This window comes from Alexandromys fortis, unplaced genomic scaffold (assembly GCF_014885135.2).
Source record: "Alexandromys fortis isolate MF-2015 unplaced genomic scaffold, M_Fortis_MF-2015_v1.1 scaffold_54, whole genome shotgun sequence".
In the NCBI taxonomy this organism is placed as follows: Eukaryota; Metazoa; Chordata; class Mammalia; order Rodentia; family Cricetidae; genus Alexandromys; species Alexandromys fortis.
The window spans coordinates 5551693-5623781 of NW_026067958.1; positions in this window are offsets into that span (position 1 = coordinate 5551693).

Consider the following 72089-nt stretch of genomic DNA (forward strand, 5'->3'; position numbering starts at 1 on the left):
GGGGACTTCAGGTTACTGGGGTTTCGATGCACTCTGGGCTGTGCAGTCTGCTCTGAACAGGAACTCCAGCAAAGCAGACCGCTGCCCCATCTGAAGTAGGAGACTCGGCAACGGTCTGCCCCTGGTTCATCCCCCACAGGCATACCTGGCTTTGGTGATGTGGAGAAGTACCAGGCTCACTTGCAGGTTTGGGAAGAGTAGCCAGTATTGGGCTAACCTTAGTAGGAATAGAGAGAGGAAACAACGCACTATGAAACTTAGCCTATTAAATTAATGAAGGCACAAAAGAAAGGAGGCAAAATAAAAAACTGTATCACCAGGTAAATGTTATCATTCTGACATGCCTGCTCACCTCCAGACATAGTTATGAGCATAATGGCAGAACTATTGGGTAAGGTTACCAGTGAAGGTGTGACTGACAATCCATAGATCTGATACTATAAACTCTGCTCCTTAGACCATGTTGGGGGGGCGGGGTGAGCAGAGGAGTTGTCCTTCTAAAATTCATTTGTGAAAACCCTAAGCTCCAGTTGATAGTATTAGGGGCTGGGGTCTTCATGGCCAAGTTTTAAGAGTGGAGCTCCCACAAGTGGGGTTAGTGTCCTTATTAGAAAGAGTGGGGAGGCAGGGGAGAGAAAAAGAGAGGGGATTTGTATTCTGGCTTCCATGTGAAGATACTTCAGAAAGACCCCAATCTACAAGCCAGGAAGAGCTCCCCAGGTGTGCCTTGATCCTGACTTAGAACCCAGAGTGTGAGGAGTCAATGTTTGCTGTTGAAGACACCCAGGCTTTGGTCATTTATTACAGCAACCCGAGCAAAGACAGTAAGTACTGACTGAGTATCCATTTCTAGGTTTCTATGCATTTAGAATTCAAGGAAAATGATTCAAACAATATAAAATTTGAAACTAAACTTTTTTCTATGCAAAATTATGCAGTAATGTCAATATTCTTGTCTTAGTTAGGATTCCTATTGCTGCAATAAAACACCATGACCAAAACGCAAATTGGGGAGGAAAGGGTTTATTTGGCTTACCCTTGAGCATTGTTGTTCATCACTGAAGGAAGTCAGGACAGGAACTCAAACAGGGCAGGATCATTGAGGCAGGAGCTGATGCAGAGGTCATGGAGGGATGTTACTTACTGGCTTGCTTCCCATGACTTGTTCAGCTTCCCTTCTTATAGAACCCAGGACCAGCAGCTGAGAGATGGGACCACCCACCATGGCCTGGGCTGTCCCCCATTGACCACTAAATGAGAAAATACATTACAGCTGGATCTCATCAAAGCATTTCTTCAACTGAGGCTCCTTCCTCTCTGATGACTCTCGCTTTTGACAAGTGGACACACAAACCACCTCGTATAGCTCTGCTTTATTCCCTGGCAGTGACTCTGAGGCTGCAAAGAGAGCAAAGGGAACACTATATACTTGGGTCAAATCTAATGCCAGCCCTCAGCAGGATCTGCTATTCCAGGATAAGGATCCTTTGACACTTCCCAGAGGAGATTCTAACAGTAACAGATCACAGCCTACCCCCAGTCATCTGAGAAACCCCAGTTCACAGACACCAGGCATAGGCTTACTTCCAGTAACTTCTTTATGGAGAATTCATGTCTGGTAGCATCCCTCAGAAGGCGTATGTATGCAAAGTCCATACATTCTCTGTGTTCAAAGTCACATGAGACTGCTTCACTACTTCGTGAATAACTTGAGAAATTGTGTTTACATTTAACTTACATTTCTAAACAGAGCTGCCTGACTTTTCATTGACCTCATATTTTTTAGTCTGCCATTTGAACTTCTTTATAAAATGCATGTGTTATATGGACTACATATTCATATGTCTGTGGTAGAATAAGGTTCTCATCCTTTGACTTCAGTGCTCAACATTCTCTTGGGAATAGATCAGTGCTGCCAGGAGCAATCATGTCTCACTTCAACAGAACCCTAAGTTATTTAAATGCCATATTCTACAGCTCTTTGAAGTGGTTGAAGATTACCTATATATGCAGAATACAATCTCTATGTGCCTAAATAACCTGATTAGTCTAACTATAAGTATGACAAACATAGATGACTATTGATCTATACTTCTTAATACCTATATAACTTAAGACTAAGAATTTAGAATATTATACAATAAACAACTGTGCAACAAATGAGGACAATGCCTCAAAATGTAAACAATGAATAAGTATCTTGATCAGAGGTAGAAATGTACATTGTATTATAATAAATATATCCTAAATTTGTATCAATCTACAAAAATGTTTTAAGCAGAGGTAGAAGCATGCATGCATGCATACAATATGACAAAATAACTTTGCGTAGGTATACAAATATGGTGGACAAAAATAGGAACATATTCAATATAATTCATATTTTACCAATATACAAGAATCTATACCAATGTAAATTGTCTCTAAATAATAGCTCACAAGTATTCACTCTATTACTCACTATTATTATTGTGTGAGTAAGCTCACACTAATCTATTATCCTGTCCATTTTTTTTTAATTTTCAAAGAGATCCCTGAGCCTACAAAATTTTCCCCCAACCCCTAACCCTATACAAATTATAATCAACCCCTAAATGATGTCCCTAACCCTGAGGATAAACTTTGTTGGGAGAGGGGACATTGTCTTCTAGAATTGCTTCCAGCTGTCTTGGGGGGCATTGTTCTTTCTATGGGATCCTGTGAAAGTAAAATTGATGGTTAAGTTCCAAGATTGCTGTCTGGTATAATTGCATAATTGCAAATAGTTTCTCAGTATTTAGTAGGGTTTTTCTGAGATTTCTATTTGGAGTTCTGGCCAGAATGTTTTAAAAAAAAAATGCACCATTTTGGCTAACCAAGTTGGAGCCATCTTAAGCTGCTGGTACCCAAAACAGGTCTTATAGTAGAGCTATCAACATCATGACATCATATCAACCAGATGGTGTCGTTGTCGTAGAGTCCTATCTTCTTCCTGGAAACTTCAAAGATTACTGCAGGAAAATTCATTGTTCATTGTGGAAAACTTAAACATTATTTATATAGACATATACAGACATATATATTCAGTGAAAGGTATGATAGAGACAAAAAGAGGTATGAAGAAAAGTAAATTTTTTCTAATTTTTTTTCTGTCTGTCTCATATATCACACACGAGACAATTAATTAGTCATGGATTATCTTCCTTGGGTGATACCAACAGTGTTCTCACAGGATTAGGCTAATTCCCACCGGAATATACTGCCTTTAGGAAACCAGGCACTTCCCTGAATCTAGCTGGGTCTTGTCAAGCAATTTCTTCCTCTTACAGTTGCTCCTATCATGATGCATTCTGCCACACTGATAGAGCTGGAATACCTTCACGGATGGAGGAACTCAGTCCTGAGCTTCCAACCTCTAAAACTGTGCAATAAGAAACCTCTTTTCTAGGTTTTGCAGGATGGCTCAATGGGCAAGCCTGATGACCTGAGTTGATCCCCAGGAATCTACACACACACACACACACATATAATAAAACTTTTAAAAAGAAACCTCTTTCCTACATAAAGTACTCACTCATTTGTTCTGTTACAACACCGCCAAACAGACCAGGGCACCAAGCATTCTGGATTATGGACTATGCCAGGTTCTAGCTTATAAGTGGATATTCTGACTCGTTTTGTAAGGATGGGGGCAGGAGAGAAACTCCTGCACTTGCTCAGTGTTTTTTTTGGGGGGGGTGTTGGTAACCTCACAGAGGGATTGGTGAGGGGTTGTGGCTCAAAGCATGTACCCCTTGGTATTCCCATTGCCTTGGGTTTCCTGTAGGCTCAGAGCTGTCGCCAAACAATTACTCACTAATGTGGAAGGCAGTTGACTATAGATGGCACCTGTCAATCTATGGGGCGATCTCCCTCTTCATCCTCCAGGAAAGGGTAGAGAAGGGTCAGAATTTTCACCTGAGTGGGTTTAAGAATTGTGGAATCAGTTCTGGGGGACCCATCAGAGGGAATCTTCATCTGGCGATGGATGGAGATAGAGACAGAGACCCACATTGGAACACTGGACTGAGCTCCCAAAGTTCAAATGAGGAGCAGAAGGAGGGAGAACATGAGCAAGGGAGTCAGGACCTTGAGGGGTGCACACACCCACTGAGACAGTGAGGCTGAGCTCACCAGGGCCAGCTGGACTGTGACTGAAAAAGCATGGGATAAAACCGGACTCTCTGAACATGGTGGACAATGAGGGCTGATGAGAAGCCAAGGACAATGGCACTGGGTTTTGATCCTACAGCATGTACTGGCTTTGTGGGAGCCTAGCCAGTTTGGATGATCACCTTCCTAGACCTGAAAGGAAGGGGGAGGACCTTGGACTTACCACAGGGCAGGGAACCCTGACTGCTCTTTGGACTGGAGAGGGAGGGAGAGGGAAGTGGGGGGTGGGGAGTGGGGGGAGGGGGAGGGAAAAGGGAGGCAAGGTGGAGGCAAAAATTTTTAATAAAAAAAAAGAATTGTGGAACCAGATTTGGAATTGGATGACAGAGAACAGAATGAGATGTTGAGGTAGATTGGCAGAAACTGCTGGGCTGGATAGAAGAAAAATCTAGAAAAAAATATATATGTCACCTACCTAAACACACGCGTACACACACACACACACACACACACACACACACACACACGAATGGCATGAAAGACTGAGACTATCTTGTCATGGCAATAAGCAGAACAGTTCTCCCCACATCTGAGGCTTGCATACTATACCATGATGCCATGTGTCTATCACACAAATAGCCCACTTTGGACTTAAATTAGTTGTACCCTGTCATCCCCAGGAGCCTGTCTTACTGCTCCACCTCTGAATGAGTTTTAGCTGAGGACTGAATCTGTTCTCAACCATTTGATGGCTGTTGGTGTTCATGTTGTCAAAAATATTCATTGTTTACTATGCTCCAATTAGCTCTGACACCCTCCAATAGATGCTAATTCTGAATGTAAATGTGGAGAAAAATGTTTGTTAAAACATATTCATTTCTGAAACCTAAGCTGCGAAGGGGTTAACAAGTCACTTTGAGTATTAGCAAATATGCATTTAACTTCATCCCATTAGGGACTCTCAAATCTCCATCTAGGTTATCTTCTGCAGTAGATAGAAAACACCCGGGGACAGGAAGGTTGCCTGTGTGCTGAGGGGTGCAGTAATTACTGCAAGCATGGCTTTAAAATGGAACCGGATGTTTGTCTTTGTAAGAGGTCTTTCATAGACAGCCCGCGAGCGCGCGCGCGCACACACACACACACACACACACACACACACACACACACACGGGGCGGGGGTGGAAGATGTGGTCATCTCAACCGTTCAAAACAACGCTTAAAATCTTTCTGATTTGAAAGCCTTCTTCCCGATAATCTGAACATTTAGAACATCTATTTTTAGTATTGCCACGTCCAAAATAAAAGCCAATGTCATTTCTTTGTTGAAACGCGGTGCCGTCTGCACTTTGCAGACGATCTGACGTCAACACTAGTTCGGTGTCAGCATTCATCCGCATCACAACTGCGTCTCAATTATTAAGTCATTGCAGTTACGCCTTTCATCATCTTCCTTTAAAAGAGCGTGACGTCGAGAGCAGCGCAACCTCCTCCCCCATCTATCCCGAATTATCCCATTCCACCCGGTCCCCACCAAAGAGGGGTAGGTCTGTAGGACCTCGCCCCCATGCCAGGCCTCCCTACTGCGCCCTAAACGCTCTGTCTGTAACCGGTTGTTCCTGATGAATAACAATGCGAGCTGCAGGGCTCCTTTCCCGCTGCAAACAGATTAGGCTGCTCCCTTTTATGTGTGCAAAGACATTACCCAGAAGCCCCCGGGATTCCATTATCAGCGGCCAACAGATGGAGCCTATCAGCACGCTGTCAATCATGCCCCACCTGTGGCTTTCGCAGCCCAGCCAAAAAATTAATTGCTTAGGAAGTGTAAAGCCCGTATTCTCTGATCGGAAAGGATTAAGGAAGGGACGGTTAAGCAAGGGAGCCCTGCTGCTTGGAGAGCCTTATCGAGCCGGGGCCTTATCTAACTCTGTGACATTTTCAGCGTTTGATTGGGTTTTCAAACGCAGGAAAGACAGCAGAATTAGAACTAGAAATGTTTGGAAATAAGAAAGGTAGTTTACAAGAAAGACCACTCCTTCACTCCAGGCCGTTCCCGTATATTGGAAGAAAATACTGATAATCTTTTCCAGCATATATAATGTATATGTATGTATATTTGTATATAATATATCAATAGATAATTGTATACTAGTAATCCCACATTTAATCTGTTGGTTTTTATTCACTGCCCACATACTTCATTTGTTGTGTTTTTCAGTACCAGCTGGAATGGGAAAGTTTCTTCTACACAAAGGAGTCATGGGACTAGTTCTCTGCTTCTTACTTTCTTATACTCCTTGACGGGAATAGAAAAAAAAAAAAGTTCTAATTTCATCGAAAACCTTGTTCCTCACAATGAGGCTTTTAGACTAACCTTTTTCACATTTCACTTACCTGTGGAAACGCAGCTTGGCTGCTTCCATCCCTTGCAGCCTATGGACTACGAGTGTGAAAACAGGAGTGAGGATAAAGTCTTCTGTCCAGCAGCCACTGCCACAGTTTCCCTCTGAACATCCAAGTCAGTATTACCAAGGTCGGGGCAAGCAGCACTAAAGGTCTGATTTTGGTCCAATGGTCGAGGATATTGTTACCAATTTGTTAAAATTAGATAAAATTGAAGTGTTTTGCCCCGTGTCCGCTTTAAAATAAATGTATCTTTGATTCTGGTATTGCAAAGCACTGTATATCGTACATCCAAGTTTTTCAAAAAAGATAGTTTTCTACTAATAGACATTTAAGGGCAGCTTAATTCAATTAACAATGAGCTAATTCAACAAACACATTTAGTACATGTCCACTTTCAGCGTCTGCTGGACATGCCTCTCCTCATGGTGTCTAAGACCAGTAGTTGAATAAAAACCACTGCTAGACTAAAACAGTACCAGTTATTGGGTACATGTTGTATGCATTCAGTCATGTGCTCCATATCTAAGACACCTGACTCTTTAAACATTGCTACCAAGTCTTCAGAGATGAAAACAGAGACCAATCAAGTTAGATGACTTTCCAAATGCAAACGGCAGAATGGCTTTCATTTCTAAATGTAGAATCTGGTCATTGGCACATTGCCCGTTACATCACAGTGTGTGTGTGTGCGTGTGTGTGTATGTGTGTGTGTATATATAAATGCTTGTAAGAGAGAATTGAACGAAGCTTGCGGGTGGGCGAAGGGTCAGTGTGGTGGGCATTCGGAGAAGGAAAGCTGCTGACTTGGAAAAGGAATTTGAGCCAATTTTTACTTCTGAGCATCCCTCAACTAAGCCAGATCCCTGCCAACCATGCACCATTATGGACTTTCCATTCCCTGCTCCCCAGCACACTCTCCAGATTTGCCATCCCTGTGCTTCAACTATCCCTGAATCACCCACAAGTCAAACTTTCAAAAACAGAGCGATCATCTCACAGGGGTAGCCACATCACATCATGTTGCTGCTCCCAACCGTCTGAGACTGTCTGTATGGTTGTCAGTGTTCCCTGGGTACCACACACAACAGTCAATATTTCTATTTAATAACTGTTATTCCTTCGAAGTAAACATTTCTAGAAACTTGTGTTTCTCCTGTCGTCTTGTACTTTGTCATATTTGTCTGATGTTAACAATTGGGGAAGGCTGCAAAGAACCCAGGGAGTCACTGCTTCTCCCTGTTAGTACACCATGATGGTCATAGTTACATACTCATTCACCCTTGCATATGGCCCTTGGTTGAGAGGGACAAGAAAAATGTAACTATTACCTGACTTTGGGGATACATTAACATCCTGTGTTTATTACGGTTTCATCATTGTAAAGGATTTACATGATCCCAAGGAACTTTCTTAGTGACCTAGTTGGAGAATTAACCACCCATTACTTTGTACCTTTAAAATGTAAAGTGCTAGGGACAATGACAGAATTAACCAGTACTCTGGATGATGAGTACTATCAGTCCAGTAAGTGGCCATCATTGTTATTGTCAGAAGTACATTTTCCTCTCCTCTACAGAAGAAATTACTCCTAAAGGAAGAACTTGTGATGATCCCCCTGTGCATTCCTCTGCTTTCCCCAGGTGATTAGCACAATAAGCCCCCCAATTAAATGTGTCTTCCCATGGAAAATTAAGGATGCTAATGATCTCATCAAGACAGACACCCCACACTGCTCAGCAGTGAACAACACCAAACATTACCTGCTCAAGAGCATGCATCTGTGTGTGCTGTATACTCCTCAAGACTGGGCAACAGAAAGGGAGAGTCTCCACAAAACCAAGTTCAGGACTTTGCTGGGGAAAAGTCCCAACTGGACTGGAGATGTGGCATTATGGAGTGTTCACGTGGCGTGCACAAAGGATGGGTCCCACTCCCAGTACTGAAACAATCTGCAAACAAAACTCTAGCCATTCATGCTCACTATGTATCATACTTCATATTACTAAAACCAAGAAGAGGAGCAAGGCTGTGTATGTTAAAATTCTGGTTCTGCCTTAGTCAACTCTACTGTCCTCTGCTTCTGTTTCTTCACTTATGAAATAAGAAAAATGACTAAATCTACCTCACGACATTGTCATAGAGATTAAATGTGGGGCTCTGCAAAGCACTAACATGGTGAAAGTTAGCTATTCTCATAAATGTTTTATGCCTGGATACACCTTTATGTCTTATATATACCTCTATACTCTTTATAGATGTTTTTAGATATGTTTGACTATAATACCTGAGCATGACATAGCTTTTATCGTATACTTTTGTGTTGTTGGAGGCACGGGCTGCATCCCGCTGCCCAGCTAGCTTACACCCAAAATAACCACACAGAAATTGCATTAATTAAATTACAGTCTGGCCCATTATATCTAGCCTCTTCTTGGCCAACTCTCACATCTTGATTTAACCCATTTCTAATAAATATGTGTATCACCATGTGATTGTGGCTTACCGGTAAGATTCTAACCTACGTCCCTCTCAGATTGGAGATTCATGGTGTCTGCCACACTGCCTTCTTCCTCCCAGAATGCAGTTCTGTCTTCTCCGCCTATCTAAGTTCTGCCCTATCAGGCCAAGCAGTTTCTTTATTGATTAACCAATGAAAGCAACACAAAAACTGAAAGACGTCCTACACCACTTTTGTACTACATCTATTTATTTATTTTTGTTTGCTTATTCAGTATGTGTGTATACCATGTGGGGGGCAAAAGAAAACCTGAGTGAGTCAGGTCTCTCCTACCATGTGCAGCCCAGGACCAAACTCATTTTACCAAATTTGGCAGCAAACCTGTTTATCAGATGAGCCTTCTTGCCATCCCTTTGTGTTTTGTGCTTTTTAATCTTTTATACTAGGCTACAAAATTTATATGTAATAAACATTTGATAATTATAAAAGGTCTGCAACATTCAGCTGGAAAAGTCATTCTTTTTCTATATATTATTTCTTAAAATACATCCAGAATTTTCTGGCAAGAGTGTATTCTGGAAAAATTATGACCTGTATGTTTTTTTTATTAACTCGAAAAGTGTTTTACAATGTTAGAGGTGAAAATAATCTTCCAGCATGAAAAACAAAAAGCACATCACTCCGAATGATGGTGTCTTACAGAGGTGCTATTTACCGTAACTGTCACCTGGGCTCATTTCCTGTGCTCAATGGGGCCATTCTAAGACTAGATACATAAATAAAATGGATTGGATGAGACATTTTACACTGGGAAACAGTATATTATAGTTGAATGAAAATAGTCCGGAAGTCAGAAGAGCCGAGTCCTCCTCTGACCTGCTGTAAGTGGTGTGATGAGGGTAGAGCTCGTCACCGTGGTACCATCTGCCTCCTTCCCTGTGAATGATGCTGATGTGAGACAGGTGGTAAAAGTCCCTGCTTCTGTGATTTTCTGCTTTAGACCTATTTGCTATCATCAGTCTCAGTGGCACCTGGATTTAATGAAGCTGAGAGGACAAACAACCAGAGTTGCTTTATTATTAGAATAATATGTCTGGGTTGATCTCTTCCTTCCTCCCTCCGTCAGGAGCTTTAAGTGCTGCCTTCTACAGTTTCATGAGTTGGAGATCAGGTCTATGAGAAGAAACGTACACATTTTTCATTACTTAATTCTTTATATGACTATCACAAATGGCAGATCCTGGCATCCTAAAGAACTTCTAATTTTAAGAAACTCCCAGAACAGTCAGCATCACAAGTCTTGCACAGAAAATGCTGGACATCAGCAGGGGCCGCAGAAGCAGCTTCCTAACAAACTAAAGCTATTTTCTTAATATTGAGAATTCTCAGGGTCGTGATTAATCCAGACTGATCTCAAACTTGCTATTAAACTGAGGATGGCCTTGAACTTCCAGTCCTTCTGCCTTCACCTAAATGCTGGGGGTCATAGGTGTGTACCACCATGCATAGTTTAGCACTGTTGAGGATTGATCCCAGTCCTCAACATGTGTGTTAGGCAAGAATTCAACCAACTGAGCTTCACCCTCAACCCCAAGCATCTCAAGGTCTTAAAAAGGTGTTTTATGGCAAGTTTCAAAGCCTGTATAAAATTTAGGAACCTCTTTCTGCAGGAGAGATCTTCTGACATCTCAGTGACAGCCATTCCTCCCTGACAGGCACAAGACAAAAAATAAGCTACCTGGAAATCCAGGAGTCACCAGGAACAGGTCCTTCTCAAGATAGAAGTCTGTCTCCCTCCCACCAAGTTGCTTCCTCCCTCATCCTGAGGCTTTGCACAGGACCTGGCTTCATCACTAATCCACATCCAAGCCCTTAGGCTATTATTCTTCTCCTAGTTCCATAGTGATAGCTTCACTCTTTCAATAAGATTTTTGTTGTTGTTTTGTAATACTGGAAATTGATCACAGGCCTTTGTATATTCTAGTCAAGATGTTACCACTGGTCTATATCCCCAGTTCACTTTCTGCTTTGCATATTGATTAAGGTCTTACTAAGTTTCTCAAGCTGGCCTTGAAGTTACTGTGTACCTGACTCAGGCTTTGAACTTGTATTCTTACTGTTTCAGCCTCCACAGTAGCCATGATACAGCCCTGAGCTACCAAGATAGCTGTAAGATTTTAATTTTTTTTTTTTTGAGACAGGGTTCCTCAGTAGTTATGGAGCCAGTCCTGGAACTCACTCTTTAAACCAGGCTGGCCTCAAACCCTCAGAGATCCCCCTGCCTCTGCCTCCCAAGTGCCGGCATTAAAGGCTTGTGACACCACTGCCCAGTAATATTTTAAGTTTTAAAAATTCAGTTGGTAATTTTGGCTCAAGTAGGTGACTCAACAATTTTCCTGACAAACTGACAAATTTGGTTAGATGCATTCACAGACTAATCTAAGGACTCATCGCTCTTTCATTTTAACCACCTAAGGCAAGCACTATATTATACCTCAAACTGGAATTGTAAAGCTGTCTCTTTTCAGGTTCACAGAAGCTTGCTTATAGCCTGTAACATAGGCTTCAATGCAACAGTGTGACTCATCAAGAGACATTGCATTAAAAAATAAGAATATTCCTTACTTTATTTTTAATTACTCAAGCAGAATATCAAGTGGGGTCATATTGTAAGAAAAATCATGTGTGCAAATAAAACATTTAGTTGATGAAGGTCCAATCCTTGCAGTGGCTGTCTGAAAATTTTTAAAATTTTTAAAATTTGCTTACAGGGCTGAAGAGATGGCTCAGTCATTAAAGGATAGGCTCACAACCAAAAATTTAAAATTTGTTTACCAAGACATATTGTTTCTTTAAACTAATATATCTTTCAATAGCCAATGCTTGACACGTGTTTGTGTGTTCACATGTGCGAGTGCATGTGAGTGTGTGTGGTGCATACGCACATGTCTCCATGTATGAGTGGAGGCCTGACATTGGTGGCTGGTGTCTTCTTTGATCACTCTCCGCCTAATATTTTAAAGTGAGGTCTCTTTCTTGGATCCTGAGCTCCTGGATTCAGCTAGTCTAATCAGTGCTTCCTACTCATGTTGATTACAGGCAGGCTACCATGCTCACCTGTATTTATGTGGGTGCTGGGGATCCAAACGCCTCCTATCTTTCCAATTGTATGGCAGTTTCTGTAGCCTCTGATCCAGCTGCCTCACCCCATCTTATTTCAATACATATTTCGATGATGCTATTACCCAAACACCTGGAGTTTACAGCTTACTAGTCTATGCCTTTCAAATAGGGTAAGGCCTAGCCTGGGTCTCTTCTTGTCTTCTACAATTTTCCTCCAAAGATTACTGCATAGTCTGCATGTCTGGATTGGCTTCGTCAGAAAATATCTTCTTATTTAGTCACCCGCAATTTCTCCGCAAGCTGTGTGTCATCATTTCAATGCCCATGATTTATCATGATTATTACTATGATTAGAAGTCTCTGGCTTTCGTATTTTGAGCACACACATTCTCTTTTCAGGGCATATCTGCACAGTGCTCACCCAGGGTACATTCTTTTCCTCGTGTACCACTTTCTTCTGCTTCACTTGAAGCAACAGAGCAAGGTATAAGCTAGAGACCCAGCAATGAAGCTCGACGAATTAAAAAACTGCAGGGACCCAAGATTGTTTTATTCTGGCAATTCCATTTTAGTTAATTGTTAATGTAAATGCTTTGATTTGTGATTAAATTGTTATTAAAATTTCTATTTGAGCTGAGGCAGATGATAAATATTGGGTATGAATAAACCCATTGCTGAGGAAGATTCCACTGTGTGTTTTTGAATACTGGTGAATACATCATTTCCAGGGGAGACTGGCATATCTCACTCACAGGATATGTTCTCATAATCAATTCTCAGTCCAGCATCATCAATGCCACTAGTTATGCAAGGACAAAAACAACTGGGTTAATTAAGCAAATTCTGTATGTATGACTTATTTTAAGGGGTAGTAAGCTAATTCATTAAATGTACTCATTAAGTCATTAATCCTTTGATACATTTCCTCTTAAAGGAAAATTTTTATTAAATTAAACAATACAAATAGCTATTAAAAGAGACAACAGCATGCCAGTGAGATACCTTAGCAGATAAAGGTGTTTGCTACCAAAGCTAATCATCTGAGTTCAATCCCCAGAATGCACACAGGAGATGGAGAACACCTCCTCCCAAGCTGGCTTCTGGCCCCTAAGTGTATATGTGCACAAATGTGCAAGCCCCCCCCCCACAGGTGATATATAAATAAAGCACTTTTAAAACTTACAATAACCTATCCCTGCATACTCTAGTGGATGAGTTCTGTAATTCCAGATACTAGAGATGCTGGGGTAGATGGATCAAAAACGAAAGTTTGAAAGTTCAAGGCTGTCTCAAAACTTAAAGAAAAAAATATTTAAAGAAGGGCTAGGGTTATGGCTAGTTGGTAGAGGAGTTCCCTAACATGCACAGTTCCTAGGTTCAACCCCCATTATTGCCAAAAGAAAAAAAAATAGAGTGGATTTAAATTACTCCAATCACACTAATTTGTATGGCCCCTTCTTAGTTTCTGCTGCAGCATCTGACCTTTAAGACAAACTGTGTGAGCTCAAGTTTCCTTGTCTCTGATAACCAGAGCGATAGCAATGCAACTCAGAAACACCTAGATATTCACCAACTGTTTGGACCTTTTCCATTTGGTTTCAAATCTAATCTTGGCACCAGATACTGTTGGGCTGTGCCTATCACAGGCCAGCTCCTGACAAGCCTTCCATGAAGAACAGACGACAGCTGGCTGTCTGAGAGGGGAGCTCTGTCTTGCTGCCAGTTGCTACCATCCCCAGAACATCAAGCATGCAGTAAGTGCCTACTCAAGGCTTAGAATCCCAAACATGAAGCCTGCATTCACCAGTTGTCCAGGACTCTCCTTTGTTTTCATGGCTGTTATTCAGGTCTCTGTAAGTAGCCTCAGGTGAACACTGATAGTGCCTAAGATGGTTTTCTGTTTCCCAGTTTTTGTTGCTCATTATAAGCAAGCCACCGTTTACCCCAGTGAGCTCTACATACCAGTAAGCCTGTGAATTAAATTTTGGAGTCTTATAAACCTCATTGTGTGAATTCCTAAATGATCTGTATAGCATTATTGTTTATATCCTTGGAAACAAGTCTGATTTCATTCCTCCTTGGGACTTAGCTAGGGTCTGGGTGGCAGTGGCTTTGTAGTGGTTTGATTAAGAAGTGTCCCCCATAGACTCCTCTATTTGAACATTTAGTCCTTGTTGGTGGTACTAGTTGGGGTTATTATGAAATATAACCTTGCTGGAGAAAGTACATCACTGGGCATCACTTTGAATTTTTATAGCCTCACTCAACTCCCTGATCTCTCTCCCTACTTCCTGTGTGTACACAAAGAATTGATCAGTCAGCTTCCTGATCCCGCCCCCCTACCATGCCTTCCTGGCCATTAGGACTCTTGCTCCAGAACCCTAAGTCCAAACAAACTCTCCTCTAAGCATCTTTGGGTCATGGCAGCATCAGAAACATTGCTAACACAGGCTAACACTACCCCACCCCACCCCTGGTGCATTGCTGTTTCCTATTGCCTCTTCAAGAGCAAAGCTAGCTCAGGGAAGCATCAGTGTTTTTCTTTGCAGAGGGGGAAGGTTGGCTGTGCGGTTTCTAATAGTCTCCTATCTAGGAAGGACTGACTGGCCTCATGGCCTTGAATCACTTCATAGGCTGTACCCTCTATCAAGTTGACCTTTTTAAAGCCATATTATTTACTCCTGGCTGTGGCTGTATTGATTTCTGAAGCCTTCCCAGACAGTACCTGCAGATCTCCTTGAATCAAACACAATTACTTGATACAAAATAAGATAAAGCCACATGGTACATATTCTGAGCCTTCTGTGAAACAAGTGATAGTCTCTGGAACAAAAGGCAATCAACTGTTTATTACAGTGATTATTAATTGTATGGGAGGGTTGTGCATGTGTAGCGGTCAGAGGACAACCTCGGATAGTTGGGTCTTTCCTTCCACCAAGTGGGTTCCAAGTTAGAAGCAAATGCCTTGACCCATTGAGCAATCTAGTGGGCCCCAGTTCATTACTTAAATGGAAAACTGTGGGGGCAGGCAGAGCCTAGTTTCGGATATTGACCTGGGATCCTGTGTAGGCTGCTGACAGCCTCTGCACTTGCACCCATGGCTGTATTTAGAGTCAGGGCGTTTGTTGGCAGGTACTTCTTTCTCTTTCTTTTTTTTTCTCGGAAAGACAGATCACTTAATGTTTCCAATCTGCATTATTCAAAATAAGAAAGGGACTTGAAAAGGTACTTGTTTTCAAAAAAGTAATCCAAACATTAGGAGGCGTCAAGAATAAAACAAGACTAATAAAGTGTAGATTCACAGACCCTGTTCCAGCTACTCTTGTTCATTCACCAGGACACCAAGTACCAGATGGTCCTGATTCAAGCAATTCTGCGAGCTTTATTCTGAGAAACAAATAAAGTTTAGAATGCTGTGTGGTATTCCAGAACCTCTCTTCCTGGGTAGAGGTCTCATAGATTCAAGGGAACAAAAATAAAGGAAGGATGTATTCATATACTCATTTGGAGGATATGGTGCCTGAAATGGCCATCTTCTATAACCCGAGAAGGCTTCCAATGGTGGAACTGGGATATTGTAGGAGCTGCAGGCTGTGTTCCGCCACCCAGCTCCTGCCACTGGCTAGCTTTACCCAAAATAACAGCACACAAACTGTATTCTTTTAAACACTGCTTGCCCCATTATATCTAGCCTCTTCTAGGCTAATTCTCACTTATTAATTTAGCCCATTTCTAATAATCTGTATAGCACCGCTAGGTGCACTTACCGAGAAAGATTCAGCATGTCTGACCTGGTGGCTTGCTTCATCATGTCTGGCCGGGTGAGGGGAGCATGACATCTGAGCTCACTTCCTCTTCCTCCCAGCATTCTGTTCTGTTTACTCCTCCCACCTATGTTTTAACCTATGAAGCCAAGCAGTTTTCTTTATTACTTAACCGATGACCTTCCTCCATCACTGGGACACCAACCCAGCCACAAAACCTTTGACTCTAGAGCATCTGTCCTGCCCATAAAATGGGCCATAGTGACACAGAACTTGTGGGAGTGGCCATCCAATGACTGGTCTAATTTGAAGCCCATGCTGTGAAAGGGAACCCATGCCCAACACTGCCTGGATGACCAGGAACCCGAGGGTAGAACCAAACATAACTGAAAAAGAAAGCCAATGAAACCATTCCTAATGACAGTTTGCTCTACTTGTTGATCCGAACCTAGCCCAGCCATCATCAGAAAGGGGAATGGAACTGAGAGCAGATCCAGAGACCCACAGTCAAGCATTAGTTGAAGAAAGAGCCCAGGTTGGAGGTATCTATCCCCTTCTTTCCCTCTGAGCTCAGGGAACCCCACAGAAGAGAGGGAGGAGAAACTGTGGGAGCCAGAGTGCTTGAGGAACCTGGGAGAGCAGGTCCACAGAGTCAATCAAGCAGAGACTAAGGCAGCAATCACAAGCCTATATGGGTCTGCACTAGGTCCTCCGAGTGTGTGTTACAACTGTTGGCTTGGTGTTTGGGGAGACTTTTAACTGCTTTGGGAACTCTTTTTTTCCTATTGAGTTGCCTCACCCAACCTTGATGTGAGTGTTTGTGCCTGGCCTTACTGTATTTTGTTGTGCCTTGTTCGGTTGACATCCCTGGGATGCCTGCTCTTTTCTAGAGAAGAGGGTGAGAGAAGGATGGATCTGGGTAAGAGGGAGATGGGGGGAAGCAGCTGGGAGGAGGGGAGGGAGACTTCTTGGGACAATTTCAAACACTGACAATTTCATCAAGATAGAATTTTAAAACATAGAATCTTACCTCTTTGGAGAGAGAGAGAGAGAGAGAGAGAGAGAGAGAGAGAGAGAGAGAGAGAGAGAGAGAGGAGAGAGAAATATATTTAAGCTTTGGTTACATCACACACCTAGTGCATTGGAAGGTCTGCCTGAGCTCAAGCCTGTTACTTCCAGATGCTAAATCTCTTCCTTCCATAGTGTAGATCCTGTCTAATGGCAAATAATCACTCTGGGGTTAAATAAATGGTTTTAAAATTTTAATTATTTCCTGTGATTCTTTCATTTGACGTTCAGAGATAGCTTAATATGCCAGAATCAAAGCATTACCACCTACTGTGGATGAAAAGACAAGATTTTTTTTTTCCAGGCAGGCAGGTGGTGCGTGCTTATAATCCAGGATTTAAAAGGCTGAATCAGGAGACTACACATTTGAGGTAAATCTGAGCTACATAGTGAGTTCAAGTCCAACTTGAATTAAATATGGAGATTCTGTCTCAAAGGAACAAACCAAATAAGCAAACAGGCAAAAAAAAAAAAAGTCTTTGCCTTTAAAAGTATTTACTAAAAGCAAATAAATAAATTATAGAGTGAAAAATATGGAAAACTGAATTCAATAGTTTCTCTCTTTTAAATAGTATGACCTGTTTTCTAGAAAAGGTGTCTTCCTTCTAAGCTATCTGGCCCTACCTAGGGGTGGGGAGAGAAAGAGCAGCCAGTGAAATGCTTAGTTTGCAACGCGAGGACCTGAGTTTTATCCTTAAAACCCACATTCTAAAGACAAAACAAAACAACAAAATTCTAACATAGTGGTGTGAGCTTGTAAGTCAAGTACTGAAGACAGGGAGATAGGCAGATCCTGGGGCTTGCTTGCAGACGACCTACCCTATGGTGCCAGAGACAATCTCTACATAAATAAATAAAAAGAGATAGGTAGTTGGCACCTGAGGTTTGAGGTTGTCCTCTGATCTCCATACACAGGTGTACACGCACACACACACACACACACACACACACGAGCATACATCCTCAGATACACACATGCATACAAAAGTTTTGGCCATAGCGGTATGTAATAGGAATAGTCACTTCCCACCCCTTCCAGACAAAAGAACATATATGTTTTATACTGTCAAGTTGTAATGAGTTGGAATGGGAATGGGTAGCTGCCAGCTTTGCTTTAGAGCTTAAATCTTTCTCAAAGTCCCAAGGCTAAAGAGCTGTATTCGCATGAGGATACCAAGAGACTGCAGTATCTTTACTAGGTGGGTCCACGGGGAGGTCTTTGGGACACCCATAGAGAAGACTTTAATGAGGTGTAGGCCTCCAGCCAGCCCTTCTTTCACTTTTTCTTCCAGAACATGAGCAAGCAATTTTTCTTTGTCACATAGTGTGCCACTTTGCCATATAACAGAAACAATGAAACCAACCAATTGTCAACTGTGAGCCAAAATAAATATACTTTCTTTATAAGCTGGCTGTCTTGGGTATTTTGCTATAGTGACTAACACAGTGCACAATGCCCCATATCAGTAAGTTTGGATGGTCAGAGACCATATGACCATCCTTTCAATAGTTTAAACTATGGGATCATATGTCATAATCAGAAATTAAAGATCAACATAACAAGTACAACCACTTAAAAAAGGAGTCAAAGCCAAGGAAAGGGCAGAAGTCAATTTGGAGAGGTGACAGGGTAGTGGAGGCACAAGAAAAAAGAAGCCAGAGTGTGTATGGTCAGTGCCAGCTTTCCACAGCGAGGCAGCAGGCAAGGCTGGGAGGAGAGTGGGCAGGGCGAAGGTGCGGGATGAGGCAGGAGTAAGGGCATGCAGACAGCAAAACTTAGTCATTGAATTCACAGATATTAGCTACCATTTTTGATGAAATTTGTTTTTATTTCTGCTCCTTCCGTTGTTTCAGTAGCCTCCTTATGCTCACTGCATTAGTGCACCCTCTCTAATTTCCTTACACCCAGAACTTCCGCTGGAGCAGTGTATCTTAAAGTTTAAAACCAAACTGTCTTCTTTATCAAAGTCAAAAAAAGACAGCACTTTACGCTTTAACTTTGTCTTAGGTGGATAATTGTAATTAGGAACTTTACGTCAGTGGCAGTCGTGGGCCATTGCTGGTTCTCACTGTCATCTAGGGCAGCTGGTTCTCAGACAGAGGATACATCCTATTGCCTTGTTGACTATATATTTGAATTGATTTCCAGAGAATTCTGGTACTTTGAATGAGTATTTTTAATAGATGCAAAGCATTTGAGAAAAAAAATGTTCAATTTCTGGGAGAATGAGGAAACATTTGGCTTCTTTGGACATGATAAGTGACTAACTTGCTAGCAATGGCTACTGTCACTGGACGTATACATGGATGGGTGATTACCTCCCTTAGTTCTTCAGACACAGTTTGTCTTTTGCTAATGCAACTGTGATTTATCATATTAATGCTCCTGACATAGCTATTCCAATGCAAGCTATATACTTGACATGCAGTATGGAAAACTATTGTTTTCTCTAACACACATACACACACACACACACACACCCTTCTAGGTCTAGAGGACCATGATCTGCTGGAAGAAAAAGATTCAGACAGGCACAAACATTTACACTCTATTTATGTGTTCACTCTGCTTATCAGATAAAAGTAGATAAATGGGTGAACGAGTGAAGAAATGAACTAGCAAGGCCATAAGTTTAAAAATGTTGTGCATAAAACTTGGTGTGCCTGGGGTAACAGCAAACCCTGACAGGTAAATATCTGTGTTTTCTGGTGGTCTTAGGTGATCCTGTGAAAGGGCCATTTGACCCCCATAGAGGTCACGACCCACAGGTTGAGAACCACTGCTCCTTGGTAAAATGAACTAAACTGGGCCACTGTCTGCATCTTAGAGGATCAGTTCATACAGAGATCTTACTAATGTCCTGTGTGTTTTATACCCCTGTCCATTCCCATTAACACTTACACCAGGGAGAGACCCAAGGCCTGGCTGGATGTTCTCCAGCTCGGCCCGTTATCTGTTGTGCATTAATTTAGACCTCTGGCAGAGAGAAGTTCAAGCTAGGAAAGAATTACCTAGCACAGACTTTTGTGACTTTCCTGTCACACAAACTGAAAGCGTACTGGCATGAAGTCATCAGAAAAGATGGTTTAGTCCTGTCCAAATGGTAGGACTAATGCTAAGACTACCATTTTATAATGGCAGTTATTTCTGGTAAACATTTTAACTTCAATAAATCCAAAGTTAAAATTTTTAGAGTTGATATCCTGTATCACTGATGAATTTTGACTTGAACTTTACATTCCATCTTTGGAATAGCAGAGAGGGCCTGGGAGACGACTCAGCAACTGAGGACATTTGCTGCTCCTGCATGGGATCTAGGTTTTGTTCCCAGCACCAACACAGATGATCTGGAGCCATCTGTTTCTCTAGTTTCAGGGGATCCACCTCCTTGCTTTGGCCTCTGAGGGCGCCAGGCAAAAATAAAGTGGTGCACGTACATACATTCAAGGAAAATGTTTAATTCAAGGAGAATTAAAGAAATGAATAGTAGCTGAAAGACAGAACTGCAGTTGCTTCTTTTCAAAATCAATTTTTGAACAGCAGAGCACTGAATACTCCATCTTTAACAACGTAGGGGACAACTGTCATCCCCAAGCAGGTCACATAAAATGGACTTCCTTTCTGAAGCCAAGTCAAGCTGGGGGGCAGGAAGGCCAGGGTGAGACAAGGCTAGTGATTGCACGTTTTCAACTCTGAAAAGAAGCGGCAAGGAAACTGTAAGTGTGGTGAGACACTGCCAAACCACTTTTGTCTCACACAGTAGGACCAAGACACAAGGCTGAGCATCATCTCACACAGTAGGACCAGGACATGAGGCTGAGCGTCATCTCACACAGTAGGACCAGGACACGAGGCTGGGCTTCATTTCTGCTGGGGATCTTCCTTAGTAGAACTCAGTACCAGGAAGAAGCAAATGGATGAAAACTCTGTCTCTAAGCAATGCAATCAGGGGAGGATTTAATCAACAGTAACTGTCAACAGGGAGAACCCACCAGCTTGAGCTGGACTCCACTGTGATTCATACAGTGACAGCTGATGGTGTTTCACAGGGAGAATGGAAAAGCCAGGAAGAGGGTGCAGGAGATTCAAGGACTCTAGTTATCTAAAACAGAAGGAAGCCAGTCTTGTTAACACCTCTGACCATGGTAACGAGTCCCTGGAGAGGTTAGGCTCCTGCATTTCCAAAGGGGTGAGGTCTGGGCAAATCAGTAAATTCATTTGGCAACCTCAAGTTTTTTCAGACAGGAATGCTAAGGGACTAGGGTTGTTCTGAGCAATGCAGCCCTGGTGAATTAAAGACTACCCATGGTAGCATTTTTGGCATTCACAGGTCAGGGTGAGGCTGTATTAAGAGGGTTCAAAGGATCCTAACAAGAATTTTTTTCAGGAGAGAATCTTTGTCATTATAAAATTAGAGAGATGGCAGAATATACTACAGTCACAAAAAATACAGTCTCCAGAGCCTGCTGTTCTAGGTTTGGATTCTGGTTCTACTACTTATGAATGTGTGATCTTGGACTTGCCATTTTGTTATCTAAAAAATAAATGGTGGTGGTAATGTAGCACTTACTTTATCATTCATGATGTGGGTGACCCAAGGCCACAGAGGGTTGCCTGGAGGGTGTGAGACAGACAGATATGCCTTGCAGAGAGAGCATGGGTATAGAGTTTTATTTAGTGGGTACTGGGAATAAGAGTAAGGGGTTATGGGGAAGAAAAGGGAAGAGACAGAAAGGCAGAAAGAGGAAAGAGAGGAAAGAGAGGGGAGGGAGAAGAAGAAGCTGCCTTTCAGAAGAAAGACAGACAGAGAGAGAGAGAGAGAGAGAGAGAGAGAGAGAGAGAGAGAGAGAGAGAGAGAGAGAAGAGGCAGGAGATCATGGAGATCTGCTTGCCTCTCCAGGAGATTGGGAGTGGGCAGGACTTATCTCTTAAAGGGACAGAGTACCCAGGTCACAGGGCAGGCCAGCAGATTAAAACACCCCATGGAATTCACCACGATTAAACAAACTCATCCTTTTGAAGTGCCTAGGACAATCTTCTGCACAAAACAACTACTATGTTTTTTTTTAATACATTATGAAGCAGAGGAGAAGGCAGAGATTTTATTCTGACCTCTGTTCTCTTAGAGGATGAAGGTTAAAAACTTCCCTGCAAGTGCAACCTCAGACTGCTTCTCTTTCTGCCTGTGAGTGGCTCTAATGCTCCAGCAGTACTATGTCTAGGAAACACTTCTTTCCAGAGTTGAATACTAACTCAGGTGAAGCATGTCAAGGTCCACACAGAGATACTATCCATTAAATAGAAATTGAAGGGATGAAAGGGAATCAAGGTAAACAGGCATTAAGCGTATCAGATAAATATGTATGTCTCATGCATGTTGCTGTGTGGATACATGTACCCATACACATACACACAGAGGCCAGAGCAGAAAACATGTCATATATCTTCCTTTGTTACTTACTGTCTGATTGTCTTGGAGATGGGATCTCCCATTGAACTGGAAACTTGCCATTTCTGCTAAGGTGGTTGTCCAGATCTCAGGATCTGTGTGTCACATAAATTACTGTATAACTGTACAATGAAATAATAGCAGCTGGAGAACAAGAGCACATATCTAAAAGTGCAGATACAGAATATAGTCTAAGACACACTGTTAAGCATTGTGAGGTTGGGATATAGGATGCTCGCTGATGTTTCCTGATGCTGTATAGTGTCCATTAGAGATATCTATTCACATGTTCTACTTGGATGTGCACATACTATTTCTAGAACACAAAGAAAGCAGTCTGGAGAGGACAACTTGGGTGGTAGAGGCTAGGAAAGGGAAGGAGATACATTATGCTATTCCAATTTATTATATTTAAAAACCCTGTTATATCTGAAGAAAACCAATAGTCAAATGAGGAAAGCATAGCCCGTGGGTGATGAAAGCGAACCAGGTTTATTTTCTGAGTGGATGCAACACAATCTCATGGATCCGCTTCTGCCACAAGATTGCCATCACCTTAAGGTGTGTGACAAAGCCCTGATGTCAAACCCCAGGGGAACAGGAAGTTTCCACTGCTTGCATGAATCCAGTCTCACAGACATTAGCCACGTTCAGGGTTAGAAGTTTGGCTGTGAATTCTTTGGTAATTTTGAAAACTTGCTGTGGTTTCTTGTTTGGTTCGATTTTTGTGCAAAACCTGAGAGACCCACAAGCAGGAAAACTTTCTTCTAGAAAAAAGAGGGAAAAAAATCTCAGATGCTGATGTAAACTTTAATTAAATTATTGATTAAACATATTTTTAAAGTGGCTATAGCATACCATACCCTGATAGTGTCTTAAGAAGTCTTGTGATACCTTAATGCAAAAATAAATAAATAAATAAATAAAACAAGTCAAATTCCCAGAGAGTGATAAGGAGTTAGGATTTCAAACCAGGTTTCTTGTCCTTCTGTGCCGCTACCATTTGCTGAGTTCTGTCTTTGGTTTGAAAGCAACAAATGTGTTCTCTGTGGAGCCGAAACTTAAACCCCCTTGTTTGAGAACAGAAGTTCATATTTTGTTAATACTACATACCATCTGCTAATTACTTTACTTCTGGTAGCCTGACTATAGATTCTTTTTAGCGCACATACACCGCTGAGTTTAATTGAGGACTGTGGTTTTCTTAAACTCATATGCTGTATTTTAATAGCCTTTTAGATTAGTCTCAATATTCAAACCCAGCTTTTCAAATGTCAGGTTATTCATTATGACCAAGGACCCTCTTCCAAAATTAAAGATTCATTTTATTAGATGTGCCAAGGCAAAAAGGGTATATGAACAAAATCCATGAACCATAACATTTACCAAGAATGTGATGTTTTCTTGTAAAAATGTACCAGTTCTAAGACTTCTGAATGCTCTGTAGACTGTGCTGGAAATAGAAATGGCCTTGTAAAATGCAGAAAGCACAATGCATTTGAACTATAACCCCAAGGGTCAAAGAGTCTCCCTTGAACAGGAATCTTTAATTGTATTGGATACTTTCTCCTGGGCGGAGATCAATGCGTCAGAAGTCCTCAGCTGCCACACTCTGCAGATTGTCAGCAGACATATAATTGACAAGGCATCTACTCGATGAGCAGTGGGATGGGTGTTGTAACCTGCTGCCCTGCCCTGTCACCTGGGTACCCTGTCCCTTTAAGAGATAAGACTGCCAACTCCCAACCTCCCCTCCTTCTGTGTGGATCTCCCACCTCCTCTCCAGTCTCTCTCTCTCTCTCTCTCTCTCTCTCTCTCTCTCTCTCTCTCTCTCTCTCTCTCTCTCTCTCTCTCCCCCTATTCCCCCCCCTCCCTCTCCCCCCCCCAACCCATTACACCCTCAACCCCTCTACCCAGCTTTCTCTGTAAGGCTCCTCTATCTGTCACTCCCGGCAAGGCCTCAGGCAACCCACCAGGGGACCCTGCCGCATTCCTGGTGGGACCAGCCTGGAAATGCAGCCTACATTTTCTATGCTTTTCTCTCTGCTTTTAGTTCCCTGTGTGTAATCAAACCCATGCTAACTGTCCCTCTGCTGCCAGGCCCTGTTCTGTCCATCAGGCTCAGCTCTGGCTCCTGGCTTGCGGTGTAATGGGTATTATTCTTTTAAAACGGCGGGGTGGGTGTGTGGACAAACACAGAATAGACGAGACACGCACAAAAGGAAGAGACGAGACACGCGGCTCCCACGTGGGTGCGCTTTAATGGGGAGAGGGAAACACGATAAGGAATGGGGTGTGTGAGACACACAAGGGGCCAGAGGGGGGTGAGAGAGAGCGAGACCTCGTGGAAGCTCGCTTTTAACGGGGGGCACAAGGTTATCTGGGAGACCCGCACCTGGGCACGCCCACGCACACAGGTGTCGGTAATCCAGGAGAAGTCTGGGAGCTGTAGTTTCCAAGGAACAACAATGGGCACTCTGTCCCATTGGTGCCCCCAGCACCACCACCCTGCAGCAGCGGAATCAGTCTCTCTTCCATTCATGGAGTGCTGTTTCTGCGACTGCTGCACAGCAGACAAAAATCCTAAACCTGGACCTTCTACCAGCCTGCTGGGACAATTGGTAAGATCACCTCTGACATTTCCCACAAGCAAGGTTCTCTGGCTCTGCCCTAGCACTACAATCACTGAGCCATGCATTCGTTTTTTAGGGTCAAGCCCCTCAGATCTATGGATCCTTTTTGGGATACTTTTTCCTTCTGGACTAGTGCCTCTGGGGCAACTGCCGTTTCTTGGGCCCCCTTATCTTGTGGATGAAAGGATAACAGCCTGAACCAGTCGTTTATTTTTCTGCCTCACCTGTGAGAAACAGGCTGACATTTCTCACTTCTATTAGCATATGGTTAGATTTAAAGAGTTACACCACGTGGACAACCATGGCTGCCACCATTTTCTTTGAGCTTAATAAACAAGGAGCCAGAGACTAGTGGGTTCTGCCCCTGGCTAAAGAGTACTGGCAGCAGGTCCTCCACATTAGGCTCCGCCCCTAGCGGGACAGTATTTCTTACAAAAATACTGTATATGTAAAGCAACCCTGCTTTAGGGTATGTTGAGCTGTTCTCCACTATTGTCAGTTCTATTGTTAACCTTCTATTGCAAGCAGTTTTTTCTTCTTTGTCTTTTACAAGTATAAATCTCACCTGTTAAATTAAAAACCAGTACAGTCAAGCTTGGACTCAGCTCTCCAGGCAGATTCTATACAGTAATCATAACTTATCCATACCCAATAAACAGCCCTAAATTACTCAGAGATATGGGGAATATGTGCTTATATATTTAATAATTAAGTGTTTAATTATTAAAAGACTTTTCACAACAGAGAGACAGGTTGGTTGTCTGAGTTTCCTGTCCTGCCCATTTTCCACAATCATTAAGTCCCAAAGAAATCACACAGAAAGCCTTCATTAGTTATAAACTGATTGGCCCATTAGCTCAGGCTTCTTATTAACTAGTTCTTATAACTTATATTAGCCCATTATTCTTGTCTATGTTAGCCACGTGGCTCGGTACCTTATTCAGCGAGGCAGTCACATCTTGCTTCTTCTGAGGCTGGAACAGGACAGCAGAATAAACTTTCCTCTTCCCAGAATTTTCCTGTTCTTGTTGCCCCACCTATACTTCCTGCCTGACTACGGGCCAATCAGCATTTTATTAAAATATAATTGACAGAATACAGAATTGTCCCACACCACAGGTTGGCTCCTAGCAACCACACCTCTTCTCCTCCAAAGAAGACAAATGGGCACAGAACAACATCCATCTGCAATTCACTTCATCAAGTGAAAGTGCTGACCACTGGGAAAAACTTCCTTTCATCTAAACTGAAGATCTTCAGATGTGGACAAAGAATCAAACGGAATCAACTGCCTAGCTGCTCAGGCGGAGATAGGCTTGTCTTCCTACAGATTTCCTAACACACAGGGTCTTCTAAAATCTGGCAGGCCTGTGCTAGAGAACAAAAGGCAAATACGACCCTCAGTGGCCATAGAAGACCCTAAAAAGGGGCTCTTGGTAGATAACCAAGTAAGTTCTCTGTCGTTTTTTTTTTTAATTTTTATTTATTTATTTATTAAAGATTTCTGTCTCTTCCCCACCGCTACCTCCTCTTTCCCCCCCACCCCCAATCAAGTCCCCCTCCCTCGTCAGCCCAAAGAGCAATCAGGGTTCCCTGCCCTGTGGGAAGTCCAAGGACCACCCACCTCCATCCAGGTCTAGTAAGGTGAGCATCCACGAAACTGCCTAGGCTCCCACGAAACCAATAGGTACAATAGGATCAAAAACCCATTGCCATTGTTCTTGAGGTCTCAGTAGTCCTCATTGTCCACTATGTTCAGCGAGACCGGTTTTAACCAAGGCTTTTTCAGACCCAGGCCAGCTGGCCTTGGTGAGTTCCCGATAGAAAATCCCCCTTGTCTCAGTGTATGGGAGCACCCCTCGCGGTCCTGAGTTCCTTGCTTGTGCTCTCTCTCCTTCTGCTTCTGATTTGGACCTTGAGATTTCAGTCCGGTGCTCCATTGTGGGTCTCTGTCTCTGTCTCCTTTCATCGCCTGATGAAGGTTAATATTCAGGAGGAAGCCTATATGATTTTCTTTGGGTTCTCCTTCTTATTTAGCTTCTCTAAGAACCCGAATTATAGGCTCAATGTCCTTTATTTATGGCTAGAAACCAAATATGAGTGAGTACATCCCATGTTCCTCTTTTTGGGTCTGGCTTACCTCACTCAGGATGGTGTTTTCTATTTCCATCCATTTTTAATCAATAACATCTCAAGTAAAGTGTTATCCTTCTCAAAGATCTCTGATGCAGTTTGACAGCTTAGAGGTTTTGTCAGTTTAAAAGGACAACCAAACAAATTTCAGTATAACTTCTTAACCTTTTCTAAATAAAGGGTGTTTTAAGACACACAAATGCAAGTTATTAAAATGTATACCTACAAGTTATAAAGGAGTGAGGACAAATGCAGTTTATCACATTTCTCTGTCCTGCTGCCTTTCATAGCCTTTATCTACTGATGTAACTCTGGGATTACTGTTCTAAAGGTACTTTCCATAGTGCAAAAGCATCTGTCACAGTTATTCTGACATAAATATGCTGCTGTTTATACAATGTATGTATCTGAAACATATGAATTCTTGTGAGTTCCAGGGAGCCAAATTAAAGGATTTGCCTCAAACAGGTCAGATACACCCCTCTCAATTCCCTGGTCCTGAAAAAAATTTTTCTTTCTAAACTTAATTTTGTCCTCTGCTCTGCCAACACCTTGCCAGGTCCAAGAACACCTTGGACAGTTCCACACCACAAATACTGGATAGGAGTAAAACAACCGGCTACCCCAGGATGTGATCAGCACCCACATTTCTCAGCCCCATGCCCACAAAGAAGCAGGAAGCAGTCTTCAGGATCTGCCGTCCCATTTCCTCCAACTGCTATGCCTAACTCCCCGCCTTTTTATTATAAGAAAAAGATGGGCCTAGTTGTTTAGTTATATAAGTAGGAACTATTTTACCATTGGATGACTTTCAGATCTTTAAATTATTGTTTGTAATTCATAGAATGGACAGAATAGGGGGCAAATTATTTGGCAGCAGGTTATTGGTATGCTATAGTGCAGTTTTGATAAGCCCAGTGCCTACCATAGAAGTGTGCTGTCTCATGGGGCTGGAGGTTCATGGAATGGTGAGATTGTCTTTTAGGGGACAGTCTACTCTTACCCAACTGAAGAGCTTTCGAATCCCATTTCCTGAGTTATTGTCCATGAGAACTTTCTCTATGTATCCTGGTGAAATCTTTGTCAACTAAAATTCTAGAGAACGTTTCTCTGCACAACAAACAGATGCTTAAGCCTACTTGTTTGCTCAAAAACAGATGCATGTATAAGAGAATCTGGAGGCACAGGCACACACAGAGAAAGTAATGAGAAGCTGTGCATTTGTAAAAACAAGCTTGTGTTTGGAGTTTGAGCAAGTTTGTATTAAACAGTGGACTAAATATTACCTGCAGTGGCTCCTTTAGGAAGATATCAAACTTGTGTCAAACAGAAGGCAGCTGTTCTATGATTGAAGGACACGCGCAGAGATATATTGTCGGTGTGAATCTATTGGACTCTTTCTTCAAAATTAAAAGTTGAGTAGCTGTGACAACAGGACAGTGCTAATAAGATTCCATTCAAAGTCGAATCATATTTTCTGTCAATCATTTGCTACCTTCTGAGTTAAGTACATAGATGCCCAGATCAAAAGTAACGAAATCTGGAGTTGGAAAAGACCCCTCTCATCCTTTTTACTTCTATTTTCCTCCTCTTCTTCTGACACCACTTCTCTGACATTTATGTTATGTTTCAGTCTCTGAAACTTCTCTCACATCCTTAAAGAACCAAAAGCAGCATTGCTGTCTATCTCTTGCACAATGGTTTCTTCAAATGGCACAGCTTTTGGGTTTTCAATTCTTCCACTTACTTACATGTAGCTTGGTTTTCATCATCTCAAGTAGTCTTTTCGTTTAGATTCTGTGAAGAGAAGGGAATTTGTTGTTAGTTGATGATGTTTTAAGGTATTTCGAGTCTTGAGGTTGGAGAGATGGCCCAGTAGTGAAGAGAACTGGCTGCTCTTGCAGAAGATCTGGTTTTGATTCCTAGAACTCACATAGCTGCTCACAACCATCTGTGACTCAAGTTCCAGGAGACACTGACACCTTCTGTCCTCTGTGGACATTTCACACACAAGAAGTTTATACACATACATGTAGGCAAAAATAAATATACATTAAGACATAAATATCTTAAAGATATTTGGAGGTTTAATATAAAAATTATAGTGGTATATATCTTAGTTTATGTTCTGTTCCTGGGAAGAGACACCATGACCGAGGCAACTCCTATAAAAGAAAACATTTATTTATTTGTTTGTTTGTTTAGTTATGTATGTTATTTTTTTGAGAAAGGGTCTCTCTACATAGTTGTGACTGTACTGGAACTCACTATGTATGTAGACCAGGCTGGCCTTAAACACAGAGATCTGCTGGTTCTGCCTTCCATGTGTTCGGATTAAAGGTGTGAGCCACCATATCAAGCTAGGAAAGCATTTGATTGGGGACTTGCTTACCGTTTTAGAGGGTAGCCCATGATCATTGCGGTGAGAGCAAACAGGCATGATAATGAGGCAAAAACTGAGAGCTTTATATCCTGATCCACAAAGCAACAGGCAGAGAAAGACAGACTGGGCCTGGCATGGGCTTTTGAGACCTCACAGCCCACATCCAATGACATAACTCTTCCAACAAGGCTGCACCTCCTAATTCTTTCCAAATAGGTCCACTAACTGGGACCAATTATTCAAATATAGGAGCCTATGGGGGTCAATTTTAGTCAAACTACTACAGTATCCAAAGTAGCTACAGAGTCAGAAGGCCAGCTCAATGGATAAAATTGCTCAATGCTAAGCCTGACATATTGATTTTGATTCCCATGGCCCTCACAAGGTAAGCAAAGGACTGTCTCTTACAAGTTGTCCTCCAACCACCACACATATACTGTGGCATGCACCAACTTGCACACATACAAATAGATAAATTTAAGTGGCTATAGTCATGAATATTTTGTTACATACAAGCTAAGACTCTGCATGCTCTCTTTGGCCATATTTAAACCCAGCTCAGGGATTCTTAGGTATTAGTAATGATTTGTGTCTGTTAATTATCTCACACAAAGACTTGAATTGTTACTCGAGGTCATATGCAGATACAGTGTGTCTCAGATAGTTTACTCACCTGGCGCTGAAAGTCTACTGATCCGCTAATGGACAGAAAAAGTTAATTAACAAAAGTAGCTTTATAGATGATGGAATTTATAGTTTTAAATGCAGGAATCTCAAAATTTACCGTTTGGGAGAAGCTTGTCCTATAACTTGGGAGAAATCCCTCCTTAAGTAGGTGGACTGGAAATAATTTAAGCTTTTGATGATGGTTCATTATCAACACTGTGAACATGGGTCTATTGTGTACTGGCTAATAATATAGCAGTTTTGTCAAGGTCTACTGGAGTATATAAAACTATTTTTTATTAAAGTTAGAGCTTGTTCTCCCAAAGGGCTCCACTTTGGATTTTCTATTTTGAACTGACGTTATTAGTCAGTGCACTTTCGTTTCCAATCCTCTCAGCCAATTCCTCTGAAGTGGGGGAACTCACGCCTTTTCTAGAGCATTTAGACCTGGTCAAGCACACTCCTTAAAGGAGTACGGATAAGAGAAGTGACATGGGAGCCTCCAGCAAATCAGCCCTCATGAAAACTTCCATCAAGATATGATGATGGACGCTATAAAATAGTCCCACACTAGCTCAGAATTGAGTATAATAAAGGGTTCTTTCTTTAGGGGTAGACTCACAGATCACAGTCTCCTGTACAAACAGGGAATAGGAACCTAATCCAGAAGCCAGAAGAGAGAGAGCAAGGGCATTTACTTTGGCATTTATAGGATAAGAGGCCACACCCAAGTGGGCTGGTATCTTAAAGGCTACTGGTTGAAGGAGTTCCCACAGCAAAGATACTTGATGATGGGAAATCATCAAGGAGAAATAATTTTTTGAAAGACCTTAAAAATGTCTGGGTGATATTTTTGGGTATAATATTCATCCTGCCCTCTTGTCAGCCTCCTACCAAGGTGTGCCACAGGTTTACCACACTCTTCTGCCAGGCACAGGCTCCTGTCACTCCCATTTTCCGTAAGTCCTACATCTTAAGTGACTGAACTAGCCAACAACTGACACACATTAATAACAAATATATCTTAGAATTTTAAATAGTTATGTGAGAAAATTTTTTTAATTATTTATGATTTTTAAAAAGCAAAGCTAGCAAGAGTTAGAATGTCAAATGTTATCATCTGTAATTATTCAATTTGATCTTTTCATTAAGGGTGTTTGGTACACATATTAGTGAACAAATGAAATAGCTTTTAAAATTTATATTTAATTTATGGACCATTTTATTGGAGAATTATTGATATATAAAAGCTGTACATGTTAAAGAATACAACTTGATGAGCTTTGGGGTCAAGCAGACACCAAGAACCCCCATCTCCATAATCCACGCCATAAATCTACTCGTCCCATTGAAATGTTTCCTCTGTTTTTGTAACACCTATTATCTTCTTTGAGCAAAGTTTTAAGTACACAGTGAAGGACAGTTAACTGTGATTGTTGTGCTGTGGAGTAGGTCTCTAGGACTATCTCTCTTGTGTGAATGGAACTTTATGCCTTTTGGCCAATACCTCTGTCTGTCCCTCTCCCTTCAGTCTTGTCAATTACCGTCTATGATCCACACCTCTGTAGTTGATGGATTTAGATGCTTCTTATGAAAGGGTTTCTGTCATATATTCTATGCTGGCTATGAACTTAGTCTAAAGCCCTCCTTATCCAGTCAAAATCATATTTTAACGAGGACTTTATGAGGCAGCCACAAACTGAGGAATTTCATCATACAACATTCTGAAAGACATTCTTGAAGCAGAAGAAAAGTTACATAGGTCAGAAATTTGGTAGTATGTAAGAATCCAAACACACACATATATACTAAAGATGAAGTCAAATTCCTATTAATCCTATTAATCTGTCTCAGTTGATGACATAGACACTCCAGCCAAGCTGAGCCATCTGCAGGCCAACAGATGCCTTCTGCAACTGTTCTCTAGATCCAGGTGGTTTCCTTAGCACGGACAGCTCTCCTTACTGACCCTTTCCACTGCTCAGTATCACCTCTTGTCCTGATTGACATAACTCCCTAACTTCTATACTTGCACCTTTTCTAATGGTCCTTTGCCTTTTAGTTTGCAGGTACAGACTCAAATGTTGTTGTGTGTTCGGAAGACTGGACAAGTACTGAGTCTCAGGGGATGTTGTGAATACAGTCTCCCTTTATAGAAGAAGAAAAATGCAAGCTGCTGTTTTCCCAGCTTCCCTAACAAGCTTTGTTTACCTTGAGCATGGCCCTATGTGACTTTGACGTGAGGTAAATTGAATCATAGGGCAAAGGATAGGGAGCTAACAAGGATAGCAGTGACAGCCACGTGGGGCCACTGGCTTGGGATTCTTGTAGCCAAGCTATAGTTGACACTTTTTGCTGCTGCTGCTAGGGGTACCATCTGTGTTTTGTGGAATGCTTGGATGAAGAAACAGATGAATGAAGCGGCTTCGCTTGGCATTGGAAATGCTGTGTCCCTAGCTAAAGAAAACTTTGAGTCAGATTTGAGTCATAATTCTTGAGGCTTCCTCTCTTCACACCCAAGCTTTTACATAGCAGACCAACAGTGCCAAATCGCTGAGGAAGTGCTGCATGAAGCACAGGAACTGAACAAGAAAAGTACAGAGAAGAGAAAAATGGAAGAAGGGGACAATAATTAAGGTTGGCTAATTTAAGGGACAGAAAAGAATTTGAACAAGATGATGATGTTAGTGCTTGAAAAATAGAGAGGTAAGGATGTAGCTGAGTAATAGAGCGCCCTCTTGGTATGTACAAAGACTCGGGTCCAATGCCCAGCATTGCAGTAATTCTAGCATATGAACAGAAGCAAAGAAAAGGATGTACATGAAAGAGAGCGGCTTAAATGGTTCTAACAGGAGTCACAGTCTGAGCCAAACACGGGGATGTATGCACTACAGACCAAAGCGGGTGTGAGGTTTCAGAGCAGAGTTCAGAGACTGAGTCCAAGTTAAAAGTCAGGAGAGGCAATTTGGAGAATCTGGGGGACTATTATGAATTTTAAGCTAGAAGACAGTGTGATTTTTGTTTTAACTTGTTTTAACAATAAAAATAAAGTGAAAGCAGTATAGAAAATAGCCTGGGATTGAAGCCTGAAATGAGAGATATCAGTTTAGAGGTTGAGAGACCACATTCAGGCCACGGCTGTAGACAGTCTACCACGTGTGATACCAGGAACCCAGAGGGAGAATGTGTATCAGGGTGTTTGGTTTAGAAGTGGGAAAGAAGGTGATCTTAGGATAACACTGGGGATCTGGATTGTGAAACGAACTATTTGTATAGGATGCTGTCATCCAGACATGACATTCAGTCTCCCCATCCCCACACCCCAGCCCTGTACTAGAATTTGTTATTACTGACAGGAGACCTGTGGAACTGGGCCTATTTACTATCCTTCATGCAGTCAGGAGGTCCTGCTTCTCCCAGAGGATTTTCAGGCAGCAAATAATGAGAGTGAGCGCCATTTTCCTTAATGGTGTAGCCACTCCTGAGTTGTCCATGTTCCTGTAAGTGACCCTAGTTAAACACAGGGTCACTAAGCTTGGCCGGGATAGAATTTATTATTTTTTCACTTGCTTGATCATTGTCTGTAGTTGGAGTTGTGTCTGGGCACCTATCTCCCTAGGAAAAGTTTGTACAACATTGGTCAAAACCAAAGGCATGAGAAGGAAAATGCTAAGTTTTATATTATAATATAGAATGAGTACATGTGGCCATATAGGAAGCCTGTTCAGTCCTGTTGGAAACACAGGTGCCCATGGAAGTAAGACTATGGCTGATCATAGGGACCAGGCAGGACATGAATGGGTAACAAAACAATGACAAGGGCATATATTTTCTGAACTTATAATTAGACTGCATATTCTTCTTATTAATTAATCAATTTACATGTGTGTATGTGTCTGGTGCATGCATACACTTGTGTGTCTACATGTATAAATATGTAACATGTGTCTTAGAGGTCAGAGGGGGAAGTCTGGTATCCTTCTCTATTATGCTCAACCTTATTCTCTTGAGACAGTCACTCACTGAGGATGGAACTGGCTGGTAGCTGGTGAACCCCAGTGATCTTCCTGTCTCTGTAACCCACAAAGCTGGGGTTACCGGTGTTTGTTTGGTCAAAGTTGACTTTTTATGTAGATGCTGGAGATTTGAACTCAGGTACTTGTGCTTGCATAGTCACTGCTCATATACATCTCCCAAGTATAATGAGACAAACCAGGAACTTATTGGGCATATGACTGCTTTCTAAGGGAGAAAATTAAGTGGCCAGAGCAGCCGGAATAAGTGTGTCATTGAGATTTCTCTGGTTTAGGAAGGATTTAGAATTGTTCACCTCTGTGCTCACGAATGCACGGGCAGGAAGGTCCCCAGATCTGTTTCCTGTTGTCTGCACTCACTGCACTCCACCCTACAGAAGGTGGCAGTTGACACACAGCCTACTTGACCTGCCTATGGTCGTGACTGTAGCTAATCTTCTGATTCTGTCTTAATTCTTGGGGATCCTGCTGAATGGTTGGACAGTCTGCACAAGGGACCATCTTGAGTGATGATGACATATTTCCCTGGTATGGACAACTCTTTTATATTTTAAAATCTTCATGGCGGGGGGAGGGGGGGCTCCTCCACTCTATTTTGGGCAAAAATTCTGCTTTCTTATCTTTTTCCTTTGACTTGGGATTTTTTATTTGTTATGACACCTGATAAAGGTTTTGGGGAAAACAGGCTTTGGATACACAGGCTGCTGCTGCAGCATTTTCCGGAAAGCTTCTGTTGGGGCTGCTTGGTTTTAACTGTGCAATGGTTGTCTTTGTAGGGGAGTGCTCTAACTATGAGCATGGCCAGTGACAGCCCGCTTGAGCTGAAAACACCAGCCCCTTGCCAGTGCCCCCTCCAGCCTTTTCTGAGGTCATCCTGTGTACTTTGTCAGATTCACAGCCAGAGACATGCTAAACCTGGATTCTGTTTGCATGTGAAGGGGCTTTGTCCAGCAGCAGGCTCCCTAAGAGAGGGTTTATTTTGCTTTCGGTTATTACAAAATAAAAATGTCAGAAATGTTGCTGTCACATTCAGAGGTTGGGGAGAACTAGTCATGAATGCAGAGAGGAAATTAATATTCTATACACGGACTGCAAGCAGTTTATTCTGAAGTTCATTCTGAGGAGGTAATGACTAGGAAAATGACAAAGAAAACTGTTACTGACCATTAGTGAGCAATCACCCTGTCATATTACGGAGATAATTTAGATAAATGTGGGTTTCGCTGTCTCCCGGGGAGACAAGCTGCTGACGTCTTTGATAATGGCAACCTACTTAAGGCTGCTTTTGACAAAAGTGTCGCTTTATCACACAGATGTGAAACAGACATGCCCATGCCTGCTTGTTGGACACAGTAGCAGCACCCACCCCTTTCCTCCCCCAAGTTTTTCAAGAAGGCTGTCAATCGTGCTCCCAGGGACAGGAGCTGCACCGCCCCCAGGAAGGCTTTGCATCCGCTGTGAAGCAGAGTTTGGAAACAGAAGGTAGTTAGCACATGACTGCCGTGCATACCATATTTTTGTTCAATTGACTTCTATTATCTTAGCAGCTGCTAATTACACACTGTGGAAATTTGGAGGTCGGGAATAGACTCTCTGTTCCATCTGGGCACTCGGTTTTCCAGAATGGACTGTCCCCCAGTCTGATGTTAGGACCTAGGGTACCTCATGAAGAGGACGATAGTCTCATCCAAATGAGAGGGCTAGCTGGAAAGAGTTTTCAAGGAGGAAGATCAATTTCCTTCAGGTATTCACAATTTTTTCCCTCCCTTTTTTTACATGTGCAGCGCCAAGAATCAAATCCAGTGTTTTCTACATACTGGCAAGTACTCTACCACTGCCTTCCAACCCCGCCCCTATTTTATCTTTGATGTCTCTGGTGCCTTCTATGTCATTTAATTCCAAGAGAAAAATGGGAGCTGCTATGCTCATTTGCAGCAAGGATAATGGGTGTGCGAGTTCTGAGACTATTTTATCTTGAGAAAATATGGAGCGAGGATGACTATGATTCATCTGCATCACAGTTTAAGCAGCCCCAAGAAATGAGTCGGTGTAGTAGTCAAACGGGCTAAGGCTGGGAGAATGGGTGAGAGCCTCCACCTTTAAGTCAGACGCGAGGCTCAGCGCTGGAAGCTGCACTGCTGTAGCTGTGCGGGTGGGTATGGAACTGGCCTTCATCAGAGGTAAAGGGGCAATAGCATCAAAATTTTCAGACTGTTGTGACAATGTCATAGGTAAAGAACATGAGGCTGTAGTGTGATGATTATGATTAGTAACGACAATTCTAAGAGCTACAGACCTTGTTTTGAAATGACCAAACAATATGTTATATTTGAGGGAAAGCAGGCAGGTTCTCTTTTGCTCCTCGTCCAAATGGACAGTAAAACGGTATGTAGAAATGACACAGTAGGCTAAGAAAATTGACTTCAAATGGTCTGCAGCACAGTTTGGTGGTGACCAGAGACAAGAACAACTTACTGTTATATCTAAAAATAGCTAGAAGAAAAGATTTTTATGGCTCCCAACACAAAGAAAGGATGGGTGGTTTGAGGTAATGAATATGCTAATTATCCCGGTTTGATGGCTGTGCATTGTTTTCATGTTTAAAAAAGCTGCTGTGCATCCCCTGAGTGAGTAGAGTCATTATGTACCAATTAATGGAGAAGCCTAATTGTCACCTATCGTTTTGCACAATTTGCTTTTTAATATGTTCTTATTTTAATGTGACTAATTAATTAGGGACTTCCCAAGGAGATGAGAACGCTCGCACAGGGACCTGGAAAAGGGCAGGGTTTGGTATGGTCAGCCCACTACAAAGGTAAGCTCTATGGCCATAAAAAAGAAATCATTTCTTAGTGATAATTCAATGTCTGCTTTTACAAACTACTAACAGACAATAAATTAAATAAAAATTGAGGAATTTCCATAGTCCAGCATGTTTGAAGTAGAGATCTCATTTACACAGAAAATATTATATATATTCATAGTTTAGTGCTATTGCTGGTTTCAGGCTCTCTCTGCTTCCTTTTCTACCAAGATATAAGAAGGCAAGGAATCCAAGCATCATGCTTTTGCTGTCATAGAGCCAGGCATAGCTATGTATTCTCCACCATGATGAATTGCATCTTATTGAAACTCAAGCTGAAATAAAACATACTTCCTTTTAGTTGCTTCTTGACAAGTGCTTGGTCCCAGGAAGGAGAAAAGTAACTAATATAGAAAATTGGTTCTGGGAAGTGGGGGCATTGCTGTTGCCATGAGTAACCTGATTGCATGGTTCTTAGGCTTTTTTGAACTAGTTGATGGGAGGAATGTGGAAGAGTTTGGGACTGTGGACTAGAGGACCCCAGAATGCTTTAAGTGGGCACAGCTCAACAGACTATTTTGGTGCAAGTTTGGAGGACAGAATGCCACTAAAATGGAGAAAATAAAAGGGCTATGCTAATGAGGCTTCAGCTGGGAACAAGGAAGATACCAGGAATTAGACTAGTGGCCATTCCTGAAAAGAATATGGCTTCATTTGCCATTGAACTGTGTCCTGGGAATTTGAGTGAAGCTAAAATAAAATGGTGAAAGGAATGGACTTTGTTGATTAGGAGAGAAAATTTGGTCAAGGCAGAATATCCAAGCTGTGACATAGTCACTACTCACTTCTTTTAATGGAATTTACCAAGACAGAGGGAAGTGGGGAAGAAAAGAAGGCAGAAAGGAGGGAGGGGAGATCATAAATATATGAAAATTGTGCAAAGAAAGAGCATGAACATAGTTAAGGTTGCATACAAGGTAGATTTAGTGGGGATAATTGTGGAAAAGTTAGAGATATTGAGAGAAAACAGAGTGCTTTGACCTAGAACAATAGGAAAGTTGCCCTTAGAGTAAGAACTACCCATGGGGAGGAATAACAACAAACAGCCATTTGAAAAGTTTTCTCATGAAAGGAGAAAGCCTGACCAAAGAGATCCTACAGAATATTCTACTTGGGCAGAGCTGTCTAAGGCAATGTTTTCTCAGATTCAGGTAGGCAAGTAGCCAGAGTCCATGCAGCTGGATTTCAGTTTAAGTCTATACCTCCTGCTATCAGCAGAACGTGGGAGCATCATTCACACAGTTCTTGTTCTGCAGGTGTACAGGATACAAAAATGAGAGGGTCACTGAGGTCTATACCAAGTGCTCAAAAAGCCAATGAGCTCTGGCAACCTGTGTCTAACATTGGATTCCCTGTACAGAGATTCTGAGCAGATATTACATGTTGCTACAAAGGAGAAACCCAAGTTACCATGGAGACCTAGGATATTAAAGATGCCATCAATGCAGGGTATTCCCTGAGGTGAGTTTCTGGTACTAACTAGAAATGGCCCAAGAGAAAGGCCACCATTACTGTTTGTAACAGAACTGAAGGAATGGGGCCACCCAAGCCTACCAGACCCAAATGCCATCCTGAATCCTAAATGTCAATAGGAAACTTGAGGAAGTAGTCTTTACCTTGCTGGGTTTTGACCTTGTTTTAGCGACATCTTTATTTGCTATGCTCCTTTCTCTCCATTTTGAAATAGGGATACTTGCCCTGAGTCCTTGCGTATTAGAAGCACCTGACTTGTTTTGTTTTAATTTCAGAAGGACTCACAGTTGACAGGTTGAAGGCTTGAAGTTTAGACGATACTATGAACTTAAGCAGAGTTAGGCCTATTAAAGCTCAAAGGACTCCTAGACAGAGAAACACAATTAATAATAATGCAGAGAGAGAAATTGGGGTTCAACCTGAATGTTCGAAAAGCAAACCAGCCAGTCACTGGCTCTTAACCCTACCCCAGTCTGGTTATCCTGCCTCCAAAAATCTTAGAATAAGACTGGGACTAAGAGTTGTTTCCTCCTGTTTTATAATGGTCTCTAGGACTGGGATTAAAGGTGTGCATCACTGGGATTAAAGACATGCACCTCCTGGTTTCTATGACAACTAACGTAGCTACAGGGATTAAATGTGTGTGTTACCACTGCCTGGTCTGTAAGGTTGACAAGTGGGGCTGTTTTACTCTCTGATCTTCAGGCAAGCTTTATTTATTAAGAAACAAATGAAAGGCTACTACAAGCCAGACAAAATGCAATTTTCACTATGAGATGGCCTCAAGACCATAGGGCTCCAAAGCATTAGTGGTTTGAATGTGAAATTTCCCCCATAGGCTCATATTTTTGCACGCTTCTTCTTTCCCCTGCTGGTGGCTCTGTTTGGGAAGGCCGAGTACCCTTTAGCAAGTGGGATAAAGCTGACAGAAGTACATTGCTAGCGTAGGAGGGATTGAGGCTTGTAGCTCAACTCTGCTTCCATCCCCAGTTTCTATATCCTGTTCAATATGTTGGGAAGAGATGAATAATCCCAGCTAGATGCTTCCACAGCTTTGGAGCTACTTGCTGTCATGCTGTGGTAGGCCCAATAGACTGAGTCCTCTCAAAACATGAGTCACAATAAACCCTTTGCAATTGCTTCTTACCAGGCAAGTTGGTCACAGTGAAAAAGAGCTAATACAGGCATTATGATTGACAGTTATTGTCTGTTTCAAAATACCTAATGAGATTTTGAATGCTCCCCAAAGACATGATAGAAGTTGGGTGTCATAATATGCCAGGTATACCGATGACAAACTATGTGTGTATGTACAGGAATCTCACACTCAGCCCCCTAAATGTGAGCAGTGACTATGTATGTATATGTCCATTAAAATTTTTAAATAAAATTAAATTTAAAAGCATATAATGCAAATTTCATCAATCGTGGTGCCACAGGTTTATTTTTTTTTCCCTGTGGCTTTTTGTTTGTTTGCTTCTGCTTTCTAAAGGCAGTCTTGATCTCTTTTCAAGGTCGCTCTGAGGACAACTTCCTGACAACATCAGTAGGCTGGAAAAGTGCCCCACGGGCTCTAGTTCATTATCAGGATTGATGGCTTATTCAGTGATTTCCACCTCCGTCCCAGCTGCATTAAGACCAGCACTTAATTTTTATGAAAATAATGAAATCACAACACAATTAGAAGAATCACACAAGCATTCTGTGAAGGCAGCAACACTGATGAAATGGAATGATCAGCCTGCACAATTGTCACCTAAAATGATCCTGGTCACAGGTGAGTGGGAGGTTCAGCCTCAAAACATCAATGGCTCCCAACTTACTAAGAATAAGAGGTAAGCTTCCTGCAGTAGACCATGAGATCTATGTCCTTTTTCTTTTACGTCTCTGAAAAAAAATCAACTCTTCTCTGCCTGTTCACCTCTGCCACACGTATACCTCCCTCTCTTCAGGGTAAAAAGCATGTGTGCTCCTACTGGTGAGCTTTTTTATTAACCATCCCCACCCTTCTTCCTAGAATGGTTTATGTCAGATACCCAAGTGACCAGAGTCCCACCCCACCCTTCCAGGTTTTTCTTTTCTTCTTCAAGTGATACCTTTGCAACCAGAGCTCCTCCAATTCTCCACCTAGAGGTTTAAATCCATACCCTCTGATCCTCTACCCCATCTGATATCTATTGACCTAGTGGATTTTTGCCTCCTACAGAGTTTTTCATTTTCCTGTATACTATATAAATTCTTCCATTATTATGTTAATTGTTAATGACTAGTCTACTTCTGTTATGCATGTTCCAAAAACATAAGGATCTTGATTGTGTATTTTCCCAGTACATTTCACTCCCACCTTTGCGACAGGAGATTAAGGTCTTGTGAACTGTCCAGCTCCTTTGTATGTCTTAGGATAACTTTGAACTTCATATAATTCTATCTCCTCTCCTCTCTGTCCCTTCCCCTCCCCCTCCCTCTCCTTAGTGCTGGGATTATAGGTATCTACATTATACCCAGTTTATGATGCTGGGAATGGAACCCAGGGTTTCGTGGATGTTCACCTTACTAGACCTGGATGGAGGTGGGTGGTCCTTGGACTTCCCACAGGGCAGGGAACCCTGATGGCTCTTTGGGCTGACGAGGGAGGGGGACTTGATTAGGGGAGGGGGAGGGAAAGGGGAGGCAGCGGTGGGGAAGAGACAAAAATCTTTAATAAATAAATAAAAAAATAAAAAAAAGAATAATAGAGGTGAGATTGTAGCCAAGGTGGATGGCTTCGAGTGCGTATAGTCTTTACTCCCCTAAATTCGGCACTTTACAGAAACCTTTTAGTGAAATTGCAAAGCTTTCATGTTGCCCTCCCTTATTTGTCTGTATATAAAAGAAGAGAGAAGAAAATTATGAGTAGCTATGAGATATTGACTTTTCAGTCTCTGGGTTTCTGGAGAGGTTTTTCTCTCCCTCTCTTTTTTTCATGTATTTTATTTGCCTGCACTCCTCATACTTCACCTAATTTGCTGGAAGTGGCTACTCAGAGAATGATGGGAAGACTAGGAAGGCAGAAAGCACTCTTCTTATCAATGGAATGGAAATGAAGATGAGCCCCATTATCTGTGCAGTAGCCCCCGGGAAGATCTGGCTCTTGGCTGAGTGGTAACAGCTGGGTGGGTAGGGCTCTGAGAGAAGTAGAGGTCACGCCACATGTGGCTCTCGAAGGCTAGCACACAAATGGGCAACGAGTGCCTTCAGCTGTTGCCTTGGCATGTGGTAGGGAAGCCACCCAGCTGCTCAGATTGCAAAGGGAGCTTGAAATCAGTCAACTAATATATATATACAGATGGAAGGGTCTTGTTCTTCAGGAGGAGTGATTGGGATCCACTTCTCCCATTTTCCAGTGACATCTGAAAGCCCTTGTGACCAATAAGAATCTTGCCAGTGAGCCTGGGACGTGTTGTTCTCCCATCATGAGTTTATTCCTCAGTGGGCTGCTTTTTTTTTATGCCAGGGTAGGAATCTTACTGCACTTGAATTAGAGCCAGTTTCAGAGATTGACTTCAAACCATGTTGTTTGTTATTATTCCTTCTGAGAGAGTTGTTAATGATCCACTCTCTCGCCATGTCACTGCACAGCCTGTAAAGGATGTTGCGCATGAGGGAGTATCTGATTATGTCTCTTGAGTCATTACTATACAGCATCATCTGCTTATCCTGTAATGGAAGCCACAAAGCTTCGATTGAATCTGTCACTAGATAAAGTCTTCTGTTAATCTCCAAAGCCCTGCAGGTGTTTCCTTTGCTACCCCAGTATCCAAGCAGGTCACATGGTGCCTGAACACAAAGATCTCACCAGATGGTGTCAGGGGACAAGAATCATGACAAAAATTCTTCATTCAAGGTAATAGGAAAGTTCAGTGCCTGGCAATCATACCTTTGGCTGGCCACAAGCTCTGAGGAGAGAGGTTTAAGGACCTGCAGTACCTTTGAAGAATATCATATCTAATTTCATATGATACTTGCTGTAGGAGGAAAACAATGGAAGCTGAATTCAATTATCAATTTGCTGTTGAGAAAATGAAGGTTGGAGGAACAAGATCCAGAGGTATGTATTGGAGCCAAGTGAAGATGGGGACACCAAACGCTTTGGTTCTGTTTCTTCTTCAGAATGGTGTTGGCCCTTAGTGTGCACTATCCTTACAGAGAAATCAGCTTAATTATTCTGCATTGGAGGAGAGTTCTCAGGTAGGGACGGAGCTACATTATCCACCAGTACCTAGTCACACACCAAGACCTGATAGTCTGGGTCTGCCGGAGAACTCTTCACACAAACAACCACACATTAGAAAATAAGGCTCTTAGGGAGGAAAGCATTTGGCCTCATAACAGACAACTAAGAAAATAATAGTTCTAATAAGTAAGTAAACTTTCTGTTTATCTGTGACCATTGTTTTGCTCTATTTCTATGAATTTGTCCTTGAGTCTTAAGAAGGCAATTAAATTTCTCTAAGAATTAACTTAATTAAGGGCAAATTTTTGGGTAGAAATATGTCTCCACTTTACCCCACATTGTCACTGGCCTGTCATAAGCCAAAGGCCTTGGGTAGAAAGCACCACCATTATGCATTATCTTGTAGGCTACCCAGACCTAAATAATAACACAGAAACTATGTTAATTACAACACTGTTTGGCCAATAGCTTAATCATATTTCTAACTAACTCTTCCATCTTAAATTAACCCATTCTTATTATTTTATGTTTTACCATGAGGCTCATGGTTTACTGGTAAGTTTCCACGGCATCTGTCTCCTTCAGCAGCTACATGGTTTCTCTCTGACTCCACCTACTCTCTCCCAACATTCAGTTTAGTTTTCCTGCCTAGTTCTATTCTACCCTTCCTTGGGCCAAATCAGCTTTATTCATTAACCAATAAAAGCAACACATCTACAGAAGGACTTCCCACACCATTATCTGGTCTTAGTTTATTAGGAGTTTGCTACCATGTGGAGATTTTTGGTGCACAACCCATGCAGCCAAGCTGTGCAAAGGTCCTTGTGTAGGACACTTAACTTGACCCACTGATGGACTAGAGAACAGGCATAGAAAGGAAGGCATCAAACTTGTTTCAGTCCCTACTGATGGAGAAACCTTGGTAAGCTACCCTCATTTCCTCATCTCTAAAGGGAGAGGTTGACAATGCATTCTCTGGAGCTAAGACTGTATGACAGCTACTCTTTCTGTCTTTCACACGAATGAGGGAGAGGTGAGTACACAGGAAATGGATCTTCTGGCAACTTTTTTTCCACCCTTCCCTGGAACTTTCTAATCGCAAATTTTATTGTTTTTCAGGGAGACAATCCCTAAGACTATGTACCATTTTGCACATTGTCCACAACAGCCAAGCAAATGGCTCCTCTGCCGCCACTAACAGACTCCTGATGAGCACCCAGGGACCCGGGGAGTCACGAGCAGAGGCTGAGTCAGCCTGTTTCCTTCTAAATACAGTCTGGTCGTGTCTACAGCCTGACAGGAGCCCTCCCCGTGGCTTCAGAGGAGTGATCTCTGCAGGAGATGAGCACCAGGGAGCCGCCTGGTTGATCACAGGCTGCATCCACATCAAGAAACAGTGAGCAGGTGTTTCCAAGTTGACATCGCCTGACCTGTTTGGTGGCTTCTCCAATGTGTCATCACAGCATCATAGCTAGGCGAGGAAACGCCACAGGCGTCTAGTGCACATACCTTTCCCCTTTGGAAATGAGTCATGTTCTCAGAGATGGATTTGGGATATTAGGAGGAAGAAAGACAAGGCGAATCGTTTCATATTTTCAACCAGGAGATTCTAGACTGCATAGAAAACAACTTAGATTTTATGAACCCAGAATAAAAGGAAAATAGTACAAAATGCAGGCAAAAAGGAAAACAAAAACACTCATTTATTAATTAACATCAAAGGGAAAAGTTTACATAAATAAATAAACCCTCTGAGTAGAATTTATCAGTAAATGGAAAGTATTGTACTCCAGGGCAAACAGGGTTTGTCACAGCAGACGGAGCAGTACTTGGCACAGATTGTGTGCATGAATGCTGGCTTCCAGGTCATGATCTTAGACAAGCCACTAACGCTCTCTGATTCTACTTCCTCATCTGTAGTATGGGACAATTATATTCCTTACCTGTTTCAAGTGCTATGTGAAGTAATCTAATTAGATCACCATAGATTAAGAAGTGATAATAGGCATGCGGCAAGTTAGCTTTTATCACTGCTACTATTTTTCAGAAATATGATCTGAAAGAAATATGACTCAGGTATTTTTCTTAAGTAGAATGATGAATTTGTTCAAAAATAATCTATAAAATAATGGTTTACTTTCTGATTTATGTCAAATAACAGACTTTCATGTATTTTAAACTTCATAGTTCCTCCTAGATTTTCCATTTCCTCACATTTATTTGAAATTATATTTAAAAATACTAATACAATATTTAATACATATATTCGTTTTTATATTTGAGAATCTCATACATACATACAATAAAATGTGGTCATATCTTCTCCTATTTCCTTCTTCCAACTCCATGTACCTCCTAACAAGTTCCTCCCATTTTCATCTCTCTCTCTCTCTCTCTGAGAGCCCACTAAGTCCTTAGTAGTTAGTGCTATCCATATGTGCATGGGTATGGGGCCATCCACTGAAGCATGAGAAACCTATTGTTGGGATCTTTTTGTACACTGCATGAAGATGTTACTGTTTAACCTCATCTGCCTAAGGCACCTTCTACTGGTTTACTAGAGAGTTTAATAGCCAATACCTCTGCAGGAGAGTATAGATGGGACTTTTAGGCAGAGATAGGAACTCTGGAAAAGAATTGGAAAAACGAAAGATTTGCCAGCCAGCTGCAGAGGAAATTGGAATACGGTACTGAGAAGAGATAATGAGCCATGTGGCAGATTAATATAAACAGGTTATTTAAGTTTTAAGAGATAGTTGGGAACAAGCCTAATCTAAGGTCAAGCTTTCATAATTAATAGAAAATTGTTTGTGTTATTATTTGGGAACTGGTGGTCCAAAGAAAGACCTGCTACAACCTAGTAGTGGCTGCATCCTCAGTAAAGTATGGTTATCATGCCCATTCCACTGCCAATAGTTCTGTAGTAAGGGTTGGCTCTTGAGGAATTCACCTACCCCAACTATATGGGGAGTTTGCCTGGTCTCATGCAGGTGTTGTGCCGATAACAGTAACTGCTGGGGGTCATTACTGTGATAGTCTTGTCATGTCACATCCATAAGCATTTCCCAGCAATCCTCCCCACCCTCACTTCTCACATTCTTACACCCTTTTCCTTTGTGTCCTGAGCCTTGATGGTGGTGGTGGACTAATACAGTCGTCCCACGATGTAGGGTGGAGCTCTTCTTCTTGGCACTTCAACATTTATATCTCTCCACTGACTGCTGCCTACTGCAAGTCCAATCTTCTGATCAATGCTGAGAGATCTATAGGTATCAGCTTAAAATGCATTTTTAAATTGTGTTTTAGGAACTTGTACAATTGCTCCTCATTGTTATTTGTTCTAAATGATCTTCATCATTTAGCTTTGTTGTGTTGTCAACAGAGCAAAAAGGAAGGCTACAAGTCAGTGTCACCAGTGTCTGCATAAAAGCTTGAAATAAAATAATAGTGAAGACATATTGTATGCTATAATTCCTCTCAAAAACATTTTAATGATTTTCTAAAAGAATCTGTATGAATTGAATTTCTTAAATCTCAGGTTTCATAGTCCATCTATGTAAATTAATAAACATTTCAGTGAGAAACATCTTGCTAACAGTATATGCTGGAAATTCTTTTTAAGTTCAGAATTTAAAAGCAGAGTTGCTGCAATCCCTGTCAGGAAAGATGAAGTGATCTTTACATCAGAGATTCAAAGCCTACTCACACGCATTTCCTCAACTGCAGGAAAACAATGAAGTGTTGTTTTATCATGATTAGGGGCACAGAGAGGTCATTCTCTTCAGGAATCATTATTTTCAGCATTTTTGTTTTTAATATATAAGTGTGTTCAGTACAAATCCTCAGTTCTTTGTCACAGTGAAGAATTTTCTATTTTGATGAATTATTTTTTGGAAGTATTCATAATATTTAGTCTCTACCATATTCCAGGAAAATTATGTACTTTGTAGCATCTCCAAATATTCTTTTAATTACCTCAGCATGTTTGAAGTTTTCTTTTAATAGCTCTTCTTTCTTTGTTGTTAGATTGATGTGTTGTTTGGTTGCTTTACAAAATTAGCACTTTTTCTGTCTTCTATGTTTCAAGTGACATGAAAACATGCTGGAAACTGGTCATCCATACTAAATATTTATTTATTTTTATTTTTTTAATAAGCAATTTTTAAAAATATTTATTTATTTTGTATACAATATTCTGTCTGTGTATATACCTGCAGGCCAGAAGAGGGCACCAGACCTCATTACAGATGGTTATGAGCCACCATGTGGTTGCTGGGAATTGAACTCAGGACCTTTGGAAGAGCAGGCAATGCTCTTAACCAGTGAGCCATCTCTCCAGCTCTGAAATATTTATCTTTAAAATACATGTCTCTCTCATTTTTTAAACTCTTGTATGTTTTTCTCCTTGAGTTGTTTTTTGGGGAGGCAGGGCTTTTCTGGACCATCACATCTCCATATTATTGGAAATACAGAGGAAATGTTCTAAGGTTGCACTAAGCTAGCCTCCCTTAAACTGAGCTACCATTTATCTCTCTACATAGTCAGGTCATATAAACATACCACGTTCATGAAAGCACACATGGGCCATCATTGGCTGAGTGCTTATTCTTGACTTAGTAGATGCTGAGCAGTTCTCATAATCATAGGAACCAAGTAGCTGGCACATCCAGAATCATATGCCAGTTTAAGATAATATTCAACCTATAAAGTAGAGAATACTTGGTGCTGTAAAGTATAGAACACTTGGAGGCCTCCTCAGCACTCTATAGCAGATGTCAAGATCCACTCTCTCAAGCGTAATGTCTGCATGTGGGCATACACTGCTATGGAAAAATGAATTAATACTCTGAACAGTTTGTTTATATTTATGCAACAACTATGTAAGTTATCTGTACATTAAAGCAAATGCTTGTCAAAGATTTTAAAATAATTTATGGCTCCTTATCTATTTCAATCTCCTCTCCACCCAATTGAATCTCAGGGTATGCAAGTTACTAGTAATTTTTACATTTTCATTGCTTTAGCCTTTAGTAGTATAGATCATAAACATCTATTTATATATACAAAATAATTTCTATCAGAGCTTCAAATAAAATAACCTGCAAGCCAGTAAACATTAGCCAAAGGCCATTTTCCCCAAATACTTTTGGCCTCAAAAGAAATGTTTGGTTATAGGTCTTGTTACACAAAAACTCAGTCCACTATTTTTTTTCCAAAACTGTCTTTTACATAATGTCTTACAAATTGAGTTCTAGACAAATGTCTTAGAAATTTTACCAATAAAAAAATTAATGATGACAAAGAATTAGGTATTAACTATATGAGTCAATCCCTTGGGAGGAGGCATGGTGTCTGCCAAGTCTCTTAGTCTTTGCTTTCTCTGATCAGTGCACATCTGATGTAAACAGCAAGCCTTGTGAAGATTTCATCCTCAAAAGTCAATATCCAAGGGCATATTTTGAATTAATCAAACCTGTTTCTGAGAGATAAGCTAAATTGGTTCTTTAGAAGGAGACTGTGAAATGAAAACTCATGAATTTGTCATTATATTTAGCCTCCAGTAATAGCCTTATATAACCCCATCGTGGACTTAAAAGGCTGACGGAATCTCAGCTTCAGGGTTGAAACATGTCTAAAAGTTCTTACAAGAATATGCACCACAGTTTTCTGAAGTCATATGTTACAGTCAGTATGTTTCTGATTGTTTTGTGCATTTGCATAATTAAAATTATGACATAGAAACTCAGTTAAATCAGTCTCTATTTTTAAAGCACCCCTTTGTATAATGGAAAGAGATAAGGTGTATGAACTACACAGCCTGTCTCTACAGGGAGTAAAGTCTTACCAAGAAGAAAGGTTGATTTAGATATATGTAAATAGTTAGAGATTAACACAAGCATATGAAAAATGCCCAATACTCACGATTTCCAAAATCTGGGATATCCCATATACGCTCTTTGCTTTGGTCATATTCTGAAACTTAGCTCCTAGCAATGCAACTCCTGCCTGCAGAAACCTTACAGAGGGTGAGTAGTGCAGTTCAGTAACAAAGCCCTTGCCCTAGCCTATCCTAACATATCAGAAGCCCTGGGTTCAATCCCCACCCCTGCAGGGGAGGAAAAAGGAGAAAAGGAAGGAGAAGGAGGGGAAAGGGGAGACAGGAGAAAGAAAGGAAAAATGAGAATAAGAAAGTAACAAGATTTCACTTCTCCATCTTTGTCCATTGGGAATTCACCATAATTTTTAATTTGAAAGTATTTTAATAAGCCCTAAATAGCCTATTAAGAAGAAACTTCTATGAAATCGAGACAACAGCTGGAGCCATTTAAATAGGTAATAAATTTCCGTTAGAAATATGCCGAAATCTTGAGTCCCCATTGAATTCCTAACTGGTAGGTACCAGAGACTTCAAAACTGTCACCTTTTTGAAGGAAGAAAACTGTGCATCAGTTTTGGTAAACCCAACAGTATTTCACACACATTAGACTCTCAATATCCTCTTCTTATTTGGTTTGAAAACAGTGAGCTTGTCCACCTTGTAGGTCTTAAAATACAAACCAATTGACATTGCACAAATTGGGATGAAGCATCCAAATGAACAAAAATTTCAATTTGAAACAGCAACCTGCATTACCTCCATGATTGCTTTTGGTAGTCGGCCACACCATAATCATCAAATGGGAAAAGAGCAGGGCAGCAGTGATGGATGGTAGCTTGCTCATTGCTGTCCCCAAATGTGGAAAAAAGCTTGGTCTCCAGCCTGTGGCACCACTAGGACAGTCTGTGTAAGCACATGAAGTCACTGTGGTTAAGCCCTTGAATACTTAAATGCCTTGTGGGAGTCCTTAGCTAGTACTTCCTCTCTGCTTTCTCCTCCCAACTAGATGAGGTGGGCTGTTTCTGGCCACTCCCTGCTGCTCCCTGGTGTGACCTTACGAGAGGAACAAAGGCAACAGTCCTAAGTGAGCAGAGGCTGAAACTTCTGAAATCATGAGCAAGAACAGATTTTTCTCCCTTCCAAGTAGATTTTCTGAGGAATTTCTTCTCACAGCAATAGCAAGATGGCTGACATACTGCTGTACTCTTTTTAGTTACTTATACATAAAATGTGGAGGTATATATGTGTATATAGCTGGTGTCATTGCTATTGGGATGTTAATCTCCAGAGTTATAGACTCTTGTGTATAGAACCTGTGGTTGGTAATCAAATAAATGTCACTGTAAAATTAATCATTGAAATACCACTGGTAAATTCCAATATCTTACTGTTGGGAAAAAAAAAACAAAAACAATAGCAGTCCCGACAAGAGAGCAAACTGTGCCTCACAGAGTGGAAATGACTCCAGAGTCCCATTTATCAAGAGAAATCGAGAGATCAATTACACATACAAATGGATTCCTAACTGCATCGAGGTGAGTGCGGACAGCCCCTCTCTGATCCTACAAACAGAGGATCAGAACATCAGGAGCAGATTTTCTGGTGCAGCATCTCTGCAAGCATGAGCTGCCCTTACATAATCAGAGCGACCCTCTCACAAAGAAACCCAGCCAACCCCTCTGCCGATGAGTCAGTAGTACCTGCAAAACCCACAAGCAATTGCCCACCTGGCTGCCTGGAGATTCAGAAAGAGCATCATTACAGGATTCATTGGAGGTTGCTATGGTTTCTGGCTGCACTTTTCTCTTCTCGCTATAGTTGGGTGATTTTAGTTAATCAATGGCTAGTCAGGGTGTAATCATTTTCTCTTCAGAAAACACAAGGGAAAGAAAAAAGTAGCCTGGAGTCTCTGGCTCGGTGTCACTGAGGCCAGTTCTTTTGTGACAGCCGAAGACTGACATAGTTGATATTCAATGCAAAGGAGGAAAGGAAAGTCACGAGAAAACTGCAAGCAGTTTGCGTTTGGGGGCCACCTTTGGAGAGTGTCAGCAGGGTCGCCTGCACAAATGACTCTTAGGCTATGTTATTTTTTTAAGTTCCTTATCTCAAAACAGTATGAAGGAGAAACAGTCCCTATCTAGAAAGGATTTTGCAATATTATTACCTTATGGATATAAGGTATCTAAATATTGAGATTCTATAGTGAGGGATTAATGTTATTCTGTCTAAAGTTGACTGTTGTAGTCTTCTGTAAACTTTTTTTTGTTAACATTTGAATTTATTACTGAGACTAAAAGATACCAGGGACTGGAGAGGTAGTTCTGACATTAAGAGCATTTGCTGCTTTTGCAGAAGACCCTGGTGGTTGCGCTTCTACCCATATGAGAGTTCACAAACACCTGCAACTCCAGTTCCAGGCTACCTGGTGTCCTCTGCTGGCCTGTACGGGCACTAGGTACACACGTGGTGCACATACATACATGCAAGTAAATACTTATAGACACAAAATAAAAATGATGTTTATAAAAAAGCAATTTTATAAATCAAGTTATAATAAAAACAATGAGAACTCATCCTAGTAAAAGAGCAGAAAATACAGAACTATAAGCAAACCATGAATTTGGCATAGTTTAAGGATCTCACAGATTGCTGATAGGTTTTGGACAGAGGTTGAGTAAGAGGATTATGAATATGCAAACTTTGGCCTGCTGCGGGAGGTCCTTCCGCTCCTCCAGCCTACAGCCGCTGAGATACCAGCCCATTGGGGCGTGGACGCAGCCCCGCCGCTCATATTACAACATTGGCCCTCTTTATAGATTCTTCTTCATCACCTCTCACTTCAGACAATGGGAGCCACGTATGCAAGGAGACAAAACACAGAGCTCTTGGCCGTTGTTATAGTTTGAATCTAAACTGCCTCCCACAGGCCTCTGTTTTGAATAATTTCTCCTTTGCTGGCTGATTGGTGTAACTAAGGTGCTAGGAGCAAGCGTGGTTTCTGCGTTTTCTGCCCTCACAGGCTCCACCACCACACACTGAGCCCCTCTGCTCTGCCCTTCCCGTTATGATGGACTGAGAACTAAGTCAGTCTTCTTCTCTGTTGGCTGTCTTGTCCCTGCCACACAAGAGTAGCTACTGTGGAGGTGCTCAGGGCTGCTTCTTGATGTCAACATCAAAGAGCAACTGTGGGGCAATCACTGGGAGGCTGCCTAGCGCTTTGTGTTCTGGGAAGCTGTGCTTTGTGCGTGGAAATTATCAGCCACTGGATGATCTGGAGAATCTGAGAAAACAACAGAAAATTGGATTTCTATTTTTAAATGTGTTGCTTTGTATAGAAAAGTCACATCACCCCCAACTGATTTTGGTTTAAAAAGATGTGTTTACATCATTCAGTATGACATTTGTTCCTTGTATAAACACGCCCCTAAAGAGCAGCTCTCTACAAGAGCTGTGATCCTTGATTGCACACGGAGAAGCGCCAAGCCTTTGTGTGTGCTGCTGGGAATACAAGTGAAACAATGGTTATGTAAGATTTACAGCAGTGACATTTGAAAAGATGGATCTGGAGTATTATTTTTTCCTAATTCCTATTTAAGACAAAAAAGTAAAGTATATGTAATTAGGATAGTCAGAGATTTCACAAATACCCAGAGGGTTTTTTGTTGTTGTTGTTTTACTAATAAATAAATATTGCTTCTTATACTACTGGGTATGAATTTAACCATGCACTTCTTAGATACTTCATATATATTTGCAGATAATAATTATAATGTCGAAATTCTCAGTGTTGCTCTCCTAGCTTGCCATCTCAGGACAACACACAACCCAGAGATTACGCATCCGCAGGAAGTAGTAGTTTGCACCATTGTTCTCTGGAAATCAGCCGCTTGACTTTTATAGTCCAGAGGTTTGGTTTGCATTTAGTAAGTTCTCCATAGCTCAGTCATAGGAAACATCTTCATATCTGGTTACTGAGTGATGTCAATGAGAAAGCAGCTGCAAACCGTCTCCCAACACATAGAAACCAGTACAAAATGATTCATTTTTAAATGGTAATCAATACAATTCTTTATGGTAAATGAGATTCTGAAATTGATTATAAATCAAACTAAAATGAGTTGATCCTCTGTCCTGCTATGGGAGAGTGCCTCATACAGTCCTGCCATGGGAGAGTACCCCACACTGTCCTGCCATGGGAGAGTACCCCACACTGTCCTGCTATGGGAGAGTGCCCACACTGTCCTGTCCAGTCATGCAGAGTGCCCCACACTGTCCTGCCATGGGAGAGTACCCCACACTGTCCTGTCCAGTCATGGAGAGTGCCCCACACTGCCCTGCCATGCACCATATGTACAAAAGCTTTGGTTTTCTTGTCATGGGCTTCTATCACTATAACCAAATCTCTGTGGCACTTAATTAAAACTGAACTTTTAAAAAAACTTCCAAGTGCTAGGTCTCTACTATTTTCATTCCCTTGGCCTTTCTCAAATTGTAACGACTAACATAGAAGTTCTGTGACTGGGTCTAGTCTTTCTCGGCAGTTAAGAACATGTTTCTGTTCTTGCAGACGACGACCTGCTTTCAGCTTCCAGGATGACTAACAACCACTCATTAATATTCATGGAATTCATACCCTCTTCTGAACTCTGTGAGCACCAGGCATGTACATGGTGCACATACATACATTCAGGGAAAATGTTCATACACAAAGTAAAATTAATAACTTTAAAGGAATTAAATTTTTTTCCATGACAACAGACACGTATATTATCCAGTTTATAAAAGACCGATATTATCATACCAAAAAGTAATGAACTTGTTAGGAACAAAAGATATTCTTGGTACCAGTTAGCATGTTTACAAGTCTGCTTAGTAATATATATTTAAATATATAATACATATATTTATATCAATAAATATAAGATGAGCAGATAATATATGTCTTAGATAGCAGTGAGTCCTATGAAAGAAAAATGAGACAAGGAAGAAGAGACAAAGTTTTGTGTAACATACAAAAAAAAGTAAGAAAGAGTAGCTAATGCCAAGGACAGATGAGTGTGGAACTAGGAAATATAATAGACTTGGGGCACAAAATGATACTGTCTTTTAGCTCACTTATGCCAGATGTCTGAGAGGGAGAAGCAATTTTCTGCTGATGCCATTTCTGCTTTTTATAATCTGACAAAATTGCACAGGAGTCTAAAGATCTTCATGGACTCAGCTTGAAAAATATTTTGGCCATGCAATGTGATGATGGACTGAAATATCACACTGAGTGAATAAGATTCTGGTAATATGTTAGTGTCTTTTGATCTCATTTTTCATGTTGTATCTACCATCCTTCAATATAGTCTAACACTGGCATTGCAGATAATATTGATAAGGAATTATTGACATTTTTCATATATAATAGTAATTATTATAATTAATAATAACTAATATTGATAAGAAATATTGATAGCTTAAAAGACCTATCCTGAAGTGACTCTAAATATTGGGACTGTTCATGTTGATTCTATTGCTGTATATACCGGGGAGAGATGCTTCGACAGGAAGGGTTAATTAGTTATGAAAAAGCTATAGCAAAGACCAGAGCAAACTCTATTATGCAAGAAAGCATTTATCTTATCTCTGCCCCTAAATCTTAACAGATCAATTAGAATTCTCCTAGTTATAAGCATATATTTGTTATGCTGGAGCCCCTCAGATTCTGCCTGGGTTTTTATCAGTGAAAACTGGAAGCTATCGACCATGCTGCTACCTCTAACTTTGTAATTAGAGGATTGTGACTTTGATCTACATGGTATCAGACTACCCTTTCAACTCCCAGGGAAAGGAAGGAGCTAAAAATTAAATTCAGCCCTGTAGCCCAATGGATAAAACAATCATGCCATTATTATAACCGCCACCCCCCAAAAAAAACTCTGACCTTCAAGGCTCAGGGGACCTCCCTGTATGGTAAATGCATCAGGTGATGAGTGAAAATGTGTTATGTTCTAATTCCATAGGAAGATAGCAGAGCTCTGCGTTTGGGCTCTCCTTGTCTTCAAACTGTCTCCTGAGCTTCATTCTACCAGTCTAGATTTGTATCCATCAGAATGAGACAATCATTTTGACTGTGATTATTCAATAGACATGAAAAGCCATGGGGACCCCTGACTTTGTAGCCAGAAATTAGTCTGGGTTTTTACTGCTGTGATAAAACACCGTGTGCCCAAGAGCAACTTGGAGGAAAAAAGGATTCCTTTATCACCAAGAAGCCAGGGCAGAAACTGGAGGTAGGAACTGATGCAGAGGCAATGGAGGAGTGCTGCTTACTGGCTTACTCCTCATGGCTTACGCCTGGGGTAGCACCACTACAACGGGCTGGGCATTTCCACATCAATTACTAATTAAGAAAATATCCCCACAGTCTTGACTACAGGCATCTGATGGAGGTATTTTCTCAGTTGAGAGTCCTCTTCCCAGTTATGTCTAGGTTTGTGTCAAGTTGACAAAAACCAACCAGCACAGCCAAAGACTTCAAATCTTACAATTGGTGCAGGAAATTAAGGCAGTCGTGCTGATAATTCTGTCCTTCAGTTGTGTAGTATGTGCTAACTCTGGATGGTCAGCAATAAAATTTTGTTATGCCATTGAAAATAGATTGAGTAAATCTTGTGCCCATATACAAGGAAGAAGATGCAATTCTGAGGCCCAGAAACAGACCATGCCTGAAATACGCAATGAAACTAGAGGGCTACACTGACTAGATCTGAGTTGACTTGGGCCCAGTTGATGCCAGTCCTTCCTTGTGTTCTCACTCAGCTGCTCACCACAGTCATGGAAAAGTCAATGTGCTCATGGGTTTGTAGCTGCCAGAATCCCCACAGGATTTTGGTTCCAAGCACATCTCAGTGCGACTGCTTTCTTCCCTCAGATGAAGACAGCCAGTACTCAGAACTCCACCTTGCTGCGCTCATGAGAACCCTCGTGTTTTCAGATCTGTTCTTCTCCACGGTAGGGAGGAGCTTTGCTTCTGTGCCCTGATGATACTGTACCATTCAGTGCTGCGTTACACATGGCATCATTTTCATCCATATGGCCCCAGTGGAAATATCCCTGGCTTTCTAATTTGTACATTTGCCTAATTATCTCACCTCTCCTGCTCTCAGCCACCCTTCCAACAGTCTCCTCTACTGTATTTTTGGTTTTTTGTTTTGTTTTGTTTGTATTGTATTGTATTGTATTGTATTTTTTTTTATGAGCTCTGCCTGCCATTTGATGTTTTCCTTGCGGACTCTTTACATTACACAGTGGCGGGGTAAGATACTGCTTAGCTTTTTCCTGGAAGAAAACAAAATGTTTGTAGTTTCTTCTTTCTCTCCAGTCTGGAAGAACAATGGAGAAATGTCTCTGGAAGATATCTCTCAAATGTCTTTCATTTAAGGTGCATTTAGAGGTTTTTAAGGAAGAGAAACTACCATCACCAAATTTTCCAGGTAAAGCTCCTGAGATCTAAGGCCACTAGAAATAGTTTCTTTTCCCACTCTGAGTCCTTCAGCAGGGGAAGTTTCTATTCAGAGGATAAGAGGAAAAGGCTATGCCAGGTCATCTAACTGCACTCTGTCTACAGAAAATCCATGGTTTTATACAGTGATAACTAGTTCACATAAAATATTTCTAGTCAAGATAAGTGTGGTAAATATGTGGATTAATAAATAAATAACAAAAATCTTAGGAGCTTGCTAGATTGCTTTCCTTATGGCTGTGTAAGGTTAAGAAGACAGCATTCAACTCTCCGCTTACATTCTCTGATTCTTTTATGTCTAATTACCATGAACCTAGTCAAATGCTGAAGCCATTTCAAGTGTTTCCAGATATGCGGATTTAATTTGTTTTCCATAATTAACATATATCTTAAGTAAAAATATATTAATATAAGGTATTTCAAGCATTACAATCTATAAATGATTTTAACAATTTAAAATAATTAATGACAATATTATGTACATTTATAAGTACGAAAATTCTTCAACATCAGTAGAATACTCTAGAAATCCTAGAATAGTTTTTGTTTATACAATATTAAGTCAGTGCTTCAGCTCTGACAGAAAATAATGTAAAGCCACTGATCTAGCAGTTAGCTATTACAAGTCCCTTTCTTTGAAACATTCATTTCCAGCTTTTAATCATAAGGGCTTCTATCTTCCTGAAAACAAGCATCTCCGCAAACCCAGCTTCCTACAATCAAATGATTTTCAATAAGAGTGTCAGGAATCCACAAAGGGAGAAGATACTTTCTCCAATAAATGATGTTGAGAAAACTGAATTTTCATGAGCAGAAGATTGAACAAAGAGACTTTTCTTGTACTGTAATATAAGAAATCCATTTAAAATGCATGGAAGACTTAAACATAACAACTAAAACCATAAAGGTACTAAAGAAAGTGTAAGGGAAAGCTTCTTGAAATAGCTTTTGGCAATGATTTTTGGCTATGACAGCAAAGCATAAACTATAAAGCAAATGTGGGTAAGTGGGGGTTGAATTAAACTTAAGAGTTTCGGAAGAGCGAAGTGAGCAACCAACAAAATGAAAAGAAACTGTGGAACAGGAAAAAATACATTAAAACCATATGCCTTAGAAAGGATTAATATGCAAAACATATTAGAAATCCTTATCACTATACACACATAGACACACACACACACACAAAGCACACATGCAAAGAATTGAATATGCATTTCTTCAAAGATGACATACAAATGGCCAACAGTTATATAAGTGTAAAAAGGGCTCAACATCACTCATCAGGAAATGTTAGCATGGCTGTTATAAAAATGATGAAAAGTGACTCTTATGAAGGATGAGAAAATAGAACCCTTGCACACTGTTGATGGAAATGTAAATTAGTACAGCCATTACAGAAAATAGTATGAGGTTCTTTGAAAAACAGAACCAATATTAATTCTGAGTGTATTTTCAAAGGAATGAGGACCTGGATCGAGTCAAGACGTCTGTCTGTACTTTCATCTGCAGTGGCATTTTCCATGGTTTATAAGAAAATGGATAAAGAAAAGATGGTGTGGCACCGGCCAGGGAAGGAAATAGACTTACTGCAGACATTTACCTCTCCTCCAACCCAGTCCCCCAGGCTCAGCCTCCAGTTCTGCAGCAGACCACCTCCTGCAGCCTCCCTGTCCTCTCCACCCCCATTTCAGCAGATCTCAGGGATCTTTTCTTTCACCCTCCCTCCCTAGTCATCCCTTTGCCTCAGGTCCCCAACTGTAGCAGATATTCCCTTGGAACCCAGCATCCATGCTAGCCAGAGAAGCAAGTAGGCTAACAAGGCAGGGAGGCTAGCTTCAGCTCTTCACTCTCTCTCCTCTTCTCTAGCTAATCTATGTCTCATGCCCCACTCTGGAGCAGACTACCTGATGCAGTCTCTTCTCACTCTGCTCCCTCCCATTCCAAAGGACTAAGCAAATCCTGATGGAAAACCCTGCTTTCCTCTTGCCTGTTGACTTACTCAAAACACCAATTCTAGACCATCCCTACTCTTAAATATCAGCTCCCTATGCCTAGACACAAATTATACCTGGAACACCCAGAGACCACAGCTAGCAGGATTCCAGAAACTATCCATACCAGGACCACAATCTCCTCGGAAATAAAGAAGGCAACAAAAATCAAGGTTAAAAAAAAACGCACCCTGTTGTAATTATAAATATGTTGGCCTCCCCTGTCACCTGGGTATTCCAGTCCTTTTAAGAGACAAACTCCATCCACCCACAATCTCCCCCTTCACACCAGGAAAAACTGATCCCAAGCCTCCTCTCCATCTTTCCTGTCCATCTCCTCTCTCTCTCTCTCTTTCTCTTTCTCTCTCTCTCTCTCTCTCTCTCTCTCTCTCTCTCTCTCTCTCTTTCTCTCTCTCTCTCTCTCTCTCTCTCTCTCTCTCTCTCTCTCTTTCTCTCTCTCTTCCTCCCCTCCATAACCCCTTACCCTTATACCCAATACCCACTAAATAAACTCTATACCCAAGCTCTCTGCATGGCATATCTGTCTGTCTCCCACCCGCCAGGAGACCTGCTGGGGTCGCTGCCATGAATCATAACACAGCCAACAGAATGAATACCAGATATTAGCACCTAGAATCACAATCATTTCAAATCCTGATGCCTAGATGCCAGCATAAAAACACAGTCAATAATGGCCAGGAAGTATGTACCAACTAAACTATAATAGGTTCTGAAAAATACAAAAGAGCTGAGGTACAAGAAAAGACTTTAAACAGCCTTTATGAATGCGATCATAACAGGTCCTTAAAGAGGAAATGAATAAATTCCTTTCACTGTAAATACAAATAATGGAAGGAAACGAATAAAACATTTTAAAACCTGAAAGTAAAAGTCAAGTCAATAAATAAGACCCAAACTGAGACAAATCTGGAAATGAAAAATTTAGGAACTTAAACAGAAACCTCAGAGGCAAACATCACCAACAGAATAGATGAGATGAAGGAGAGAGTTTCAGGCATTGAAGATAAGATAGAAAAAATAGGTACATTGGTCAAAGAAAATAATAAATCTAAGAAATGATAAACTGAAGGCGTAAGTCACGAACAATGCCACACCAGTTTGGAATTATGATTAATAGAGGGGTATTTATTTAAAGAGGAAAAAACTTACAGATCACCGTCCCAGACAACAGCCCTCTGCGCAACCTGAAAGGCAATCTAGTCATCGATGGAGCAGGAAGTGAAGGAGAGGAGGAAGTAGCCGTTTTTTTAAAAGGAAAGAAACCACGCCCCAATGGGCTGGTATCTCAGCAGCTATTGGTTGGAGGGGTGGAAGGACCTCCCACAACACCTCCCCCTTTTGTTTAAGTAAGAGAGTTCTAAACCTACTACTAAATTATATACAATAAGTACAAATATCCTATTCTAACTAGCTTAGGTCTTGTATAATAAATAACTTGGCCAAGTCGTGAGAGAAAAGTAACTACATTTATATAGTCTTCAACCCCATCGAAGATCTGAGAAGGGAAATAATGTTACCTGGGTAATTAGGAAGTTCAGTAAAACAACTTCCAAAACATGCAACAAATCACAGAGACAACTAGCTACCTGGGCAATCACCCAAAGTCATGTTTGCAGCGTTGAAGCAACCAACTTTGGCTAAGGCCTAACATAACTGACATACCATTTTCAAAGGCAAGCAACTTTTCAAAACTATCTTACCCTGTCTTGGCAGGATATGACAGTCCTGTTTTATCCATTGATGCACGCTCTGTATCTTTGTCAGTGGTTGAGGTATGGGCTTTTCTTAACCCAAAGGCCAGTTCTGCCAAGAAGACAAGCTCCCAGTGGAGTGTCTTTGGTGCTCAACGTTCTCTCGGGAATAGAGCGGTGTTGCCAGGAGCAATTGTGTCTCACTATCACGAAACTCTGAGTTATATTAAAGGCCATATTCTACAGCTCTCCAAAGAGGTTGAAGATTATCTATCTATACTGAGTATAATCTCTATATATCTAAAGAACCTGATTAGTCTAATTACAAATGACAAACTTAGATGACTATTAATCTATATAATTCTCAATATCTATCTAACTTAAAGACTAAAACAATAAACAACTGTGCAATATATGAAGACAATGATCTTCATCTGTAAACAATGTCATTACATATCAAATGTAAACAATGTTATTACATAAATAGTATCAGAGGTAGAAATGTACATTGTGATATGGTAGATGTATCAATACAATATAAGCATATTCTTATACAAAAATAGAGGTAGGAACACTCACATTCAATATTCAATATGTCAATATACAGAAAACAGTACCAATACAATTTTCTAAAAACAGTAACTCACAAATACCAATCATCCCATCAAACCAGTTAATCCCCCCCCTTTTTTTTTTCGAACATACCCCTAATTCCATAAAACATCTCCCCATCCCCTCAACCCCAAACCAACCACTAAAAGATGTCCCTAACCCTGAGGGCAAACTCTGTTGGGAGAGGGGACGTCGTCCTCTAAGATTGCTTCAAGCTGACATGGGGGCGATGTTCTCCTTAGGGGCTCCTGTGAAAGCAAATGATGGTAAAATTCCCAAATTAACCTTTGACCTAAGAAAATTATAACTAGTCCCTGAGCACTTTGAGAAGGTCCGGCCAGAGTGTTGTCAAAAATGTGCACCATTCGAAATTGTCTTGTGCAGTTGGTACCAAAAAACAGGTCTCATATTAGCGCGTAAAAAAGAGAAAAAGAAAAAAAATATTCATGACGTCATAAAAACCAGGTTGAGTTGATGTTGTGGGGCCCCATCTTCATCCTGGAAACTTCAAAAATTACTGTAGGGAAATTTGTTGCTTGTTATGGGAAATTTAAACATTAACAACAAGGACATATTCTGACATATAAAGAAAGACACAGATATGAGGAAAAGCAAAGAAAGTTTATCAAGTATATAATTATCCTCATTCTGTCCCATTTCATGGCTCCTGATCTGAGACAGAAACTCTGAGATATCTCTTATCAACAGGCTTGGAATTGAAGAGGGACTGAGCCATAGTCCAACTCCAAAACCAGCTCTACATATTTATAAAGAAGCGTTCAAAGAGAAAAAAGAAAATATATATATAATCAATACTTACTCATGTTACTGTTGAGTCTTAGTGGGTCGTAACTATTTTCCATCCATCAGTTATTAAATATTCAGGGTCCCTTAAATTCTTTGAAGATCAGTATTTTCCTGTGGAGAAAAAAAAAAAAAAGAACCCTGCCCCCAACCTACCTGAATTCCTTACCATCAGTATGCTCGCCATCCTTGTGAATGAATTGTTATTTATCTTTTCCAAATGGCTTTTCTTCTTCATACCGAACCTTTATTAATTTTGACGGTATCCACAATTGTTCCTCACCTGTGGAGATAAGAGCAAAACCCCTTCCCCAACGCAGCACATCTCCTGGCTTCCATTGTGAGGTCAGCACATCCTTGAAATAAACTGGTTGATTTAGTTCAGTAGACTTTTCCATTATCCAATGTCTTTCTGCAGCCGTTGTCCCCTTCTCATTAGCGTTAAGAAAATTCAAGGTTAACAAAGCATTATGTAACCTATTTCTGGGGGTGTTTTCCACCCCTTTCTGTTTATTCAACATATCCTTTATAGTTCGATTTGATCTTTCTATGACTGCTTGACCTGTAGGATTGTATGGTATACCTGTAACATGCTTGATATTGTAATAGTCAAAAAACCGTTTCATTTTCCTAGAGGCATAAGCAGGACCATTATCTGTCTTTATTTGTGTAGGTATACCCATGATAGCCATGACTTCTAATAAATGAGTGATTACTGAATCAGCTTTTTCTGAACTTAAAGCAGTTGCCCACTGAAAGCCTGAATAAGTGTCAATGGTGTGGTGAACATACTTCAATTTGCCAAATTCTGCAAAGTGAAACACATCCATCTGCCAGATTTCATTCCTTTGGGTGCCCTTTGGATTAGCCCCTGCAGGCAGTGGCGTTTGGTTATAGAAAGAGCAAGTAGGGCATTTCTTTACAATCTCCTTAGCTTGTTGCCATGTGATAGAAAACTCTTTCTTCAAACCTTTGCTATTAACATGATGTTTTTTATGAAATTCAGAGGCTTGTAGCACACTACCAATCAATAATTGATCAATTTCTGCATTACCTTGTGCTAGAGGACCTGGCAGACCCGTATGGGATCGGATGTGTGTTATGTACATAGGGCAAAGCCTGTTCCTGATCAAATCTTGAACCTGGATAAACAATGAGGTTAGTTCTGTATCATCAGGTATAAATTCAGCAGTTTCAATATGTAAAATAACTCTTTCTGCATATTGTGAATCTGTAACTATATTAAGAGGTTCTTTAAAATCCCTTAGCACCATAAGAATGGCATATAATTCTGCCTTCTGGACAGAATTATAAGGGCTTTGTTCCACCTTACTCAATTCATCTGACTTGTAACCTGCTTTCCCTGATTTATTCGCATCAGTATAGAACGTACGGGCTCCAGTTATTGGAGCATCACGTACAATTTTAGGAAGAATCCAAGAAGTTCTCTTTATGAGGTTAAGTCTACCACTTTTGGGATAGTTGCTATTAATTTCTCCCAAAAAATTAGCACAAGCTCTTTGCCACGGTTCATTGTCTTCCCATAACTTTTTTATTTCTTCAGTAGTAAAAGGCACTATAATTTCTGCTGGGTCTATACCTGCTAGTTGACGAAGTCTCAGCTTACCTTTTATAATTAATTCAGAGACTTTTTCCACATAAGTTTTTAATTTTTTACTTGGTTTATTAGGTATAAATATCCACTCTAAAATAATATCTTCCCTCTGCATTAGAATCCCTGTAGGAGAAATTCTGGAAGGCAATATGACTAGGATGCAGCTAAGATTTGGGTTCACCCTATCGACATGTGCCTCCTGTAATTTTTCCTCAATCATTGTCAGTTCCTTTTCTGCTTCAGCTGTCAGTTTTCTTGGACTATTCAAATCTTTATCACCATCTAAGGTTTTGTTTAAATGAACTATTAGATCAGGTGTTATCCCAACAGCTGGTCGTAGACTGGAAATGTCTCCTAACAATCTTTGGAAGTCATTAAGAGTCTTTAACCCATCTCTCCTAATTTGTGCCTTTTGCGTTTTAATTTTCTCTAACCCTATTCTGTAACCTAGGTAATTAATAGAATTTCCTCTTTGAATCTTTTCAGGGGCAATTTGTAATCCCCACTTAGGCAAGACTTTCTTTACTTCTTCAAACATCCTTTCTAAAATATCTTTATTTGAATCAGATAATAAGATGTCATCCATGTAATGATAAATTATGGACTTGGGGAATTGTTTACGAATTATTTCCAATGGCTTACTTACAAAATATTGGCACAATGTAGGACTATTGAGCATACCCTGTGGGAGGACAGTCCATTGATATCTCCTATTAGGCTGAGAATTATTATAAGTAGGCACTGTGAAGGCAAATTTTTCTCTATCCTTTTCTTGTAACGGTATAGTGAAAAAACAATCTTTCAAATCAATAACTATAAGAGGCCATCCCTTTGGTAATAGAGAAGGCAAAGGAATTCCAGATTGTAGTGGGCCCATAGGTTGAATTACCTTGTTGACAGCTCTTAAATCTGTCACCATTCTCCATTTACCAGATTTCTTTTTTACAACAAACACAGGAGAATTCCAAGGGCTGGTTGATTCTTCAATATGGTGAGCATCTAGTTGCTCTTGTACCAGCTGTTCCAATGCCTGCAATTTATCTTCAGCTAGAGGCCACTGTTTGATCCATATTGGCTTCTCAGTTAGCCATTTTAAAGGTAGGGCTGTTGGTACCTCTAAAGGTTTGGTATTTGCTATATGTTCTTGTACAGCCTGAATGGCTGGTGACCTTTTTCCATAATACCTCATCATATCTTTCCTAGAATTATGAGTTCCTGGAACTACCGGAATGTTAATCTGGGTATTCCATTGCTGTAGTAGGTCACGGCCCCATAAATTTATGGCAATATTGGCTATATATGGCCTTAGTCTTCCTATTTGCCCTTCGGGCCCTATGCATTCAACCCATCTTGTGCTTTGTTTTACACGAGATAGGGTTCCAATTCCCAGAAACTGAACATCTACCTCTTGAAGAGGCCAATTCGGATGCCAAGATTCTGGAGTAATGATACTTACATCCGCACCTGTGTCTAATAAGCCTTCAATAAAAGTGCCATTTATACAGACTCTTAGCTTTGGTCTTCGATCATTAATAGAAGTCTGCCAAAATATACGTTTATTCTGTCCTACTGGGTTTTTTGACTCATTCTCCATGCATAATTCATCATTTAGATCAGTATTGCTTTTTACAGCAGAGATTGGAGCTTTTAATTTTCTTGGTGAGGCACATTCTCCACTGTGACTGGGAATGACTGGGCCACTGTTGGGTTGGGGGCCTGCGAGAGGCCCCTCAAGGAGTTTCCCGGCGGTATCGGGTTGCCTTGTTTGTCTGTTGTTGACCTGCATTCGTTGGACCAATGTCGACCTTTACCGCATCTCCTACATATACCTGAAGGCCTAGGTCTCCTATTTTTGTCATTCCCAGAGGAGATATTATTCCTAGAAATTCTGTGCTTGCAATCCCTTTTCAGATGTCCTAATTTACCACAATTAAAACACCTGGCAGTTTGATGTCTCCTCATTGCTGTGGAAACCGCTTCTCCTACCCAAGATTCATCATTATAGCTAAACGCCTCAACATTCATCGTATGCTGAATCCATTCATCCATAGGTGCTGATCTAGACTTTAAAGGCCCAATTATCTTTTTGCATTCTATATTTGCATTCTCAAAAGCTAGAGATTCAAGAAGTATTCGTCTAGATTCTGGGTCTGTTACCCCTATGTCCAGAGCCTTAATTAATCTTTGCAAAAAGTCAATAAAGGGTTCTCTCTGTCCCTGCCTAATTCTGGTATATGATTCAACCCTTTTTGCTGGATCTTGTATCCTATTCCAAGCATTTAAAGCTGCTTGGTGACATAGACACAGTACTTCATCATCATAAAGAGCTTGGACCTGTGGATCAGCATATTCTCCTGCACCAAGAATTTGATCTTGGGAAACCTCGACACCTTTTGCTCTTCCTTGCTGTTCCATATGTTTGGATTATTCTCTGAAATAAATTCCAAACATCAAGGAAGGTCCCTTATCTAAAACTGCAGACACTAACTGATGGAAATCATAGGGGGTAGCTCTAGCATTAGAAGCCCAAGTCCTTATCATTTCCTTTACATAATCATTGTGCAAACCAAAATTAACAATAGCCTGCTTAATTCTTTTAGATCATTCATTGCTATTAGCGTCCATCTAGCTTCTCTCACTCCCTTTGAGCCTTTAGAAGTTGATGCTTTGTCAGAATTAAATATAGGGTATGTTGCAAAAACCCTGGGTAAGCCAGTTCTAATAGCTGGTGGCGGCATTGTATACTGTCCTTGTGCCTCCTTACTCTGTTCACCAGCTCCAATAATTTCTTCGATCTTTTCAAATCTTTTTATCATTGTCTCTCTTAAATCTTGAATCTCCTGACCTGTATATGTTTCTAGTGATTTCACTGATGTATCAATTTTTTGGTCCCCATTCTGTACCTGTGATTCCAAAGCTTTAAATTTTTCCTTCAAAGATAACATGTCCTCCTTAAACTTTTCTTGTATATCACGTAGATTCCCATCTTGGAGGTACATTCTGTCTGTTACCTTATCAAAACTTTGTGATAAAGTCTAAAAGTCAAATTCAAGAGCCTGAACTCTTTCTAGTACCCTTGGATATGGAGTCAGTTTTGTCTGTCATAGTATCCACTTGTTCAGATAACCTCTGATTTTCAATAATTTTAATCCTGTCAATTAGTTGTTCATTATTAGTTCGTAAAGATTCTATCATTCTTAGGAATGCCATATTCTTCCTTAATGATAGAATATGGAAAAGAAAACTGAAACCTAGTAACAAGCAAATTAAGGTATCCCCATAATCATACAAACCTTGTATGACATAATCCATTGTATTAGTAAATATAAATTTACTAATTCATTGTATTAGTGAAAACAAAGCAGTAAAACTTGCGTTAGAAACAAAAATTGCCATATTACCTATTATCCAGCAGGTGGCACTGTTTCCGAGTCGCGATGAAATCGGGGTCCTGTTTCAGGGTTGGCCTAGGAAATGCAACTTGGGATTTCCTAAACTGGGAAATGCAAGTTGGTCAACAAAGTAAATGTAATTAAATCAATTCTGTACATGGAACCATAAACCCAGAATCCAGGGGTAGAGAAGAGTAACCCAGAAGCCCTGTATGCCTCCACGTGACAGAGTCACCCTGAGGGGTTGTAGCTTCCGGCAACCACGTGCTCTGGTTCGCACCGCTTAAGAGCTGTACTTGCAAGGGAGATTTAAAAACGACTCAGAAAAGAGCAAACCACACAGGCAGAGACTACACGGACCTGTGGGGTTTAAATCCATGTGGATAGGCAGATGATAGGGTGCGTGGGGACTTGAAGTCAATCTGAGGTGTCTAAAGGGAAAATATAAAGAACTGCAGCAAGAAAAGCCAGTGCGTGATAATTTATATAAAACTGCTGGCTCCACGCACAAGGCACAGGCCACAAGGCTACTGCAAGGCACAGGCCACAGCTGAGGAAGGGAGGGCTCGTGACAAGCTGAACTCGCAGCCGGCAGCCAAGAGGGGGAAGGAGAGGTCCTAAAAGCCAAATGTTCAGGCGCCAGATGAAGGCGTAAGTCACGAACAATGCCACACCAGTTTGGAATTATGATTAATAGAGGGGTGTTTATTTAAAGAGGAAAAAACTTACGGATCACTGTCCCAGACAACAGCCCTCTGCGCAACCAGAAAGGGAATCTAGTCGTTGGCAGAGCAGGAAGTGAAGAGAGCAAGCGGAGGAAGTAGCTATTTTTTAAAGGGAGAGAAATCACGCCCCAATGGGCTGGTATCTCAGCAGCTATTGGTTGGAGGGTTGGAAGGACCTCCCGCAACAATAAACCTATGAGACATCTGGAAAATTTGGGATACTATGAAAAGACTAATTCTATAAGGAATAGAACTAGAGGAAGGAGAAAAAAACCAGACCAAAGACATGGAAAATATTTTCAACAAAATCATAGAAGAAAATTTCCCTAACCTAAAGAAAAAGGTGTTATTAAGGTACAAGAAGCATACAGAACACCAAACAGACTGAACATAAAATAAACTCATCTCAGCACATAATAATCAAACACTAAGTTTACAGAACAAAGAAAGAATATTAAAAGCTGTAAGGGAAAAAACATATGAGGTAACGTAAAAAGACAGATCTATTAGATTAACACCTGAGTTCTCACTGGAGACTCTAAAAGCCAGAGGGCCTGAAAAGATGTTCTACAAACTCCAAAAAAAACAAAACAAAACAAAAAAACCATAGATGCTAGGCAGACTAGTTAACCCAGCAGTACTTTCCTTTTTTTTTAAGGCTCAAACATTTTTTATTGTTTTTATTTCAATCATAATAGAAAGATACTCCAAGACAAAACCAAATTTAAGCAATATCTATCTAAAAATCCAGCCCTATAGAAATCACTTGAAGAAAAACTTCAACTTGCAGAGGATAATCATGCAAAAAAACCACCAAGAATAAATAATCCCAGACCAGAAAATCAAAAAGGGGAAATAAACAACAGCAAAAAGCCACCCAAGAGCAAAATAATAGGATTCAACAACATTCCCTGCTCATGGATAACTCTCAAGCTAATGGTTTCATTCCCCAATTAAAACACACAGACTAACAAAGTAACTACTAAACTGAATCTATCTTTTCTCTGCATCCAAGAAACACACATTAATACCAAGGACATGCATCACCTCAGGATAAACAGGTGACCAAAGATATCCTAAGGATCCACAAAAACAAGCTGGTATAGACATTTTAATATGATAGACTTCAAACCAAAGATAATCAGAAGAGATAGGTGTAGGAGGGAGGTTGCTAGTTAGTTCCTGGCCGCCCTGCTAGCTTAGACCCGAAGACCGAAAAAAAACCAGAAACTGTATTAATTAAATCACTGCTTGGCCCATTAGCTCTAGCTTCTTATTAGATAACTCTTAAATCTTAATTTTACCTGTTTCCATTAATCTGTGTATCTCCACAGGTTATGGCCTACCAGCAACGTTTTAGCACATCTCTCTCCAGAGTCAGCTCCATGACTTCTCCTCTAACTCTGCCCTTCTTCCTCCCAGCATACAGCATAGTTTTCCCCGCTTAGTTCTGTTCTACCCTTACTATTGGCTCAAAGTAGTTCTTTATTAATTAACCAATAAAAGCAACACATAGACAGAAAAACCTCCCACACCAGATAGAGAAGGATTCTACGTACTGATCAAATAAAAAATCAACCAAGAGGACATGCCAATTCTTACTACCTATACATTAAACAGAGGGCCACTCAATTTTATAAAGAAACACTACTATAGCTGCACACACTGATATTAGAAAACTTCAATAGACCACACTCTCACCAACAGACAGGTCATCTAGATAAAAGCTAAACACAGAAATGCTGGATCTCACTGATGTTATAGTCCAAAATTGACCACATAATCAAACACAAAGCAAGTCTCAACAGATATAAGAAAATTATAATGACACCCTATATCCTATCAGATTGCCACAGATCAAAGCTGGCTATCAACAGCATGAGAAACAACAGAAAACTTAAAAATTCGTGGAAACTGAACAACTCATAACTGGATGTAAAATGGGCCAAGGCAGAAATTAAGAAAGACTGTCTAGAATTGAATGAAAATGAATATATAACATACCCGAACTTATGGGACACTTGTGGTGGTTCTAAGAGGAAAGTTCATAGCACCAAGTGCCTATATTAAAAAAAGAAAAAGAAAAAGGGATAGAGGGATTTCTGTAGAAAGGAGCTGCAGGCAGCGTTCCTGTCACCTGGCTCCCGGCACCTAGCTAGCTTATGACCTGAAATAACAACACGAAAATTGTATTCTTTTAAACACTGCTTGGCCCATTATATCTAGCCTCTTCTTGGCTAACTCTCACATCTTGACTAACCCATTTCTAACAATCTGTGTAGCACTGCGAAGTAGTGGCTTACCAGATAGGATTCTAGTGTATGTCCATCTTGGGCAGGAGCTTCATCGCATCAGCCCTGGAGAGGAGAGGCATGGCATCTGGCTCACTTCCCTTCTTCCCAGCATTCTGTTCTGTCTACTCCACCTACCTAATTTTCTGACCTATCAGGCCAAGCAGTTTTCTTTATTGATTAACCAATGAAACAACAGATTGACAAATGACCTTCCCACATCAGATTTCATTCTAGCTACTTAACAGAACACCTAAAAGTTCTAGAATAAAAAGAAGAAATCACACCCCAAAAGAGTAGGCAGCATGAAATAATCCAACTCAGGGCTGAAATCAATAAGACAGAAACAAACAGAATAATAAGAATCAATGAAAAAAAAGATAATTCTTTCTTTGAGAAAATCGGTAAGATTGACAAACTCTTATTAAAATTAACTAAAAGACAGAGAGAAATATCCAAATCAACAAAATCAGAAACAGAAAGAGGGACATAACAAGAGGCACTGAGGGAATCCAAAGAATCATAAGTGTTAGTATTTAACCATTTGTACTGGCCTGCCCTTGAGGTCCTGACAGGACACGTGCTCAGCTACTGTCACTAAGAGCACCAGCTGTGCACATTTGATACGTTCCCTTTTAAACAGTGGCCCTTTCCCACTCCCCCCTCTCTCTTTCTGCTTCTCTGCCTGTCTCTGTTTCTCTCTCTTTCTCTTTCTCCTTCTCTGTCTTTGTCTTTATCTGTCTGTCTCTGTCTCTCTCTGCCTCCCTCTCTTCTTCTTCTCCTGTCCCCAGAAGCCTGTCTTCCCTCCCCATTTTTCCATTCACTTTTCCCCAGTAAAAAACCTCTCTACCTGAGCTCTGCCACATGGCCTGTTTCTCTCACATGTGTCTTCTTTTTTAAATTACAAAAATAAGGACATTCTTTAAAAATCTATACTCCAATAAATTGGAAAATTAAAAATGGACAACTTTTTAAATGCATATCACCTACCAAAGTTAAACCAAATCAGATAAGCACTTTAAACCCTTGTGAAATAGAAGCAGTCATTAAAAGTCTATCAACCAAAAAAAGCCAATAGCCTGGTGGTTTTAGTGCAGAAGTCTACCAGACTTTCAAAGAGGTAATGAAAACACTCCTCAAATTAATTCACAAACTAGAAATAGAAGGAACATTGCCCAATTTATTTTATAAGTAACCTTTTGCCTAGACCGTGCAAAGACCCACAAAGAAAGAGAATTATAGAGCAATTTCCCTTTTGAACATATGCTGTGTGACATATTGATTGCGTCTTGACAAATAAAGTTTGCTTGGAGCCAGAGAAGCAGGGCAGCAGCCACTAATGACTTCATACATAGATGCAAAATTTCTCGCCCAAATACTTATAGAGTTCAAGAACACATCAAAAAGATAATCCACCATCATCAACTAGGCCCATCCCAGAGACGCAAGGATGATTCAACGTAAGTAAATCAATAAATGTGATCCATTATATAAATAATCTGAAAAAATAAAATTCACACAATCATCTCAAGAGATGCAGAAAAAGTCTTTGACAAAATCCAACCACACTTCATGATAAAAAGTCCTGGAGAGATTATTGCATGCCATCTAGCTGTAAAACTTGCTCTTGTATTATAAAGTAAGATCCAGTAAATTGGAAGGACTGACATATAAAACCAATGTTGTATAAACATAATGCAATACTTTCCTAAATAATTATTGTGAAGAAAAAATGTACAGTAGTAGCAAGAGGTGGGATTGGGGAGGGCAGTGGGAAGTGAATTAATTTTGTTTACTCAAAAATAATTATATGTAAAAGTACATGCACACACATATATAATAAAGTTCCTCTACTTTGGGTGATAATGCCCCCTAAAAGCCACAGACTAATGAAAATCCCCATGCCAAGCATGGGAAGTCCCCTTCAAGTTGTTGGTCAGGGAAGTACAAAAGCAAGTGTAGGTTGTTGCCATTGGCTCTGGTGCCTGCCAGAGCCTAATAGGTGAATTCCTATTGCTGAAGACAGCACATGTTTCAGGCACAGAACTTAAAATACTTGGGCTGGAACTGACCTGAAAGTCCCCTCCACAAGGACTAGCTCTCATAGTTTCTGAGGTATTGTAGCACCTTGTATACAATCTGCCAAAGGCAATCCATAGCCCTACTCAGCTGTAAAACCTACAAACGACAATGACCAGTATGACTGATATCACTAAGCATACAATAGTCACACATATTTTGGAGAAACCAGTAGCTACCTAATTAGAAGTAAGTCCCACTTCATTAGAAGGAATTTATGTTTGATACTGTAAACTTAGCCAACTACTAGGGGATGCTAAGCTCATGGGTCTTGGAGGAGAATCTACTACTGCTATGTTCCCAAACCAGTGTAATTCTAACTGCATTACAAATGCTTACCGTTGCCTCCACAGACAAGTGTGTATCTCACCCTTTGTCAAAGACTTTTCTTTTAGCAGCAGGTGAAGAACATTTCAGAAACCCACAACTGGTAAAATTGAGAGAACAACTGACCTTGGGGTACCTAGACCCTACTGATACATCTACAACTCAACCCCAAACCTCAAGCTCAAGGATTACCAAAAGAGGAGGCAGAAAGATTTTAAGAACCAGCATACCAGGAGGTTTACTGGGAGATAGTGTCTTCTAGGTATGGCTGGAAAGCTACCCCCATGAAATCTCAGAAATATCATCACCTAAACAAGTCTCATACAATTACAATGCCAGTTAACATATCAGTGTG